The sequence below is a fragment of the Camelus dromedarius genome, chromosome 12 (genome assembly GCF_036321535.1).
Source record: "Camelus dromedarius isolate mCamDro1 chromosome 12, mCamDro1.pat, whole genome shotgun sequence".
In the NCBI taxonomy this organism is placed as follows: Eukaryota; Metazoa; Chordata; class Mammalia; order Artiodactyla; family Camelidae; genus Camelus; species Camelus dromedarius.
In genome coordinates, this window is record NC_087447.1 from 69,356,527 (window position 1) to 69,428,615 (window position 72,089).

Sequence of the window (72,089 nt, forward strand, 5' to 3'; positions counted from 1 at the left end):
AGGAAGTCAGACAGCTCACAGCTCAGGACGTCACGTATGCACGAGGCTGCAGGTGCACAGGGCAGGGTAAGCCCAGTCACGAGGCTCCTGACGTCACTTGTGTGTTGTCCACCTAAGCCATCTTGCTCCCCTCTTCCCAAATCTCCGAAACATCTTCCCAGGCTACCTGCATCTGGAAGCCTTGTCTGTTCCTGTCAGCCCTCAGGTGCATCCCTACGCAGAGCTGATGGTTGACTGATGCACAGGACTAAATGCAGCTCTTCCTTGGCTGTATTGAGGGGTACTTTTCATAACTGTTTCCTCTGGGAGCACTGAAGTCTTTCTCAGGGAAGGTTTAATGGCTCAGAGCATCAGACATGGGTTCCAATCCTGACTCTGCCTCTTTTTAGCTATATGACTGGGGCAAAGTTCACTTAACCCGGAAACAGAGAAACAGGAATACCCACCTCACTGAGTTGCGAAGATTACATAAAACAACATATGTAAAGCACTTACACAGTGTCTGACACATACTAGATGCTCAACAAAAAGACATTCACTGGAACTCACACACCGCCGGCTGGAGTGTACATTAGGACCACCGCTCTTGAAGACAGCTTGGTGGCATAAATCAAAGCTGCACATAGGCGTAGATTATGGCCCAACAATTCTACCCAGAGGTATAGTCTTTTGTTAGTTTATAAGATCACCATCACAGAAAAAATGTGACAATGAATATATGTATGTTCACGTGAAACTAAAAAACTATGCTTTACGCTGGAATTTGACACAACATTGTAAAATGACTATAACTCAATAAAAAAATGTTAAAAAAAAATAAAAGTTGTCCAGCTGTCTTAAAAAAAAAAGATCACCATCACGGGAAATATGTTCTGTGTTCTGAACAGCCATCCAGCAAAGTTTTGAAAGACAACCCAATTATAACTTGAGGACTATCTGTATTATATTTTATTAATAATGTTGTGGTTTGGTGCTCTTTGGTACTTAAAATTCCTGAGCCTTCCTGGCTTCAAGCTCTTGGCACGCCATGGGTAGGTTAGTCACATGGTCATGCTTTGGAATTTGGAGCTCTGTTATTCGAATAATAATGACATCTTGGGCAGGAATTGGCTGATTTCCTCAAATAGACCAGAGTAAGTCCTGCAATGCCTGGCCACTAGCAGGCTTTCTTGGGAGGATAAACATCACATGAAATGCTTGACAGTTTTCACTGCTGAGGACATTATCACCGGTGTAAGAACGAAACTCTCAAACTCTAACTTGGTGAGATTTCCCTCCGCGTTCTCCCAGTCTTCCCTCAGTTGTAATGCCTTATGAATAAAGCCTTATTGAAACAAAGTTGGGTGCAATTATGAAATTGCCAGCCAGTTCTTCTTCTTCCTCTCTTCCTACCTCTTCCCCTTCTTCCCTTGTATCTCCTCTGTAACTTGTTTTCAGATAGTTCATAAATGTAAATATATATATTAGTACGACATACTTTCCAGATGACATTTAGTTTGAAAACTTGCTGAACTCCAAACACAAGTTCATGTGCCCGATGCACAGCGAGGCCAAAAAATACCGAAATGTCGGAGTCTGGAGCAGAGAAAAGGTGCAGGATGGGGGTGGGGCTCATGCCCAAGAAAACCCCGAACTCCTTGAGGGGTTTCAGCAAAGCATTTTTAAGTGCCAGGTGAGGGAGGGGCATCCCAGGGTACACGATCAGCTTGTGCACAATCCTCTGACTGGTGGATGTGGCGGTAACAGGGCAGACAACACTATCAACCCCCAGGCGCCAGGAGATCTGGGAGCCACGTGCTCACCGTCATCAAGGAGTTAATTTCTCCCATTTGGTGGTGGTTTTTAGTACCTGAAAAACTCAGGAAATATGCATGAGATTCTATCATCTGGGCACTTTAGAGAGGAGCTACAGCAGAGGATGTGGGGGAGGAGCCTGTTCCCGGAAGACCCCATAGGGTCCTGCTCAGTTACAGAAAGATATTGTTGATATGATAAAAAGTTTGAGTTTAAGGCACATCATTTTGATTGGCTGTGTCCTATGGCCCAGGGCGTAGGACAATACCCATCTGTGATCTGCTTGCTACCAGTCTGTTGACCTACCTACAGAACTTGAGAGTAAGCATTTATAAACCTTGATAAGCAATTTCTCAGAATAATTTTAAGTCTGTCGAGTATGTTTGTAATAATGTCTTCCAAAGAGAAGCAAGTGGTTTATCACACACTGTTTCTTCTCCTCCTCATTCCTCTTCTTCTTGCCCTCCTGGTCCTTCTCTTCCTCTAGACATAAAAAATCCATGATATTGACATAAGGTACATAAACAATTGTTCTTATCAGTCAGTGTCATAGCAACTTGGTTTAAATAGTTGTTGGAGGAGGTCATGGAGAAGACAGGACAGCCGGTTCATCCGTGAGCTGGACCTGGGCAATTGGGCAGTTGGAGGCTCCTCACTCCTCCCTGGCCCCTGGAATGTATGCTGTGTCCACCGTTTCTGCATCTGGAGCCATTTTCAAGGATGCAGCCTTGAGAGCACATGTGTTGCTGAGATCACCTGGACTGAATCATGTGACTGTGATGAACCCATTTAAGACCCCTGTATGAACAAGAATCTGGCCGGCAGGTGCAAAGAGGTCTACCCGTCTTGTGGCCACCCAAGAGCAGATTTGTATGTAAGTTCCTTTGCTTAGTAAATCTGCCACCTACTGATCTGGAGTGATCTGCCTTCCTTCAGTCTCTCCTTGCTTTCCGTGTATGGGAGCCAGTTTCCAGTTTCACCCAGGGAAGTCCTGAGGCTGTCAGTCAACGACCATTATTTAAAATACTCCCTTTATGTTGTAGCTTCATTAAACAAAATTCCTTATTGCAACCTGCATATTTTGTTGAATAAAGTCCAGTTCCTCAGCTTGATCTTCAGGATCTTTCACGATGTAAGCCCAATAGAACAGTCCAAACTTCTCGTAATTCTTGGGAAAAATTATATAGTTTCTCCTTATTGTCCATTTAACCCATTTCTCTTCCCAGAATGTTTTCTCTGCATATGTATTTATTCATTTATTCACTCATCTTATGAATATTTATTTAGCACCTACTAGATGCTGGGCAATGAGTTCCTGCCACTCAGGAACTTAATAACCAGTGTTTCTTCAAATATTTACCTCTTTTCATGGGGGGACTAGCTCAAGTCTTGCCCTCTCCATGAGGCGCAATTAGAAAAAGGACTGACTGTTGTCAGAAGTTGAGAGTCAAGACTTGGGTGTAAATCCCAGTTGGTCAAGTCACTTTACTCCTTGAGTCCCATTTGTGTCCCATCTGTACAATGGGGTTGATAGTGACTTTTTCTTCATAAAGATTTTTTTTTAAAAAAAAGATTATATGAAATAATGATATAAAAATGCCTGGGATAATATGAACTCACTCAATGAGTAAGTTCTTTTTGCCTATGAAAAAACTTTGTTTTTATTCAAACTAATTCTGCCACCAAAGGTGTTCTTTTCTGTGTGGTACACCATACATATTCTAAACTAGTTCCTTTTCCTGTTAATATCTTCCTATTCCAATTTCCCCCTTTTTTTTTCTGGAATGCCTTCCTTTCCTTTCCCATCTGCCTATGTGTGTGTGTGTGTGTGTGTATATATATATATATATATATATTTTTTTTTTTTCCAGGATGGGATTCATAACCTCACTTCTCTATGATCACTCACAACTCTTCTTGACTTTTTGGTATCTTCTTATAGAACTCCTTCAGCTCTTAGCTGTGTTACCTTGAGTGTTGTTGACCATTGTATTAATGCCACCTTGTCTAGCTAATGAAAATAAATATTATCTGATGGCAAGGAGAGTTCATATGTGACTTGTATTTTTCTGCTCCCTGGAGTTTAGAGCATATGATAGGTAGTTTAAAAATCCAGCAGAACCTTGACGCTGGTGAAGCGCATTGGTAAGCCATGCTATAATGCGGATGGCTGAGGGCTGGCAGGATCTACTGTTCAAGTACTTCTCTCTCGCACACCATGATCACAAGGCAAGCGCCCCACGTTTGTCCTTCAGCAAAATGGCGAGCCCGTGTCTTTGGGCATTCTGTGCTTGCAAAACAGCTGAAACGTCAACGTTTAAAACTTCAAGCACCAAGGGTTTCTTATGCTTTTGATAAAACTGGTTGTACCCCCAAAATACTTGATGGAAAAATTTTTATTTAGCCAATTATTCTGGCATGGTATTGTGTCAAAAATAGACATTCTCCAATTACCTGTCAGGTGTCAAAAATAGACATTCTCCAATTACCTGTCAGGTGTGGGCTTGAAGGCTGATTTCTGGGTAAACACAGACAAGGGAGTAACTGCTAGTCTTTGCCTGGAGGCCGTGGACTTGCTTGCATTTTTCAAGCTCTGAAGGAGCAACAGCTAGCGGATGCCAAGCACCGCCTTCAGGTGCTCAATGAACTTCCCGAGGCCACATCAGCTGTCCTCAAAAGTCCCGGCTCCAGTTTATGATCAGATTACTGCATTCTGTTGATTCTCATTTTGTAGTTGGCTTTATTCCTTTGATAACTATGTAAGTTTAAAAAGTTAAAGATCTAATCTGTTCTTAGAAACAATAATTAGTACATATATGTAAACTTAAAAATGTGCAGTGTACTGTGTATATGTATTCACACGCAGTGCAATGTGTATGTGCAAACTGTAATAATTCTACCTAATAAAACTGAAAAAGGAAAGCAAAAACATCCCGGCTCCAAAAAGTGTTCTTTCTCAAATGTTTTGTCTCTCAGTAGCTCTACCCAGTAACCAATGTTTGAACAATAGCGTCTGGCAAAATGGAAGGAGAAAAGCAGTGTTTTGATTTAGAAGACTGTCTTTTATTTCATTTTGACTTTAAGTATGTTGATTTTATTTGTAAAAATTACTTCAAAAAGAAGTAAGAAAAATAAAAATCCCACCATAATACAAGGACCTAATATTAGAATTGACTTTCAAATAATGGCTCTCAGGGAAGGTTTGTAATGTACCAGTGCAGTTTTCCTTAGCCTGGATGGATATACGAAAGCAGACTGCTGGCTCAAGATCCAGTTGAACAAAGAATTAATCATATAGGCCTGAATAAATTGACGCCAGCAATGTTATTTTTGTTTGTTATTTATTTTAAATTTCAAGAAAAATGATGAGACTTGGAAATGGGTAAAAAGGAGAGCACTGAGTGTTCTTTCAGTGTCGTGGCCGGGAGTGTCGTCCTGCTGAGCCTCGAGCGATTATCTGATTGTGTTTGATTATTTGACTGTCTGCGATTTTATAGCTCCGTAGGGATAGAAACTAAGTTGCAGAAAGCTGATAACAATGTAAGTTTTTCCTGTCCGCAGTGATGCGAGCAGCCTTGTCCACAGAAATGAAACGGCTCTGAAAGACAAAACAAATGAGCGAGCAAAGCAGAAACAGACTGGTAGAAACAGGAACAAACTGTCACTTGCCAAAGGGGAGGGAAGTGGGAGGTTGGACAAAATAAGTGAAGAGGATTAAGAGACATGAAGTTCCAGTTAGAAAATAAATATTTCATGGAGATGTAATGTACAGCATAGGGAAAATCGCCTATAATATTTTAATAACTTTGTATGGTGACAGATGGTTACCAGCTGATCATAGTGATCAATTCATAATGTATATAAATGTCACATCATTATGTTGTACACCTGAAACTAATATAATATTGTATGTCAACTATACTTCAATTAAAAAAAAAGAAAAAAAAAAAAGAAATGCAATGGCATATTGTCCCACAGAGTTATAATTTTAAATGTAAAATGTATATTTTATTGACCAGTAGGATTTTAACCAGTTTTGCATTTATTAGCATTCCTAATTGCACATAGACATTCTCCAAAATCGTTTACTAGTACACTGATGAAGTAATTGAATAAATTCTTTGATATGTGTTTATTTTATGTTTGTTTGAGAGCCATAATTTACCTTTTGGAAAATTATAATTTACCAGTTTGGAGGTTCCACTGAGAAGCATGAATGGGCTCTCTTGGCAAAGAATCAAGTAAACTAGGTTTTGGATAAGTTCACTAATGTTTACTTAACCTGGACACATCCCTTCTTGGCCTCCAGAGTGAGTTCCAAGGAACAGTAAAAGTTTAGCTCTGCTTACTCTCTGTTCCTCTAGTTTTTCCTCTCTCTCTACTGACTCTGGGTTTCATTTTTTGTTCTGATTTGCCAGTAGTCAATAACATATTCTCAGCTGGTTGCATCAATGATTGGAAATTTGGGTTTATAACTGGTTGGTGATCTTCCTAGATGAGGAGGATAAATTCTCTATTGGTTGAGAGACAAAGGAGAATCTGATTGGTTAGTCTTTTTGTTTGGTTTGCTGTTGATCTATTTGTGAGCTCAAATCATTTCAGAATTGGGGGCCCACTGGGAAGGACCATAGCTCTTTAAGATCTGGACTAGTTAGTATTTCTGTGTTTATTTTTGATTCAGCTGAAGTGTGGGACTGAAGCCATAAGCTCTCTATGTGCTTGAGTGTCTGTGTGTGTGTTAGTGTCTGTAACTGAAAAAGGTTCTATCCTTTAATTATGAAAGGGGGGAAATGCTTTCCAACTTCTGGAAGGTATTGACACTGGAGGGTATTAATAAATTAGATTATAATGTCTCAAAGGAGCACTATTATGATTTTTCAGAGAGGTAAATAAGCACTTACATTATCTCACTATGTCCCAAATTCACAGAAAAATAGAAAAGTGAAGTTTTAATATAGTAAATATATTAATTTTTAAAAAATCCTTTTTTTTTATAGATACTGTTAATTCAGAAACATCTTAAGAATTTAAGTTGGCCTCTAATCATATTCTATTGATTAAAGAGTCCAAGAACCTGGGTTGGTAACATCTGAACAGACAGGATTTACTAAAATTTGATCTTGTATTAAACCAAAAGACAAGCTGAAGTTAAGTCTCAACAAATTTTCAAATAATTTGTATCATTCAGATTGCATTCGCAGACTACAATACAATGAAGTCAGAAGTCAATAGCAAAAATATTAATCTTAAGAAATTTACAAAATTTCTACCAGAAGTAATAAGTAAATTTAGCAATGTCACAGAATCCAAGTTTAATATACAAAAATCAGCTATATTTCTATTTGCCAGCGATGAAGAATTGGAAACTGGAATAATAAAGAATACCATTTGCAGTAGGATCAAATATATGAAATAGTTTTTGATAAATCTAACAGAATATGGACAAGATCTGAACACTGACAGCTTTGCAACATTACTGGGAGAAATTAAGGAAGCTGGAGGCCGCTTGCCATCAGGAGTCCCCTTGTAGGATGGAGTGGAGTCAAGGCATGAGTGGCCCGTGGGATCTGGAACGGGGAAGAACGGCACGCGGCAGTGGCTTTGTCATCAGTGTTGACAACAATAGGAGGTACCTCCAGAAATCACTAGATGAAATCACCTGAGACCAATAATCCATGCGCATACATGGGACACCCTCTAAGGATTCCCAGAACTAGTTGAGAGGCATGTGAACGAGGCTGGATTTCCCTGTGAGAAGAGGGGTCACTCCTCCCCATGGTGGTGGGACACAGGAAACACAGTTTATGTGAGCAAAGGCCGCAGAGCTAGACTGACTTCCCTAGAAAGCACAAGTATCCTAGAGATGGTAGGAAGTTAGATAAGTGGGGGGCAGCTGGCAGATAACGTGGAGGAGAGAAGGCGAGAGCGGTCCAGAAGATGGTGGTACGCCCACCTTCAGGGTAAATGGGCTTCACTCCCCCGAACGAGCACCAGTAAGAAACCAGTTAGAATCAGACAGCTGAGACCACATGGTGGCAACAAGAGCCTTACCTAACAGGACCCAATGCTCACTGTAATATAATTAGCACTGTGGTTTACAGCCCTCCCCCTCACCATGGGCTTTTCTGTGTGCATCTTGGGTAAGGATGGGTGTAAAGGGGGATGGGCATGACTACGCACTCCAGGGGCAGGAGCTGTCAATCAATCAAGACACTGTCCCTAAGCAAGGGTGTAAGACAGAAGGGACAAAGAAAGACTGGGGCTGCCATCCTCTCTTGGATCAGCCCACCTTTTGTTCTTGGAGGTGTACTTTCACTTTGCTAATAAAATCCTCAACTACACAGTGCTTTTGCCTCCCATCTGAATTCTTCTCTTTTGGGCTAGACAAGAACCAAGGACTTTCCCCTTCTGGGGAGCCAGTATCTGTTGTTTCTGGATAGACTATAATTATGGGTCTCCTTTTTTTCTTATAAGTGAATAGATAAACATCCTGAATGAGTGAATGAAGTAATTAATAAATCATCCCACTTTCCATATTGATGGAGACAGAGCCTTGGGCTGATGTTGAGGACATACAGAAATATTGAAAGATCCCAGAATCAGACTGCTAGAGTTTTTCATTTGATAGATATGCTTCCCAGAACAGACTTTACCTTCTGTAGTAGTTTGAAGCCTGCTTCCAATATAGTGAAACTTGCGTTCATATGCACACAACCTATTTAGGTTCCAGGCTTTCAAACTAAATTTCATCTCACTGAAACTTATCCAGAAATTTTTGTGACTAACCTGTAATTAGTAAAAAGAGAGGAAGAATTGGAAGAAGGAGGGAGAAAGCGAGAGAGAGAGAGAGAGAGATGTACTGAGAGAGACTGATTATGTGGTTGTGTTTATGGAAAGGTGGCCATCTTGAAAGTTAAACTTAACCAACTTAGAGTATTAACGTTATGACAATAACAGAATTGAACTTCAAGTTCGCTTGTAGGGGGGAAAATCCAAGACTCCTTTCCTTGTTCCTTCTTGCCACGTTTTTCTGATTTGGGCTCCTGTAGCATGCGTGGCTCATGCTACTCACTTAGCAATTAGCTAGCATTGGTTTTACCATCTGTACTGGTCCCACCTGTGTGACAGAGGAAGCAATCTCTCTCAGTTTAACCGTGAGTCTCAAAGCAGATGAGGTGCACAATTGTTACTGGATAGAGACTCCCGAATTGCATAGCCCACCAAACAGGGCAAGCTCCTGCCAAATGTGTGGGTCCTTCCCAGCTGACTGAGAAATAATTCTCAGTAGAGGCAGAGGGACAAAGTGAAGAAGAAGAAGAAAAAAAAGAGCTGCTTTATTAATCAAAGAGAGAAGGGGAAGAAAGCAAAAAAGAAGACATGAAGCGGGGAGCCATCAGCCAGAAAGCTGGTCGAGACAGCTCCAAGCCCAGATCCGGCCACGGGGTCTTTTACTGGATGGCTTTGCCAGTGTTATCTCCATGCCGGTGGTTCCAATCATCTTCTGTTGCTGGCTCTTTCCTCCCGCAGAGCTTAGCCCTAAAACAGAAACTTCAGGAGGAAAAAGAGAACAAAGAAAGAGATACTGGGGTGTGTCCTTGGGATCGATGCAGCAGTTGTGGAACATAAAATGTCTTGTTGTATGGCTATGTCCTTGGAACCAAGGAGCCGCCACCAGATAAGAGAAACAGCCTGGTTTTCAACAGCCTGGCCCTTTCTTTCCCTTGCTGTTAGTCAGCCGGGGTCAGCAAGCCTGTGTAATCACCTCCCTCACAATGATGTTTGAAAAACCATTGTGCTGAATATAATTCCAGGATACCAGCCAAGTGATCTGGGGTTCAAAGTAGGGTTAGGAGCCCTTGTGCTGGGAAAGAACCCTGAGACAGGGGCTTGGCTGCACACACAGGGTCAGGAGGGAGAGAACGTACAACTCTGGGATTCATCCTACCCCCCGGAGAGCGAGACTGGCCCTTCTGATGCGAGCTCCACTGGTGGCTGGTTTGAGGTTCACAGCGTAATTGTTGCCTTGAAGGCTGATGTGGGTACTGGGGAAGGTCTTGACTGAGGTAGAGACACAGTGACTCATTTTCAGGCAAAGACAGAAGAATGCAGTAGAGAACTTGCTAGTCACTTTCTCTGTAAAGGTTGGTAAGATTGCAGATAGAAGTGTTTTCACTACAAGAACAAAATACATTTTAAAAATTAAATTTTTTTTTTCTGAGCAGAGAAAGGTTTATTTCAGTGCTGACCAAGGATGGGGTGGCTTATGCCCAACAAAACCCCAAACTCACTGAAGGGCTTCATTAAAGGATGTTAAAAGATCAGGTAAGGGAGGAGGCTGATTGGTGGATGTGGAGGTAACAGGGCGATCAACACCATCAACCCCTAGGGGCCAGACGGTCTGGGGGCCACGTGCTCTCGATCATCAAGTAGTTAATTTCTTCCCTTTAGAAAACACAATTTTTTTTTTTAAATCTTGAAAGTTCTTCTACCCTTTTTAACAAATTCCTAGACTACTAACAACTTTCTTCCAGAAGAGCAATCCTTAAGATTTTGCGTTATCTTTTGTGATTTATTCTTTAGGATTTTTGTACCTAGAAATGGAAAAACTGAAGGAAAAGCCCTGCAAAATCTCAAAAACTCTTATTGAAAATTAAACCATGTTCTTGAAGAGGGGAAGAAGAATGGACTAGTAGACTGAGCACTGGATGGTGATTAAAAACTTGAGATTATTTTTATCTCCCCCCTTACTCTTTTATAATCCATTTCCCCCAAGTTTCATGGTAATCTGTCGGGGTGGGGGCTCAAAGGGTTGTAGATAATCATTTGAAGGCTCTCTCTGATTCCCAGATTTCTATCTCTATCTGGAATCTAAAAAAAAAAAAAAAAAGACACAAATGAACTTATTAACAAAACAGAAACAAACTCAGAGACATAGAGAACAAACTTAACGGTTACTAGGGAGGAAAGGGGGTGAGAAGGGCTAAATTAAAAAAAAAATAGAAGAAACCAGGTGTGAAGTAAATGAAAGCTCTCCATACTATCTGTGCAATTTTTTGTAAATATAAAACTATTCTAAAATAAAAGACTTATTAAAAAAAAAAAGAATGAATACTGACAATGTTGGTGGGATGGCTAGAGTCTTCAAAGAAGCTAAATTATTTGTGTAGAGAAAACTATTTTAGGGAAAGAATGAAGTCTTTCAAGGTAAACTGTCGAAAAATTATTAACTTCCAGAAATTGCCAGTTCATATATGGAAATATGCCTAAAGTTTAGTACAGTGACACAATACGGTCATTGGGCAGCCCACGATTCCTGTGGAATGTGCCCTAACAGGACTTTTGACATTCCAACCTCCATAGAAGTACCTGTGAACACACTTACTCCCCACCCTCAGAAGCTCACATTATTTTTTTTAAAGCATTGAAACATTTTATTTGCTGAAATCTGTATAACACTTCTCTAAAAATTAAACAAATGTTTAAAAAAAGCTCACATTATTTACACTGCATTACAGGCTTGGGATTTTCAAAGAATAAACAAATTGCTAACTATTTATACAGACGTGCTTTTTTCTGCCCCCACAGCAGAGGATCTAAAATGGATTTAAAATGTTACATTTCTCAGTTGGTCTTTTGCAACTGATTTTTCATCCTTCCATCCTTTTCTTTTCGGATCTCTTCCCCCCACCCTTGTGGGAATGACATGCTGCATTGTACAACAGAAGCTTAATTTTAAAACGATATACTGAATTAAAGGAAGGTATGTTGGGTTAGGATGCGGGAAGACGAGACTAAAATGAGGATACGTGCATTAGGAGAGTCTTCTTTTGGACCTCAAAGTCGCTCACTCACTTCCTGTTCTAATTTATTCACTAGCAGGCTTCCCGATTCTGCTCTATTTCACTTCCAAGAGTCTAGGTGGTTAAAACTGACACAACATTGTAAACTGACTCTAACTCAATTAAAAAAAAAAAAAAATTAAAAAAAAAAAGAGTCTAGGTGGTGAGACGAAGGCAGGGATTGTGGCATTTTGGGTACAACGGGATGTCCTTTAGTCTCACCATGTTGACGAAGCACTTGGGGATGAGAATGAGACTAAAGACAGGCTCAGGGGCTGGAAGATAATCAGAGGATGCTGGTCAGACCCATTCAGGCCTATTGGAGAGAAACACAGAGTCTTTTGGCCTAGACTTGTCTATGATCCATTATGGGAGTCTAAGATTCCAGCCTGTTGCCAAGCATTATGCATTTCCTCTCAAATGGCACTGCACTGGGTAATTTTAGCTATAAATATTCACTAAAAAACCACAAAAAACCCTTCACTATCATTGTATATAGAAGGAAATGACTAAAAGCAGGAATAAAGAGGAAACACCCAGATGATATATACATGAGAGCACGTGAAGACCCTGTGATAAGTTTTAAACATATCACACATAATTTCAAATAAAAAACTACATCGTTCGTTTGTCATCTACTGTGTGAAATGGAAGTCTCAGGTGTTTCCAAATAAACATTTGAAAAAGAACAGAGGCCCTAACGGAGTTGGCTGTGCCATTGCACACCAGGCTAACTGTTAGAGCGCTGGGTTCCAGCCACCGGGAGTTTAATGTGGAGCCATTAGGTTCGCTCCCCACCCAGGTGAATCCATCTGTCCGTTAGTAGCCTTTCCCGTACTCTCCAAGGCCACTCAGAAATAGTCATCAGTGAGGTTAACAGGACAGTACCCAGAGGTCATCAGGGAACAAAACTCTGTTCTGCTTCCTCCTGCTCTCAAAAGAAGCAGTTGAAATACACTTTGTTCAAAACCATTAGTTAGCCAAGTATTTTTGCACTGATATTTGGAAGCCAAGCGAGGAGCGTGTGTTATAAATTCTTTCCACGCAAAATTCCTGCTTCAGATGAGCATACCGATGTTCTGATTGGGTTCTGACGCAAACGAAAATCACTATTTCTTGTGCTTTAGAGACACTGTAACTTTTCAAAATATATACAGCGATCTCTGGAAGCCAGTTCTCTTGCTCAACAAAGGAATAAGGATTTGTAAGAGTTACTTCTGGGGTATGAGGGTTAACTGCCGTCAGTATATTATTTGATTGTTGATTTAATTGGGGATTTCAAAAAGAAAAATGTCAGGTCACCGATTATCAATCCTTGTGTGAGATAGCTCCGCTATCTCAAGGGATATATACAAATTCTCCAAAAGATTTCAAACCAAACTGAATTCTAATTGCTTCAAAAACAACAATTATAGAGCCCCTAAAAGGTACCAGGGACTATACATAGAATTCTGTATATTCTTACTTATATATTTAAGCCTCTAAATAGCCTTGGGAGGTAAGAATTATTCTTATTGTAATTTTACAAAGCGGGAAACGAAGACAAAAATTAGGGAACCTGACCAACATCACATAGCTAAAAATAGCAGATCTGGGGTTTGATTTCAGTCAGGTCGGCCTTAGAGGACATGCATTTTTTTTTGCATCCAGTAACACTCATTTGTTTAGTAAAGTGTCTCCAATGGACATGGGCCTGGGTCAGCCCCGGACACACGAAGGACATCCGGCTGGTTGTGCTCAACACCAGATATCCTCAGGCCGATGCGTCATTGCCGTGTGGTCCCTGCCACGTGGCCTGCACAGATCATCACACCACCTTGATTGCCTGGCTTGTTATTTCAAAAATATAACAGGTTTATTGAGATAGAATTCACACACCATACAATTCATCCATTTAAAGTGTACAACTTAATGGCTTTCAGTATATTCACAGATTCGTGCAACTCTCACCTTCCGCATAACATACCCTTCAGCAGTCACATCCCGTTCCCCCTCCTGCAGCCCTGGACCAGCAGTAGTCAGCTTTTTGTGTCCCTGGGTTTTCCTGTTCTGAACATTTCATATAAATAGAATCATTCAACACGTGGCCTTCTGTGTTTGGCTTTTTTCACTTGGTGTGGTGTCTGCGAGGTTCATCCACGTGGTTGCATATATTAGTCCTTTTTTTAAGTTGCCAAATCACACCCCAGTGTATGAATTTACCAGATTTTAAGGCTCCATTCATCCTTTGATAGACATGTCTCGATTTTTTGGCTGTTATGAATAACGTTGCTGTGAACATTAGTGTGCACGTTTTGTGTGGGTATTTGTCTTTGCAAAAGTGATTTTTCTTACTCTGCAGAGTCAGTGGATATTGGGTAGCAGGGGTACTAGATTCTGTCTTCAACAGTCAAAGCTTCAGCATCTGATTGGCTGTGAACAGCTACTTTCAGAAACCAAATGGAAAGCTTGAGTAACCTTAAGTAACCGCCTCATCCCTTCTTAATACTAAATCTTTTTTTGTGAGTGTATGAAACAAATTTAATAAATGATGGTAATAATCATGGCTAACAACAGCTGAATACTATAGACGTTCCAGGCAGCCTATGAAGTGTGCTAAACGTATTTCATCATCTAATTTTAGACCTACTCAAATGGTTTCGAATCCTTACATTCTAGAAGGTAAGATTTAAAATATATATATAAAAAATGACAGACAGCTGTATTTTATCTGTACTGATGACTAGGTAGGAGAGAAAAAAAAGGTTTAGCTTGAAGGAGGAAAAACTAAAAGAAAAGGCAAACTTCCCTAAATGGAAAGCTATTCAGAAGAGACTCAGTTGGATGGGTTAAAGACAGTTTCATTGACAGTATTTTATTAACAGGAAACAGGAAATAAGTGAATTATTGTTCTTTCTTCTGGGTCTGCATACTCACAATACTATCTCAAGGTCTGCGTTTTCCAGAGGGACACAGGATTTGTTGCCAAAGCGTGATAGAAGCTAGTAAAGATTAACTAAAAAGAAATGAGGAACTGTTCTTATACAACATTTTTATTGGCTTTTGTTAAAAGTTTTCCTGCTGCAAAGTGCGCATCTCTTACCTAGGATGAAAATCCATTTGAGTAGGTTTGCCCCCTTCAACGTACTTCAAAGACCAGCGAGTGCACGTAGAGTCGAACAAACAAACAAGTAACGAGACACAAAACATCTACAGCGTGTTGTTTGCGATGTGGTAAAAGTAAAGACGGATACATTTATATTCATCATAACAAATGTTATGGCCAAAAAGGCCACGACTTGTAAAGAATAATTATAATTTGTATGGTAATGACATATCCTATTAAAAGAATTATAATACATGTCAGAGAATCCACAAGTAGGCTTCTTCCTGGAAATAAAAACCAGACTTAATCAATTTGCTTCAGTATATTAGCTAAGAAAAAAACACAACGGGTGTCTCACTGAAAAGTGCATTGTGTTGATTTTGATTTTGTGTAAAGTTGACCATATAGGAGTTTTTCGTTTGGATTAAAATTCTGAATCCATAACTATGAAACAGTCTAGAAGCATCATCATTTTCAATGAACTCTAAATTACCCTTAGAATTAAAGACCACGGGAAGGATCCCTAACCTGCATTCTGCTTTAGTCCTTAAGATCCAGTTGCCAGCTGTTCTCAGTCACCTTCATTCCTTAGGAAAGACTAGGCTTTTCCATTCAGCAACCGACCCAGGAACCAGCTCTCAGCACACTAACCACGTCTTCCTTCTCTGTGTCGTACTTGTACGCTTTTGGTCCTGAAAAGAAGTAAATGTTGCCTGAAAGAGACAAAGTTGACATTGCGGTTACTGAAAACGACCTGCAAGCTTCCAACAGGGAGGGCTTGTAACTGTAACTTTCTTGAGGTGGCACCGAGGGGAGTGGGGAACGTGGCAGGAGGCGGTTAGCTAGTCCTGTGCACGGTCCTCACTGAGCTCTAAGAACCTGACACCCCTAACTTGTCAATCATCTCTCATCTCTCTCCCTGTTCCTGCCTGGGGTGTTCGGTGCTTCTGCTCAGGCTGTTCCCCTCCAGGAAGTCCCCTCCCTCGACAAACCTTTAACTGTTCCTTAAACCTCAGCTGAAGTCTTACCGTGAAGTCTACAAGTACCCATGCCTCTTCGATTTTTTTTCTTTTTCAGATGACCTCTTGCAATCATGATGACGACTACCACATAACTCAATACTAAATTATAGACTGTTTGTTTCCCAGTTATTTCATCTGTGTTGGATGGAGGGGCATTTCCCAAAGTTAGTAACCATTCCACAAGAGCAGAGACCATATCTGAAACTGTCTTTGCATTTCTGAACCATGCCCAGTTCTGTGCAACAGACTCGAGAAGAATGTGTTGACTGACTGATTCAAATGATTCCATTAAATTTATTCAACCTCGTTCAATTCAATTCAATGTTCCCAGTTGTGTGGTAGATTTCAGGAGCTGGGTGATGGAGTGGAGAAAGGAACTGGAAGGCTGAGAGCATGTGCATTCTAAAGATGAAAAGGTAATTTTGAGTGGGTGGACTTTACGACATAGCTGACTAAAGGACTGAGCCATACCTTAAAAACTTTCCATTTGTAAAGGAAGAACCACAAAGGCAGACCTTTTGTACCCTTCCTAGTGGTTCATCTGGTTAGCTAAATTTATCAGGGACTCAGGACTGAAAAAGAGTAAGAACCAAGGACTTCCATTTGGAAACCTATTTTCTGCGATGTTAAAGCAAAGCCCAGCTTTCTTGTTACAATTTCCACAAAAAAAGGTTTCAGTGGAAAAACTCACCATTTAATTCTACTGCAGCATCTATTTGGCCATTAACTCCTGAAAATTCTTCTTCAGTGTTCTTTGGATAGTCTTTTTCCATTTTCCTTTTTCGTTCATCGTAGCTGGAAGAAGGATTATTTCATAAGTAATATCAGCAAGGGGACACTGTGCTGGTCAGGCATATTTAGCCAGGGTGACAGATGGCTTACTTTGGACCTCTCTCTGTTCCCCTGTCTCTCTGTCTCTCTTTCTCACATACACACATACACACACTCACACACACTCACACACACATACAAACTCTATCATTACGCTCCCAGGTTGCAAAGATTCCGGGACCACTAGTTTGGGAGTCATTTGCTTGTTGACATTCTCTAAAAAATTTCCAGATAGATTGTTTAGAATTAGTTATTCATATATTATAGGATCAAATTTCTATAACTTAAACATGATTGCCTTTCAAAGGGAGCTCTCCATACATTTTCAGTGCTTTATTTACTGCTGTCATTTCTCTCTTTCTCACTTTTCCATGTATGAGTCTCTGGGCTCACTGAACAGCTGCAAGCCCATCACAGGGGCTTTTACCAATGAGCTTCTTGCTATGTCCCCGTGTAGGAGGACTGAGCAAACAGTGCACCGTGAATGAATGAACAACTGTGTGAATGGCCAACAGATAAATGAGAAGCAAGAAAAGCTTGAGCCTTTGCCTTCTGAATCACTGTCATTGAATTAAATTGCTTTTGTTTCCCGGAAAGATCATACAACTGACTGGATAGCAGTTTAGGCTTCTTTTTCTGAATCCACATCTACCAGGCAATGATAACTCGAAAGACTAGTTAATACAGCTCTTTGTGGTCTAAGTTACCCCTTGTGAAAAAGGCTGGGACTTGTCTGAATCAGCATGACTTGTACGAGTTCAGCATGTAGGCAGGGCTGACTCTCACCCCTTCCAGAAGACTTCATTAAACTGTGAGAAAGTCCCTTTTCCCTCAGCACAGAGCTCCCAGTGGGGACATTCCCAGGGTGGACTCCCCACTCCTTTCCCACCAAAAGGTCAGACAATTTCTCCTGGTGCCCAGGCCACTGGGGAAGTTTCCTGTGGGGGCAGATCACACCCACCTTCTCCTGAAATATGCCTCTCATGGGGCAATGAGTGCACAGGCCAGGGTACAGATCTCCTACAACACTGAGGAGGATCAAACACCGGGAAGGAAGAATGCAGGCTGAGATTGACTAGTGGGTTGAGCTGCTTTACGGAGCATTGAGGACAAGAGCGGAAGCTAACTCCCGGAAGTGGAAGTCCAAACTCCCTTTCCAGGAGAGCCATTAGGACCTTCCAGGAGGCCAAGGGAAAAACTGAGCTGTATCAGCTACTGGAAGCACAGATAAAAATGGAAGCCGTTTACTGTATTTTGTCATCATCAGAAGTGCCAATACTGAGTGTGGGGACAGGGCACCTGTATGCTTTTAGAAGGGCTGGTAGGAGTGGTGCCAGGACTGGAGTTAGGAAAGGACTGGAGGGAAAGAAGAAAGGACAGCCAGGCATATTGGCTCCCCCATGGCTTAGATTTCTTTTGTTCACTTTGTTCCAGTGTCTGAAATTTAGGTCCTTCATAATAAATATGTATGAGTTGCTCACATATTAATCTTTGTTCCCTAGGTTTTCTTCTCTCACTTCCCTGAGACAGTTGTATTGAAGAAGTGGAAGCTTGGACTAGAGGAAGTGAGGAAGGTAATTCTCAAGCTTAAAATATTGGAGGAGTGGGTTGCAAAAGGAAGCACAAAGTGATCAAGGGGCATTTGGCTTGTCTGTATCAAGATCTAGAGGGACACGTGGTGGTGGATGCTGCAGGGCATGACTGACTTTGAATTCTTTGCCTAATGGTAACCCGTATGCTCAGGGAAAATGGGAGGTGCCTCTCATGTCTTTATCCTCTTTTGTCTGCTCTGAAGAGAGGATTCAAAGCTGAGCTATTGTAATTAGAGTTCTGCTGTACCTTTGTATATGTTAAACAGGCATTTCTGAGTGATTTTGGGAACTTAATCACCACTTCTGTTGTTTTATGGAAAAGCGTGTTCTCAGTTCCAAACAAGTGACTAAAGACTGTCCACAGAGAAGCCTATTACAAGGTGGGATCTGCTTGTGTGTTTAAATTGGATGGGGATTATCTGGAAAGTATGAAAGGAGAGAGGAAGGAGCTCTTCTGAGAACAGAAAAACAAAATAATACAGGAATACATTTTAAAGAGAAAATGATGGTAAGGACCTTTAATGAAAAAGAATATGAACACAAATATATGTGCGTATGTGTGGCTGGGGCACTGTGCTGTGCACCAGAAACTGACACATTGTAACTGACTATACTTCAATTAAAAAAAGAGGTTGGGGGGAATGATGACTATTAATCCAATAGAAAGATCTGAAAAAGAGCTCTTTCCCTTTTTATCTGTCTGCTTAGTTTGCTGAGGTGGATGGAGATGCCATCTAAAATCTTATATATCTGTTCAGAGTATGCTGAAGGTAGTAAGATTATATAGGAAGAAAATTTCAGAAGAAATTTTAAAGAAGCAATGTCCAGTTGAGAATTTTAACTTTTCAATCACATTTATAAAAGCCTATACAGAAATTTCCGTAAAATTGTGAAGTCATAGTTTGTTTCCTCCATCCCCTCTCCTGTTTATGTAATTAATAGTCCCTCTGTCTTTCTGACATGACCCCTCTCTGCCCTCTTGCCTCCTAACCTATAACTGCTTTCCAAAGAGTATAACTCTCAATAAAACCTATTGCAAAGTATCAGGCTGGCACATAAATCAGCATTGTAAGGTTAGATGAAAACATGTATTCCGTTTGGACCACTTATGTAGACACTATGTAAATTGGGCCTATATAATTAACATAGAGTTATCTACTTTTCATTTTACCAAGCAACAACAGTACCATCAAACCATCAAAATATAAATTACCACCTATTTTCGTGATCATTTCGCAAACAAAAGAAACTTTAACTCCAAAAAAGGCAGAAAGGAAATAATCTCAGAATACAAGATGGTTCTTGCCAATAATACTGACCCAGACCATGTCCTCCTCTGTTTATAATATTGTGCTATTCTTACTTTTCTGTGGACTGATGAAAACTCTGTGATGATCTAGCCCTTGAGTTTTGGACAGATACTTGAACATTTCTGTCCCAGAGCAAAGAGCACAACCTGTGTGGTCAGAAGGCTCTGGGTTTGAGCTCTGACTCTGTTACCTGTTGGCGCTGTGATCAGGGAAAGTGATCTGAGCTCTGAGCCCTGGTTTCCTTATCTGGCAAATAGCAGTTCTGAGGATGAGAGAAATTCACACACGCGCACACACACGCCTGGCACATGCAGACATCAAGGGCTGGCCCAAGCTATAAGAGTTTGTGGTTTATTTTGGCCCCAAGAACAATTAACTGACTGGCTAGTTATGAGGCTGAGAGATCTGACCCGGGACCCTACGTCATCGAGGAGTTTAGTCTTTACTTAATCTTTAAACATACTTCATTAGGATAACATTTTGCAGCAGGAAGCAAGGTTGAGAAAAGGAGGAGATCGAAGGGCTAGAGAATGTTGGCGTAATGACTTATAATATATATACTATGTATATTAGGTACCTGCTAAAATCATTGTATATATTTTCTCATCACTGAGGTCTTGTTTGTGAAACCTAAACACCAACAAAATACGACTGACCTGTAACTGTGTCTATTTCCTTTACAGGCATTTGTTTCATCATTTACTATTGATGAGTGGGTATAGACATTAAATAAATCATTGCTAACAGTTAAGTTTTACTAGCAATATAGATAGCTGTCTCTTACCTTAGATACCTGATGCGGTTTTTCATATATATTATCTTAGTCTCCACCTTTGTAAGCTCAGGACTTGGGGACTGTTTAGGTAAGGTGCCTGCATGTTGTTTAATTTTATGTTCAGAACTTAGATTTGTTAGGAATTTCTGGTGTTTCAATTGTGATGATTTTTAACATATGTCAATGGCAAAGCTGACTCCATTCTGCCTTCTTTGAAGTACTGAGTGGAGAGTTGAATCTGCTAAAAGTTGCTTAAAGAAAACATGAGAAAGGGTGGCAAAAAGGGGGATTTAATGATAAATATCTAAGATATAAGTTTCAGGAAGTTTCTTCAAGGAGACCCTTCTAGCGAAATGGAATCCCCTCTGAAGTTAATAACCCACTTCTAGCCAGGAATCACATGGCCTTCATGGAGGAAGGAGCCTTTGTGATCTACACCGGAGAGGGCAGGAGGAGAGTGGTCAGGAATGAAGAGAAGGGAGAAGAGGCAGAAGCTGCTGTGTACCATCCGAGACAGGGGTCAGGAACCAGGACCCATGGGAAAGTGACTCTGAGAAAATTCTGGAACAAAGAATTTCTAACAATGTTGAAAAATACTGATGATCTCAATTGCCACCTGATTGTGTGATGAAATGCAAATTTATTTCTCCAGCCTGAATTCTCTGAGTTCAAGATCTGTATGTCCAACTCTCTTCTAGACATTTCCATCCTATGGCCCCATCAGCATGTCAAACTATGCACGTACAAACTGGAACTCCTGTCTACTCCTTTAATTTTGTTTTCTTAATTTTATTCTTTCCCCATTCAATGGCCTTAGCAGCCTGGTCAAAAATCAACTGAGCATAGATCTATGGGTTTAGTTTTGGACTGTCAGTTTTATTTCATTGATCTAAATGTCTATCCTCATGTTAGTATGACACTGTCTTGATTATTGCTTTCTAGTAAGTTTTGAAATTGGGAAATCTGAGTTCTCCAACTTTGTTCTTCCTTTCAACATATTTTGGCTCTTCTGGTCTTATGAGCTTCCACACCAATTTTAAGATCAGCTTGACAATTTCTACAAGGAAACCAGTGGTATTCTGATGGGTCTGTAGATCACTTTGGGGAACAAAAGTATTAAGGCTTCTGATCCATGAACATGAGATATCTTTCTGTTTAGATCTTGTTTAATTTCTTTCAAAAATGTTTTATAGTTTTCAGACTATAAGTTCCCCACTTCTTCTGTTAAAATTTATTTCTAAGTATGTTTTTCTTCATGATGCTATTATAAGTGGAACTGTTTTCTTAGTTTCATTTTTTTGCATTGTTCATTGAAGTGTATAGAAATACAATAGATTTTTTCATATTCAACTCACACTTTGCAAACTTGATGGACCCATTTATTAGTTCTAACAGTTTTTTTCTCTTGAGTATTCCTTAGGTTTTCTATATAAATGATAATATGACATACAAAGAAAGACAGTTTTACTTTCTTTCCAATCTGGATGCCTTTTATATCATTCGGTCCTGCTTAACTGTCCTGGCTAGAACCTTCAGTAAAATGGTGGCCAGGAATGGTGAGAATGGAAATTTTTGTCTTGTTTCTGATTTAGGGGGGAAAGCATCCAATCTTTCATCACTCAGTATGATACCAGCTGTGGGCTTTCACAGATGCCTTTTATTAGATTGAAAAAGTTTCCGTTATTCCTAATTTGTTGAGTGCTTTTTAATCATGCAACAGTGTTGAATTTTGTCACATACTTTTTCTGAATCTATTGAGATGGTTATACATTTAAAAATTTTTTTCAGTCTGTTGATATGGTGTATTACATTAACTGATTTTCAGATGATAAACTAACTTTGCATTCCTGGGAAAAAAAATTCCCACTTGGTATTGGTGTGTAATTATTTTTACATGTTGCTGGATTTAGTTTGCTAGGTTTTTTATTTTTTGGAGGATTTTTCCATCCATATTCACAAAAGATATTGGTCCGAAGTTTTATTTTCTTCTGATGCTTTTCTCTGACTTTCGTATAAGGTTAATGCTGGCCTCATACAATAAGTTGGGAAGTGTTCCTTCCTCTTCTATTTTTTGGGAAGAGTTTTTGAAAAATTGAGTATTCTTTTTTAAAAGTTTTGGTAGAATTCACCAGTGAACCATGCAGGCCTGGGCTGTTCTTTGTGGATCACTTTTTAATTGATCACTTTTTAATTGTGAATTAAACCTCTTCATTTGCTGCAGCTCTGTTCAGGTTGTCTGTTTCTTCTTGACTCAGTTTCATCACTTTGCATCTTTCCAGGGATTTGTTCATTTCCTCTAAGTTTTCTAATTTATTGGCATACAATAGTTCATTCCTCTATAATCCATTTTATTTCTGTAAGGTTGGTAGTAATGTTCCCTCTTTCATTTCTGATTTTAGTAACTTGAGTCTTCTCTTTTTTACTAAATCAGTTTAGCGAGAAGTTTGTCAATTTTCTCGATCTCTTCAAAGAACCAAATTTAGTTTTGCTGATTTTCTCAAATTGCTGAAATATTCTCTACTTCATTCATTTCCACTGTCATCTTCATTATTTCCTTTTCCCTGCTTGCTTAAGGTTTAATCTGTTCTTTTCCCCAGTGTCTTAAGTTACTGATTTCAGTTCTTTCTTCTTTTTTAACTTGAGCGTTTACAGCTATAAACTTCCCTTTGAGCACTGCCTTAACTGCATCAGTAAGTCCTCATCTGTTGTGTTTTCATTTTCACTCATCCTTAAGTATTTTCTAATTTCTCTTGTGATTTCTTCTTTGCCCCACTGGTTGTTGGAGACCGTGATGTATAATGTCCACATGTTGGTAAATTACCCCCTTTTTCCTTCTGGCATTGATTTCTAGCTTTTCTCCATTGTGATCAGAGAAGATATTTTGTATGATTTCGATGATTTTAAGTCTATTGAGGCTTGTGCTGGGGCCTAACATGTGGTCCATCCTGAACAATGCGCCACACATGCACTTGAGAAGAACGTGTAGTCTGCTTTTGCTGAGTGAAGTGTTCCACAGACGTCTGTTAGGTCTGGTTGGTTGACAGCCTGTAAAAGTCTTCTCTTCCTAATGGATCTTATTGTCTGGTTGTTCTGCCTGTTATTGAAGGTGAAGCAGTGAAGTCTCTGATTATTTCAGTTGTTGTCTTCTCTCTGCTTCTTTGTTTTGTTTTGTTTTGTTTTGCTTCATGCATTTGGGGCTCTGCTGTTAGGCTGTCCTATATTCCTGGTAGAGTGATCCTTTTATCACTGTAAGATGTCTCTATCCTTAGTGATATTTTTTATATTAAAGTCCATTTTGCCTGATATTAGCATAGCCACCCTGGCTTTCTTAGGTTGCTTATATAATTTGCATATGTATTTTTTCATCCTTTTACTTTTATCCTATTTGTACCTTTGAATAGAGTGTGTCCCCTGTAGATAGCATACAATTGCATCTTCTTTTTTATCCAGTCTGACAGTCTTTGCAATTGATTAGATTGCTTCATCTAGTCACATTTAATATTGATACAATTAGATTTATATCTGCCATTTTACTTTGTGTTTTCTACACAGCTCATGTCTTTTTGGTTCCTTTTTCCCTCAATGCTTTCTTTTGCATGAGTAAAAAAATTCCAACATGCCATTTAAATTTCTTTCATGGCTTTTTTCACTCCATTTAAAAAAGTTATTTCCTTCGTGGTTGCTATGGAGCATACCATATATTTTTGTTTGTTTGTTTTTTATTGAAGTATAGTCAGTTTACAATGTTGTGTTACGTATATGTTTTAACTTACCATAATCTGCTTCAGACTTACACTGACTTACTTCCAATGAGATACAGAAACATTCCTGTGAAGTTCTAGTTCTTACCACCCCCTCCCTTTTGTGGTATTATTGTTATGCACGATACATCTGTATCTGTTACAAATCCCTGAAATACGTTGTGGTAATTACCGTTTTATACAGTTTAGTGTTTTCTAAAAAGGATGAGAGACTAAAGGAGAAATATATATACATTTACAGTTTTTGATACATTAACCTTCCTATTTACCACTTCCAGCTCTCTCCTTTTGTTCCTGTGAATCTGAGTTACTATCTGGTGTCATTTCCTTAACCTAATACAATTCTGCTTCCACCCACTTCCTTTGTGCTGTTATTGACAAATGTTATTGACATTATCTTTCTATATGTTATAGGCCCAATGATACAAATATATATATAGGTTTGTACAGCTAATTTAAAAACCAGTTAAGAAAAGAAACATACATTTATCTGTCTTTTACAATTATATAATTACAGTTACTGGTGCTCTTTTTTTTTTTTTAATGTGGATTCATATTACTGACTGGGGTTACCTGCTTTTAGCCTGAACTTTCTTTAGTAATTCTCATGAGGAAGATGCTAGCAACAAATTCTCCATTTTGTTGATCTGGGAATGTCTTTATTTTGCCTTCATTTTTGAAACGTAAACTTTGTTGACTACAGGATTCTTGGTTGAGGGTTTTTCTTTAAGCACTGTGAAGGTGGTTCCCACTGCTTCCTGGCCTAACTGGCTGAGCTGACTTCCAGTCTTGTCCTTCTGTAATCCAGTCACATGGCTGCCAGATGACATTCTTTTTTTAAACATTTTTTTACTGAGTTATAGTCATTTACAAGTTGTGTTAGAATGATATTCTTATAACAAAAATCGTATTGGGTTACTTTCTTATTTAAGACATTTAAAGATATCCCTCTTTTCTATAAATTAACACTGATCTCCCTGGAAAGGCATAGGCCCTCCGTGATCTACATGCTTGGGCCACGTCTCTCACTCCAGCCCATGTTCCAATCATACTGAACTGCTTGAGGTCCCCCCCCCCAGGCTAGTTGTCATGCCTCAGTGCCTTTGCTTCAACCGCTCTCTGTGCCTGGAAGACGTCCTGCCCCTCTCATCTGGGAAACTCCTACTCAAGTCTCAAGATGAAGCTCAGTCATTGCTTCCTCTAAGAATTCTCTCTTAACAACCTCTGCTAGAGTTAGCCATTTCCTCTTTGTTTTGCCCCACTGACCCCTGTGCAGTCTTCTATGAGGCCCCTTGTGGCACTTGGCTTGCTTTTAATTTATTTATATATACGTTTACTCTAAGACTTGTTGAGGATATTAATAACACTCAGCATGAATTGAATAATTATTATGCGACAGACATTTCACATTTTTCTCATTCATTTCCACAAGGCTGTGAAGTAGATACTATTTCTGCCTCAATTTTGAAGATGGTTAAACTAAAACAGAGGGGCAATCAGGCTGCCAGATAATTGCTGTTAGAGTTGAGATTAATGAACACTCTCTTACTCCCGTCCACACTCTGTAACAGCCAACTTTGTGCCTTCTCACGAGTGTCAAGATCCTAGTACAGAGCCTGGCACATAATCATGTCCAATATATGTAGGCTGAATGTGGTAGTTTGTCAACATATTAAAAAAATTTTTTTAAGAGTTAAAAAAACAAGATTTTGAAATCTACCTGTCTTTCCTATTTTTATTACTTATTATTACTTCTCTATGGTGACTAACAGTAAAATCCTTAAATAAACAGATCCATTTCCAGGATTCTTGGGGCATCTAGGAAGGAGAGAATTTGGAAGACTGTATCCCACTTTGGATCAGTGACGCCTCCAGTCTATCTGTACAGAAAGAGTGACTTAGGAGTGTAAAAGGGCTGGGACATGTAGATTTTCAAGTTGCTTTACACAAAATTAGAAAAGACTGCCCATCTCAAAGAATGATGGAGTTGATGGCATCCCCCGAGTCCTCAGAGACTCCTTGGTGTAATCACTGCCCTGCTATTAGTAAGCGAGGGAGAACCTCTATAGGGAGAAATTAGTCATCAGTGGTGAAAGTAATGTAAAGAAAAAAAAAAAACTGGTTGGATCACTGGCGCTTTCTAGAAAAAGGAAAGGAAGGAATCAAAGCAAACAGATGTATGGAGAAGTAACACTTGTTAGTAAAATCTCACTGGTATGTCATTTGGTGATGTGGCACGTGATGGTGTTGGCAAGGTAGAGCCCCTTTTTGGATTTTGCTTTGTAGTTCCACCCCCCTCCCCCTGCCCCTGTTACTATTACACTGACATGTGGGTTCTCACTCTCAGAGCCTGAATCAACCTGGCCCCAAGCCAACCCTCAGTCCTCAGTAGGGGAAGTTCTTCGGTGCTTTTCTCATGACAGTCATTAATTAAAACTGGTCCCAAACCCTAGAGGTTCATGGAGAGTTTCCCTGACAACCAGCATAGCCAGAGACTTTTCTTCCCTTGGCACATTATTTGCATCACAGACTGAACTAGCATGAGGACCAGAGAAGAATCTGAGGGATGACTAAGGGAAGTAAATCCTAACACACTGTCAATGGGTGTCAGTACAGTAAAATTCTTGGTCTATAACTTGAGGCTGTGGCCGTCTGTATTTTTGAGTGCATTCATGTGCTTTACCTAGAGAACTTCATTTATCTCCTTTGCTTTTCCTTCCAGCCCTCCTGCTTCCTGTGTAGATCAGTATGTAATGGCCGGGGCTCCACTGGCCTCCTTGAATCCCATGGCAACCACGAGAGCAGAAGCTACCTTTTACTACTGGAGCAAAGAATCAGAAGGCACTTGGGTCCCTAATGACCATGGACCCACCTTACCAGCTCTAAATCTGTTAAACTCCAGACATTTTACATTTATGAGAAAAAAGACCTTTCTATGTTTAAGCCACAATTACTTCTGGATCTTTCTTACTAGCAGTTGAATGTAATTGCTAACAAATACAGGGCTTCACAAGACAATAAGATGTCACCCACGTGAGACCCTGCTGAACAAAATGTATGGAAAATATCCATCAATAAAGGGGATTTTTTAATAATGATGACCCAATAGCTTTTCCTGAACTTTTGTAGGTCAAGGTTATTTGTCCTATTCCTTAGTGTATAAACCAGTGTGTGTCGGCGAGTATGAAGTAGGAGATACCTATCGCTGAAAGGATTGTCTACGCTTTGCCAAAGGTAGAGATTTCAAGACAATGTCAGGGCCCTTCAGTTTTTAAAAAGGAAATTCCCTTTGACCAGCTCTTTGGCTGGATTGCTTTTCTGAGGAATATTGAGGTTGAAGTCATCATTTGTTAATTATCACAACTTTTTAAGCCATCCTTTGTTGATGACCATGGAAGTTCCTACTATTCCTGAGCAGTGACTCTTTTTGCACACCTACTATGTGTCAGGCAGTGTGCTGTGTATCTACATACATTGTACCACTTATTACTTTCAATAACCTGGGGAGGTTAATATCAAAAGTGCCTGCTGTGGTCTCTTTTCCTTACCAGCAAGGTGAGTTCTTTAACATTTGAGTTAAGTGCCCAAGGCCGACTTCTTAATGAATCTCTTTTATGTAGATTGCTAAAAACTTCTCCTTAATAGACACTCACAGAGGTTGAGCTGGAAAGGTTCAATACTATTTCCTCAGCGGGGATCAGGCATCGTTAAAACCAAAGACTCTCTCCTTCCCCTTCCTTAAATTTACAGAGAATGAAAAACCTCTCACCAAGTTTCTTGTGTGAGCTATTAAGCCTCAGTCCTGCCTGATCGGAGGTACATGCTTCACTGCGGCTGCTGGTGTGTGGTAGATTAGTCCAAAGACGAGGCAATAAACAGAGATAATGAAAGCCGCGAATCCCCACAACGAGAACCAGGCTGTGAACAGGCTTTGACGAATTAAGTGAATCGTCACAACTCGCACTCTCACACGCATGCCCGTACGTGCATCTTGGGGTGTCATTCTCTAAAACTCCACAGTGAGAACTGGGTTTCTCCACACCCATCCTCCTGTGTGCCAGCACGGTGATGACAACCACCTTGTCTTAAAAAGAGCTCTCGGAGAATATACCCAGCAGGTGTTAGGGACTTAATAAGTGAGTTACTGTCACTATTTCATACCGAAAGTTCCAACAGAAAAGTAGCTGGCTTAGTGGTTGAAGCCCTAGACTGGAAGTGTCAAGTCATGAGAGCCTGTGACACTATGAGCAATGCTACCAGGGCTCTGAATGCCCAGAAGAGCCGGCAGGGTCCACGCTTGTTGGACATTCATTTTTATGAAAAAAATTTCCCTTTTCATGAAATGTATCTGTGCTCAAGTTGTATTACTTTCTCAGCCCCAGACTGAGGAAGATAGTCAAATGGAAGAAGATGACAGGGATTTATTTATAAATTTATATTATGCCACAGAAATGGTCATTTCAAAATAAATAATATAGAATAAAATGAAAACCCTTGGACCAAAGATGGGTCCTTGCCTGATCCTAACTGGGACCAAAAGTGTTGAGCACAGTCAACCATTTAGCATCTGTTTTCACTTCTCTCCTGAAGTTCAGAAAAACAAGTAAAGCTAAAGTGAGAACTAGGGATAGAGAAGGTGCAGAGGCAGAGCCTGACTGAGTGGCTCCCAGTTCTTCAGCAGAAATCAAATAAGACAGTGAGATGACAGGAGAGATGTGGTGAGGCCCTGTGCACAGTGATGGGATGACTGATGGCACCTTATTCAGATCTATTTATATGAACTTCCTGCAAGACAGGTATGGAAATTGTCTATGATCCACTTTGGACAAGAAGAACCGTCATGTTCTGGGTTAGATAAAAGAACTTAGCAATAAGGCCTCTTTCTTTCAGCAAAACTTTCCTTCAAAGAGCCCCACAGTCATGACCACATTCATTTTGCACAAAATCACAGAGTATTCCGGAACGCACTGATACTCACAGAAGAGGGATCAGTTCTCCCCCCAGGCATTCCCAGTGGGTACTTCTGTGCTGGAGGCATTACATTCACTCTCTTAGGCCACTGGGGGTCCAGTTAATGAATACTTTGAAAGCTTAGGATGTTTCATGGGCTGGAGAGCAAACGATGGGATTATGGAATGAATGGTTCACTTATTTGGATGGTTCTGTCGCTTGGAGACAGCTAAATGAAACCCCAGTGGCCAAGAAGAGTCAATGGACCTATTAAAAATGTGCCTTGCATTCTTTTCAGCAAAAGGATTTTTCCTTCTCATTGACTACGCCTGGACAAGTCAAAGGAGGAAAGCCATACCTGTAGTATTCATCTCCCACAAAGAAAAGGGTCTTCTGTGCATCCTTGAGGTAGACCGCAGCATCTATCCGCTGCACGTTCCTTGGGAACCCATAGTCATAAATAGTCCGGGGAGGACCCTGCATCTGGAAGCCTCTTGTTACCCAGTAGTGGGGTCCTGGAAACAGAAATTAATGTTGACAAAAACTCTGTACCACTTAGTGATGCTCCTCACGCAGGAGGATTTGTCTGCAGGATCACAAAGGGGGCTAGTTTACGGGATATTTGTCAACGCAATAGGAGAGATAGAAGCCTCTGTTCAATTCAGTAAAAGACTTAAAACTTGCCCTGGAGGCAAAAATCCCTAGGGATGCCTTAAGCAACCATATTGATATCAATTATGTCTTAAATTTAACACTTTTTTTCAAGATGATTTTCATCTGTATAATCTCTTTTTAGTCTCATATGTACATGCGAGAGAAGGGGCAAGTGACACACAAATGCTGTGATTCTTAAATTGAAACTAGCTTTCTATCCCTGTATCTTAGCAACCAGAAGACAAGTTAAAACTGATAGTTACCACTTATGGGATAACTTCCATTGGCTAGCCATTGTCACGTCTTCAAGGTTGATGTTACTATAATCTTTTGCGCAGGAAGAAACAAAGACTCAGAGCAGTTAGATAACTTCCTAAAGGCACTCAGATGTTAAAGAGCTTGGAAGGGGTGGTGGGTACAGCTCAGTGGTAGAGCGCGTGCTCAGCATGAGGTCCTGGGTTCAATCCCCAGTAACTCCATTTAAAAAAATAACAAATAAATAATCTGAATTACCCTCCCCCCACAAAAACAAAACAAAACAAAACAAAACAAAGGGCTGGAGCCAGAGATTGGTTTCTTGTGTGTCCACCTCCTGAAGTCACCAGCGTCTTCACGCCCAGCTACTTCTGAGCAGGGCCCAACAGCAAGGGTATTGTTGTCCTGAGGGCGCCATGCTTTGTTAACTCGAAGCTCTTATACCTCGTCACTCAGGGCAGAGTCTTGGGGGCAGGGACCAGCCTTCTAGCTCCCTGGACGCTGTCACTTATCACAGAGCCTCACTAGGATAGCTCTTTGGCTTGGAAAAGAGTTCTATAGTCATTGTCATTTCTGTCATCTTCCATAGTCACTGTCATTCTGTCATCATTACAAGACAGGAGAGGGGTATTTCACACCCAATCTGAGGGGAAGGAGTGTCTGGAGCACCCTCTGTGATCACTAATGTATGCTGACAATTTCAGATGTTCCAAACACACCGGGCACTGTCCCCTGCCATCTCTTCCTGTGCAGGACCTTTGGGGTACCTTTGAAGAAGTAAGCTGTGCCCCTGTCAGCCACTTCGTAAGCTGCATCCACATTGGACATGAGCTGGGGGAAGGAGCTGGTGATGGTGCTGGGCCGGATCCCCGACATCAAGTTAACCTGCCGACGCCAGAAAATCCTGTTGGGCAAATCAATCAGAAGAAATCAAGGTCAAGGGTTGATTTAGATCTTAAGTCGAACTTGGGCTGAAACGTACCGCAAACCACACTTCAGAGGCCATTTCTAAATGCCTCTTGCCCTTGCCTGGTTTTTAAGGGAGCATCAGGTTTTGGATTCTAGTAAACAGTTCCTTCTCCTTTTTCCTTCATTTAGCATCTCTGCAACCCCTTTTCCTTCATTTATTTAAGGATGTTCAAAACATGGAAGGATATAGCAAGGAAGTAACATCAATGATTTATACACTTAAGCTACACATCTTCCCGTTCCAAGTATCATTTGCTACAAATTTCCCTTTCCTCTTCTGGCCTTTTAAAAATTAGAATCTCATAAAGACCATCCAGGTGCACTTTATGAATATTATATAAATGAGCCAAGACTTTGTAGTTGGGAGATGCTAATTATTTCCAGTAAAAACAGCAAAGACATTAACAATTATAAATTATGTTGCCCGTGTACTTATCCAGCGAAAGTGTTTATACTTTTGGACTCGATGGCCAGGTATACACACACATTATCTTGAGGGTTAGCAACTCAACCATCCACTTATTCAATATTATTTCCATAAAATTGTGGGAGTATGCTTGCGGTTACTGGGCTGAAACTTTCAAGGTAAATGTGGTCCCTTTTGAATTTCAGATGTGAAAATCATTCTTATAAAATACGAATAGCTTACTTGATTCCACAGGAGCTGGAATCAATACATAAAATGATTTGTGGACAGGGGAATTGGAATCAATACATAAAATGATTTGTGGAAATTGTAATAAAGTTTTGACATTTCACTTTTCGTGTAGTTAGTTTTGGAACGCCTCAAATCTTATGTTGAGTTTTAGTTAATTTCACAAATGTTTATGGGGCACCGATCAGCAGGCACCGAGGTAGACATCAAAGATGAAACACTGAACAAGACCCAGGCCCTGCTCTGAAGAAGCTTGTAATCTAGTAGCAGAGACAGAGAAGTGACTGAGCAATTATAATTTAGAGCAATCTGTGCAGCAAAGAGTTAAGTTCACGACGCTCTGGGAACACTCTCCCCACAGCGGGGATGTGCTGTTGCATTTAGGAGTCTGGTGAAGCCATGCAGGTGAGGCACTTCAAGCTGATGACGAAATCTAAACGAGAGCTACGTTTAGAGAAATGTTTCTTCATTACTAGCAGCATCCTGATGCAGAAGGAAAAGCACATGGTGTTTTAGAAGATTAGAGGCAGGAGTTCCAATGACACTACTGACCAGTCTCTCCAAGTCTGTTTCATAATCTCTTAAATGCAAATAACAACGCCTAGTCTAGCGCATGAGATCATGATGGGGCTCAAAAGAGATGATGCCTATGAAAGTACTTCACAAACTGTAAAGTGCCACCTGGGAGATATTGCCATTTAAATAAAAAATTATTATCTGGGCACCCACCATGGACAATACTCAGTGTGGCAGGGGTCCATTGAAGGTACACTTCCTGGCCCCAGGCTCTCCACATCCCAGCCTTACCTAGATCATCTGTATTAACAGCTGAAAAAGAGAGACCCAGAAAGGCGGATGGCCCCAAAAGTCAGTGGGTGGTTAGGGGTAGACAGAACCAACTGGACCCTAGCTGTCCTGATTTCCATCACATGTCCTATTTCATCTACTTGCTTCGTCTCAGCCTTGTGTTTTTCTTTGTTAATAACTTCACCTCTTGCCCGATCAGACTTCGCCCTTAATGAAGGCAAGAGAGACTGCTTTCTCCCTCTCCTTTCTCTTTGCCACCACGAAATGAGCACAGGTTTGGGTACCCAGAAGACTCAGGCAGTAAGAGTAGATAAACAGGTCATGTCAACAGTCTGTAATCACATCTTTGATAAGGAGGGCAAAATAATGGACTAATTGGGAACCTGGTGAAGAACCCAGAAGCATGTGTTTTTCAATTAATTCAATTCAATACATAATTCTGAAAGGTGGACTCTGTTAAAGGCACTGTGCTAGATGCTCACGAAGTCACAAAGTGTGCCCTTCAGGCGACGGTAATGATGGGGATGAGGAAGTGAGAAGAGCAGGTAGGAGGAGGGGCAGACATTTCCTCCATTAACCAGGCTCCCCCTGAATTACGTCTCTGCTGAGGTACAGCTGACTTCCAGCTGCTTTCCCTTGGGTACCCGAAAGCTGGGAAGTATTTTCTCTCATTTCTCACTGAAAAATCAACAAGTGACTTTAGGCAAAATTAAACCCGATTTTTCATTTGAAGTTACAGGACACTGATGTCCCAAACGACTGAACATGAGAGACCGTAAAGTGAAGTGATTAAGTTGGCAAACCAGAAAGGTACTTTTGGGATTTTTTCCTGGTAGTAGAATCCTACATTCCTGACCCAATACACCTTGATTTAGGATGACGTGGGTATTGTGAAGACTAAACTCAAGTAAACTAGTCATTCTAAGCCAAGAGTGAATTTGTGCCCTGGGGCACATTTGGAAATGTCTGGTGACAGTTTTGGCTGTCACAACCAGGAATGGGCAAAGTTCCTGGAGTCTGGTGAGTAGAGACTAAAGACCCTCAATGCACAGAACAGCCCAACATGACAGAGACTTGCCTGGCTCAAAATATCAGTATTGCCGAAGCTAAGAAAACTTAGTTTAAACACTGTCATGGCATATTATAATGTATACACTATATGCCTAAGGTCGGAATAAACACTGCCTCTACGTGATACTTCGGTAAAGCATCACAAATTCCAAAAGAATCTGGAATCATGAGAATTTCCAGTCCACTAATGAAGAAAAATTGCATCTGGTGTGTAATAAAGCAATAGAACACACACTGAGAGGATTAAAAACTGAGAGCTATAGATTACAATAATAAATAAATTAAAATTGACCAAAAAAAAAAAAAAAAAAGATCTAGCAAGTAACCTCCTAATGCCTCTGTAAATGGACTTAGAAGCAAATAAAAAAAAAATCTATGGACTTGGAAAAGAACAACTGCAGGATATACTGGAACTGAAAAAGAAAAGAAACTTCGTATCAATGGCCTGAAATCTGATCTTTGATAAGGAGGGCAAAACAATGGAGCTCACTGATATTACAGACCTGTTGGTAGATATTTAGCTGCACTGATGACCTTTGTGTAGCCAGGAGCCAACGGTGTGCCTGCCACGTAATCAGGGCTCAGTAAATACTTATTGGCTAAATAAATGAGTGTCAGAGGGTTGAGTGGAAATTATCTGATCATTGATTTTCATAATCTCATATTCATTCCCCTTTACTAAAAAACCACAATGAATTCATCAAGTTTGTGATTAGGTAACTGGTAACATTCACCTGGCCTCTTACAGCTCTTTGCCAATCCTGTGAGCTCCTTGGGGCCAGGCCCTGTATTATTATTATTGTTATTGTTGTTATTATTATTATTATTTAACTGAAGTATAGTCAGTTACACTGTGTCAATTTCTGGCACACAGCACCATGTCCCAGTCCAGGTCATATATTATTCATCTTTGTATTCTTGGGTTTAGCAAGTGTCTGGCACATCTAGGGACTTGATCCATGTGTGTCGAACTTTGGTTCGTTTTTGGTACACCCCGCTGTCCCCACTCCCCACCTGAGTAAACTGATCCCATCAGCCTTTCAATTTCAGGAGAAGCTTCACCTACTGTTTGCTGACTGTCAAGGTAACCCAGCAGGAGCTGATGGGTGCTTTCCTTTTCCACTGTCTTTACCCCTAAATTTCCTTGACTGTCTTCTTCTCTGTCTCCCTGTGCCCTAGTTTCAGGGGCAAGAGGTGTCTTTCTGTCTTTTGATGCTCTCAGTTGAATTGCTGCTTCTCTCCCCTGAGGCTGGGCACTGAGGTGCAGGGAGAGAACCAAGGGGTGCTTGAGACCTGGTTTTATTATTGGATGGGTGACCTTGTAAGAGTTACTTAATTTTTCTGAGACTCAACTTCCTTCTGTCAAATAATAATAATGATAATATCCATGCTAATACTTCAAAGGATCAATTGAGATAATGCATATGAAAACAGTTTATAAACTATGGACTGAGGTGGGAAGCCCCATAAAAAAAGACCAGCAAGACCCCCCAGGCAGGGCCACTACTCTCCTGCCAGCACCATCTGGTTCCCTGGCCCAGAGGCTCTATTTCAATTTTTGCCTCTGAAATGGCTTACTTCTAGGAAAGTGGAACTTACCCCTAAAATTCTATTGGTTCCCTGAGCTCACTCCTGATTGGTTCTTTCTTTCCCTCCTGATTGGTCCATTTGTAGTACTTCATTTGCATGAAGCTCACTCCTGATTCGTTATTTCTCTCCATCCTGATTTGTCCATTTCTACAAAGCCCGTTCCTAATTAGTCAACTTTTGTTATACCTTATTTGCATATGATGTTGCAAAGTGTAAACTGGCAGCCTATAAAAGCCTGTGTAAACCTACAGACGGGGTCCAGAGCTTGGAGTGTTAACTCCTCTGGGCCAGCTGGTGTAATAAACCTGAGTCCTCCAACTCTCCCGAGTACTGCTTGGTCTCTCGCCTGGATCCAGGTTGCTGTCACAACTGAGCTGTAACACCGAGCTATAACACTGAGCTGAAACATGTTTTCCTGCAACAGACTACTCAACCAATTATTTGTAGATACTTTAAAAAGACATGTTTTCACTCTACAAATTGATTAATGGTGTAAAACTTAAACTTACAGTTTATCAACAGAGCTAAGTTTCCTTCTAAATTTGTCTCACTGATATAAAATTTTGTCGCCGGAAACTTTGAAGTACAAATAATGACATCACTGATCAAGAAGCCATTCATCTGGGGGCAAGCTCACTAACCAGGGCTGTTTTTATCAGAATGTTTTAGAGGCCAAGAAATCAACCATGCATCATCCATCTCATTAAGCCCAAGAAAAATTAAAACACAGCTTTTAAAATTAAAAACCCACATGTAGACAGTGTTTAAAAATAGTCAAAGCTGTGCACAGTGTCCTTAAGTGTTTATACCCATCTGAGGAGTCAATGGGGATCCATATTTATAAGCCATCACCTGTGAAGATGTAAAGAATCTTGTCCTTAGTGAGAAGGAGGGAGTTCAGAAGAAATTACAATGAGTCAGGGATCTTAGCACACCTTCCGCCTCTTTGTCTGATTTGTAATACGTAACAGAGAACCAGTCTAAGGAAATACAATGCCATTTGTTGACTTTCAATGAAGCGACTTTAGAGCCAGTAAAGAAATATCCCCGGGGAGAATGAAGGAAGAAGACTTTCTCTTCTGTTGTGCAGACTTTCCTTGAGCCCCCGGGGTCCCAGGAGATGGAAGCTGCCAACAGTGCCATCTCCTAGCTGTGGCACCTGACTTTATGGTCCCTTTGCCCCATAGTGATTTGCACTCCTTTTTCCTTTTTTCCTTCAGTGGCTTCTTCTCACTCATGTCTTCAAATGTGCCCTGGTATTTCTCCTCTTGAAACATCCTCATTGGACCCTGCTGCCTCTTCCCGGTACTGTCTTGACTCTTCGTTATTAACAAGATTCTCAAGTGAATGGTCTACCTTTACCATCAGCATTTGCTCCCTGCCGTTTGCGTTTTCACTCGTCATGATCTGGATGCCTTCCTCGCTCTCTCTCTAAAACTACTTTCCTTTGTTACCCTGGCCAGTCAGTCCCTTCCCTTTAGTTCTCAATCTGTTGACCTCAGAGACATTTTCCACTGTCGATCAGTTAAAAAAAAAAAAAAAAAGATAACCCTCTTTTCTCTGATTTGTCTTGGGCTCCATTACAGTCTGTCTCTGATGTCAGATAGACCTAGGTTAAAGTTCTAGCCAGGGGAAAGAACTGAATTAAATAATCAAGTGCCTGTAATATGCTTAGCATAACCCAGAGCACATTGCAAGTGATCGTGAAACGCTAGCTCTTGTTATTCTGATTATTAGAGTTTATTTTCCAATCTTTGCCTCGTCCGTGCGGGAGAGTCTATAAAGTATGAAGCTTATAGGTTATAGACTGTGACCTCCTGCTGAGGACTAGCTTATTTCTATAAAACCCCACTAGAATTGTTATCACCTTAAACCCGACACATCCACAACTGAGTTTTGCTTCATGTGTCCAACAAACATTTTTGATTTTGTTATCTATGTGAGCGATGCTGCTACATTTGACTCCTCCTTTTCCACCATTCTCACCAAATTAGCATCTAAGACCTGTTTCAGGAGGCCTCTCACACACACCCTTCTCTCCAGTTCCTACTTGCATGACCCTTAACCTGTTATTCTTTGCATTCTAATCTACGATACATAACCTCTTCCAAAATGTGACAATTAAGGGATTGACAGATGTCTTAAAAGAAAGCATCTAATAGTGAGAATAAAACAGAATGTGGACAAGCCTACCCAACATTTTTGAGAAACCTGGAGAGTCCAGAGCCCCCTCCTCCTTGTGGCTCTCCATCCGACCTGCAGGCCAAAGGCCCGGGAGCCGAGGGACCCTCCCGAAGTGCATTCCAGTCAAGGCGTTCGTTCATTCAAGTACAAACTCAGCATTCTCTTTGGAGTCCCATTGCTCAAGCAGAAGGTTCCTGGGCCAGGGCTAGGATGCACCTGACACTGGGAGAGGGCAGACCCGGCTGCAGTGGCGTGTCTGCTGGGCTCTGAGACCTGGGCCTGGCTTTCTTATCTCCAAAGGATTTGGACGTGATCAACCTTTACATTTATTCCCTAGGTAAAGTGCTATTATTCTTCTGAGGTCTGTAGCTGACTGTGAAAGTCTTGATTTTATTGTTAAAATTGTATCATGGAAAACCCAGAATAATCTGAGAGAGGCAAATAGCATTCAGACATGATTGCAGTTCTAGTCATTTTGAGGAAGTCTGGGATGGTCTTTCTATTTTGTCATGTCTTATAAAGGGTAAATCTATGGGAATTAAATATATACATATATATTTATATGCGTGTGAATGGCAGATATGCTTATGACTTTCAACTTATGATAGTTGCAGTTTATTTCTCTTCAAACAGAATATTTGAAGGTGCCAAGTTGCCTTTATCCACTGAGGAGACTGGGTAAACATCTCACGGTTACTTGAAAAGGCACTGCATTCCATCCTGCTTTGGAAACAAACCGTGTGGTTATTACATCCACAGCCTGAAATGTCTCATCAACAGATTATTGTTAGTGGTGGGGAATTCCAGGCTGGTGTTTGGGGTGGGGGGAAGACTGGGAACCCTTTCATAATGGCCCCCTGGTTGCTGTGATGGCTGTGGCTTAAAAGAATTCTTTGTTCTTTGTCCAGGTTTAGCAAGCACTTGGGGACTTTTGGTGACAGCCGGTAGGGGATCAGAGTCATGGGATTCCAGCTCTCAATGGCACCGTTGGAGGTACGCCAGGGCCGTTAGGAGCACGGGCTCTGGCTTAGGATGTGGGTTCCAGCCCACAGAGCCAGACGCTCATTAGTTTAGGGTTGGTTAGATAAGTTACAATTTATCTATATACTGGGATAATACACATGCATACCAGTTGGGTGTGGGTCCCAGCTCCATCCCTCACTGGCTATGTGAGCTTGAACAAGTTGTGTATCTTTTCTTTGTAAAGGGAGAAACAATTCATGCCTCACGGGGCTGTTGTAAGGAGTTGATACCAAAGCGCTTAGCACAGTAGGTACTGAGCACATCGAAGTAGCTATGAGTATCAGACAGCACCTCATTTTAAAGAGAAGGAAGAGAGGTGCAAAGTCCATGGGGGGTTAATGGCAACTCCAGTGCTGAAGGGTACATCTCCTGACTCCCCCTCCACCCTGTCGGTCTTCCTAGTTCTTTGGAATCACCTGCCCCACCGTAATAGCTCATCAGATCCGAAATGGGAGAAGACGGGGAGGTGAGGGCTGAGCAGATACAAGTCAGCCAGCCATCTTCCCTTCCTTAATCCTGTCCCTGACCGCTCCTTTCTAAATGTCCCATACCTCTATGCCTCCCTTTCTGTTCCGTTACACCCTCAGTATTTAGAGTCAAGATTTTGTCAAAAGATGTAATCTCATCAATTAGTCATTAGCAATTATTGAATGCTTATAGTTTGATAAACAGAAGGTTAAAAATTTTTTTTTGCTTTTTTAAGAAAACGATTATCATTGCCTGCAAAGACATACTATCTTTGACTGTACTGTCTCCTTTGTCTCTATTGGAGCCACTGATATTACAAAAAGAACGAGCCACGTGCTGCCCTGGGGCACAGGTGTGACACGCACTCCTCTGGACAATGTAGAGTCTGACAAGGTTACCTCTCAGATGAAGCTGCTGCTACCCTGCACGGTGTCCAGGCTCCTCCTGCTTGGCACCTTGCCTGTCACTCCAGGGTCAATGCCTACCAGTTCTGTTTTGGTTTACTTTTTGGTAGCAAGCAATCAAAATAAAGTAAATAATCAATGAAGTCAAGTCTTAATAAAAAACAATCAACAAATAGATAATAACAAAAGATACCCCAGGTTGGTTGTTTCTATGCTTTAATCTGTTGTACACATTTTTTTTTCCTTTTCTTTTTTTATCTTAAGTGGAAACTTTTTTTCACTTGAATACATTTATTTCATTTATTTAATTTTTTTTTAAATGGAGGTACTGGGGATTGAACCCAGGCCCTCGTGCATGCTAACCATGTGCCGACTGCTGAGCTATACCCCACCCCTCTGTTGCACATAATTTTTGATTCTCACTCATAAATATAGTAACTGCCTTTTATTGAGCACTCACTATGCACCTGGCACATAACTTACCCAGAGGCACCTCATCAGTAAGAAACACGGCCAGGATTTAAAACAACTTAGCCTAAGGCTAAAGCCTGGACTCCTGAGCTTTCCTCCAATTTGCCTTTGAGCAGTGGATACCCATCCTTTGCTGAAGATTTAGTGCAGCTATTTCTAATTTTTAAAAATCAGAAGCCATCCAGATGCTCATTAGCTTAGGATAGGTTAGATAAGTTATGATTTAACTATATATTGGGATAATATACATATAGAAAATAAGATAAAAATTAACATTCATTGACATGGAAAAATGAGAGATGGCTGAGGGAAGAAATTGACAAATCACATCTTGCAAAATCCCCCTTCTGGGGCCACCCTGTTCCCACTCCTGTCTCTACAATAAATCTCTATCTGGAGAAGAAGCCTGGAAGGACGAATTTCACACTGTGATGGCTCTGTGTTATGGGCTGGACGCTTGTGTCCCCTGGATGTGCTGGCATTTGGACAGGACCAGTGGGAGATGATTCGGGTTTGATGAGGTCATGAGGATGGGGCTGATGGGCTTGGTGCCCTCCTAAAAAGAGATGCCACAGCGTTTCTCTCTCTTGGTCTAAATGCCCACAACAGAGGTCACGTGAGCACGCAGCACGAGGGCAGTGCTTTCTGAACGTCTCCCCCTCATCTAACCGTGAGGTGTGCAAAGACAGGGGACTACTGGGCTGTCTTTATAGCTCTGGTCACCGCATCAGTGTTCAGCACCCTGCATGAGCTCAACAAACCTTTTTCCAATAAAGGAAAGAGAATGAAACAGAATGTCACGCGTGCGCATGCGTGAGCGCACTCTGCCTCTTCCGGGGCGGCGAGTTCTGGCCCCCGGGAAGCGGGGAGCCGGGGTGGGTGTTGGTGTCCTGGTCCAAAGGGAAAGGAATCGCAGTAACTGCAGCCACGCTCCCTGAGAAGCCACAGTGTGAGGGAAAAAAAGGACTAATTTAACTTAAACTCATGAGATTTCCAACAAATCTTCATGCTTCACCGCAGTCACGATCTCCTACTAACTGGACTTGCAGCTGCCGCGGGGAAACCCGCCCAGCGTGGCCTTTACCCACGACTTCCCTCTGTCACAGAGGGCCCCACGCTAGTCTCAGCTTCCTTCAAGCACAATTGTGGCAGCAGGTGTCTTTTTATTAATCTGCTGTGACCACTGATAGAAAACAAGTAACACGCGGTCTGGGCGCGATTACAGCACTACTCATAGCAACCCGCTCTCTCGCCCAAAATGACGCTCAACAGAATGGTCGCGGTCTCTGCTCCAAGCTAGCTGCGCCTGATAATGGCTACTGTGGCATTAACCAACCACACTTAGCATTCCTTCACATCTGCCCGCATACATTTTTAAAATCCATATTATTTATATGCTCTGGGTCTATGACTCATAACTGAATGAAAAAGACATCTGAAAAATAGCTCTGTAACAATAAAAATACTGACAAATGAGGGTCAACCAGCTACCACCGCTAATCATGGTCACTCCTGCAGCCTCCATTGCTGTATAATTGCAGCTACTCCTATAGTATCTTCATTAAAAATCCAGCATCTCCAGTATCATAACTTACTCACTCTCCCATGCCATTAAAGTTAAATGCCATCTCCAGCTCATCATTCTTTACAACTCACAGACTTACTGAAACTTCTATTAATGAGCCCCAAGGAAACATTCCTGAAACAGCAATAACAGAAACTCACATTTCAGGGTATTTCTTAGTAGCTGTAACTGTAATTAACAAGAACCTACCAACATCCCCTCTTTCTCTGTGCCTTCTGACAGCGAACTGACCATCGAAAAGCCAGGAGGCCTTGAGAAAGAGGGGTTTAGGAAGAATACTGACTTTAGAATCATCCACCTGTCTGTCTGTCCATCTGATCATCCATCCATCCAGTCATCCATCCATCCATCCATCCATCCATCCATCCATCCATCCATCCAGGCAACAACACTTCTGTCCATCTTTCCATCTCTCCAACTCTCATTAACAAATATTTATTGAGAACATATTATGTGCGGTCACTAGGGACACAGTGGTGAACAAAACAGACATCTGATAAATCTGGGTTGGTGTCATAACTCAGCCACTTAATAAAACGGTGTTTCCTTGTGAAACTTACGTGTTCTTTTGAGGGCCTTTCCTCACCTGTAAATTTGGGTTCTGACTTCTGCTCCACAGTGAAACAGGTTAGAAGAAAGACTGTACTTACATGAAAAAAAACACTCAGCCAGTGCCAAGAGCATAGCAGGTGCTCCCCAAGGGGTAGCTTTGGCAGTTGTGTGTCTCCCCGGTGATTCCTGCCTCCCGTCTTACAGCCACACAGGACAGCCTTTCTGCACCATCTTCACACTTGGCAGCAACAAGGACCTCCAGCGCGACCCGCGCCTGGATTTGGAGCTGAGCCCTGACAAGAGCTGGTGGCACATCTTAGACTTACCGGTCCCGGAAGAACAAGAGCTCCTTCCCCAGCATTGTCACGGCATCGAAGGACGAGCCGGAGTCACAGAGGTCGGGGATGGACGGATTATGAGGGGAGGCGTGGGGCACCGTGGGCTTCCCTGGGAATGTTTTCCGAGGTCCTAGGATTCAAAGTGACTTGGTCAAAATGGTGCCAAGATCTAGAGTCCCTGTGCTTCTGCTCCCGAGACCCTCTATCACGGCATGTGACAAGGTGGCAGAGCACGGCTGTCAACGACGGGCAGACCTGGGCTGGAATCCCGGCTTCACTAGTTCTCTTTCCTGATACAGGCAAATAATTTAACCTCCCTAAGCTGCAGTTTCCTCACAGTAAAATGGGAGAGGGCAATAATGGTACCTACCTCCCAAGGCGTTTGTGAGAATTAAGTAATGCCTGAGACACAGTTTGTGGAGTGCTTGGCACATAATAAAAGTTCAAAAAGTGGTGGCTATTTTTATTATTATGCAAAACTTCTTTGATAGCTACAGGTATTCCAAATTAGAAATATGCTTTTTAAAATTGCCTCTGATTTTTTTTTGTAACTGAGTACTTTTGCTCTTAATACGATTATAACTTGTGTATTTTCGTATTATTTTCATACAACTTCTGGGTGTCCTGCCCTGTGCATAAACCTTTTTTTTTTTTAATGAATTATAGCTAGTTTACAATGTTGTGTCAATTTCTGGTGCACAGCACAATGTTTCAGTCATACATATACATACATATATTCTTTTCTATTATAGGTGACTACAAGATATTGAATATAGTTCCCTGTGCTATACAGTAAAAACTTGCTGTTTATAAGCTCTTTTCTTAGGCACCCAGGAAAGACTGGGCGAATTCTTGTGGCACTGAAGAACACTGGAGGTGTTGGCTATTGAAAAGCGTCTTCTGGTGGATCCTCTGGGAACGCAGGACCCGCCCCTTGGGAGAGCTGCTGGTGAGTTTTCATGTCCCACCCTGTTCCTGGGACTGTCCGGCAGCTACAGGGGAGGGATGGTCCCTGTGCTTGACCGAGTGTTGTTGTGACCAGAACTGAGGGTCAGGGAAGGAGTGAGGCACAGCCGAGGGTCCATGAAGGGCGAGGGCTGGGTGAGATTGGCGTGGAGAAGGATCAGCAATGGGGTGAAGATCGGAGCAGGGCTGAGCCTTTGGGGAAAGATCAGAACCTGGAAATTGGTCAGATAGAAATGGGCTACCATTTCTTAAACATTGACTACATGCCACATACTTTACCAAAGGCCGGGGTGGTTGATGTGTGTGCTTCCTGGTGATGGAAAACCAGGTTTCTGTGTTTTGTTCACCTGTGTCAAAGTGACCTTGTCAAAACAGAAGCTTCAGCTCCTGGCTGAGTAGCAGTGGCCGTCAGCATGGTGGTGTCTCCAGTTCACAAGGACCCATGAGGGGCAGGCAAGGATTCAGACTGGGTCCTTCTCGGTGGCCAGGGGAACTGCTTCACCTTGGAGTCCTGGGGCCAAGTTTGTAAAATGGAGACATTCACACCCAAGGGCGGAGCGGGACCGACATACACCCTCTCTCTGAAGGGACAGAGCTGGCCGGACACTTCCTGGGATGGAACTGATCTCTTCTGCGCCAGTTCCCTGCAGACTCTGACCACAGATGTGTGTGCCCATTGCTAGACAGCAGAGAGCCGGCCAGCACACAGGAAGGCATGGGAGGGGGCAGCTGGGTCTACGCCCTTTTCTAGGCTGAGAAGATGGGGAGAGGCTCCGACAGGTAAAGAGTGAATAATTAGGCTCTGAGGCTTAAGGGAAAGTCAGTTTCCTAGACTCTTCAGCTTTTTATCCATTAAACAAAAAATCTTGAGATCTAATGATGCTTCAGGACTCCTTCCCATGGATTAATGGATTTGTCTTTCCGTTAAAGAAAATTGGATGTAGATTTCCTAGTAATCCTTTATTACCTTTGAAACCATCATGATTCCTGTTTTTAGGAAGATAAGGTCATTTATCTACAAATGGATAAGCACCATATATGCGAACCATAAAAAGCATCCATCCTCTCCCCGTGTCTAACTCCCGACCTCCACTCAAAAGACACACAAATGAGTGTATTTTCTATGGCCGTCAAGGGACCAATATGCTCTGAAGGAAAGCTGTAAAATTTAATTGTACATCTTAGAAAAAAACCTACTCATATCTGGTAAAAAAGCTCTTTGTAAGAGGGCACAGTTGGAGCAGTGGTCTCCAGCCTAATCTTTACATATGCAGGTCACTCCCGGAAAAGTATACTTTCTTTAAGTTGGAGACCGAATGCCTGTCACTTGCAGAGTTTGGGGTCAAGGAAGTGTCGCGACTGTACCGTACAGCGCCTGGATGCCTTTCACGTCGTCCTTGGGGAGGTGGAATCCGTAGGGATGCTTGTACTTGTAAGTTGGGTACATCAGTGCTGATGGGTCCGTGGAATGGGCCAGGCCCAGGGCGTGGCCAAATTCATGAGCAGCCACGGTGAATAAATTGAAACCTAGACAACATGAGAGAGAGAAAGACAGCATCAACCCAGGGTTTTACTTCCACTATCCCCTGCCTTCACAGGAGAGTTTATGCTCAAATCACAGTTTATTCCTTTTCTGTTCGGAACTGGGTTACTCAAGGTCAGTGGGTTGTTCTGGCAGCTAGCTTTGCTGGCTTTAGTCTGGTTCTTCCCCCCTTGGCTAGGAGGGGTTTGGGGTGGAGGAGGGGGGAAACGTAAATCCGTCCGCTTCGCTCACTGTCCATGGTGCTCACTAGGTTGGTAAAGAAGGGCCTTAGAGCTGACGGGGGCAGTGACACCTAGATGTAGGCCACAGATGCTTTACTGGCGCCCTGCTATTGTAGCCTACTCCCTTTTATCCACACACGGTCCACACTGAAGGTTTCCGGATGACATGCAGAATATCATGGAACTTTTATACCCATCCCCATCGCACGTCTCAGGAAACGACCGATTCCCTCAGGCCATTTCAAGCCTATTTCCAAGTACAAGTAAGAAACAAAAAATCTAAATAGTTGAAGGAAAAGAGAGTTGTGCGTTGAGGAGGGGGTGGCCGCTTCTTGAGATTACGCGCTAAGAGCCAGAGACCAGACAAGCGTACAGCACGACTGAGGGTGGGTCTTTTCCCTTATGTGTGCCCTTTTGGATTTTTGGCTTACTTGTTTTTCCTAGCCAGCCCCCCTAGTTAAAGGGTGGCTTGGGACGTTGAACCTCAGGGTTTCATGATGGAGGCCCAGAAGAAGGTACAATATTTTCCAGGTTATGATGAATGTGCATATATATACCATTCGTTCCCATAGTCCACTTCTCAGCATTGTCGAAATGTGTATCTCCTCCCAGGCCTTCTCCAGGTGCAAATGCATGGGCGAGAGTCCCTCGAGGCCCATCGAATGGGTAGGAATCCCCGTGATCTAAACAAGCAGGGAGAAACGCCAACAGGTCTTAGTCCTTCTGGCAATTTTTCAGGGGTTCATAACATCGCAGGAAATGAACAACTTTTTGAATAGCATTGACCCTTCTCGTGCAAAGAGATTGACTCTCTAATGTTTATTTTTTATAAGAAGCAGCTCACATGCCAATGAGTAATCTGTCCATTAAAAAATTAAAAGGGATGTTTTGCATTTTAAAGATGGTAAGCATTAAAAATTAAAAAAGTTCTTTTGTGGTTGTTTTTATTGCAATGTCTGTTAATTGGCACAAGGCATACCGTAGACTGTGACCATGCCGCAGATTACAAAAGGAGAAAGAACAGATGGACATTTTGTAGCAACCTCGTCCACTGACTGGAATGGGAACGTACTGGCACAGTGCCTTTAACATATGATTTGACTAAGACAATTACAGTAAATCGAACAAGTGTGTGCTTTCTGTTTCTACAGCACAATACAGTACAATTTAAGGAAGTGCCAAAAAAAGGAGAAGATTTCTGTGTAATTTTGATATGTTTTCATGCGTAAAACTCAAGAAAGCAATCAAGGTGTTTATAAAATTACAACTTTTAAAGCTTAATGTGTTTTTGTTTTCTTACCCATATTTAATAAAAAGCTCGTTACAAATGTAATAGAAAAGGAAGAAGAACAAAATGAGGGATGTTGTAGAAGCTACTTTTCACAGTTCTCCAGGATTTTGGTGAGGATACCTTGTTTTATTAAAAAAAAAAAAAAACAACCAAAATGAAGTTCTGGTGCCACTGCCCAGGTTTTGGTGCAGGGCTGTTTAGTCCTGGTCAACGTGTGTGTTAGGGGACAGAACACACATTTGAAAGATCAATATCATTCATATGTGGAATCTAAAAAAAAAAAAAAAAAGAAAGAAAAAGGAAAAGGAGGATACGATTGAACTCATCTACAAAACAGAAACAGACTCACAGACACAGTAAACAATCTTATGGTTACCAGGGGGAAGGGAGCGGGAAGGGATAAATTTGGGACTCTGAGATTTGTAACTGTTAGCTACTAGATATAAAAATAGATGAAAAGAACCCAAATTTCTTCTGAATAGCACATGGAACTATATTCAATATATTGTAATAACCCTTGATGAAAAAGAATATGAAAATGAATATATGTATGTATATATGCATGACTGGGACATTACATTGTGCACCAGAAACTGACACTGTAACTGACTATAGTTCAATTAAAAAACAGAGGTCGAGCCACATAACTCCATCACCCCAAAGCTGCCCTGAGCCACGCTGCCCTGCCACTTCACTGGGGGTGGCCTTGGCCCTCCTGGAGGAACAAGACCCACCATGGGCCAGGTCACACCCCCAGGGCCACCTCTAAAGGGCCATACTCAGGACTTGCTTGATCTGCTCTCTCCCAGCTTCTAAGCATGTTTCCCCACTGACATCAGATTAAAATTAAGATCAAGACTTGAAATAACAGGGACACTTAGAAATCTTCTCTGCGAAGGGGAAGTGGCAGTGATTCTCACTGACACCAGCTCTGAGGACGCTGAGAAGGGAAAGGAATGACAAGGGCTCCACTCCTCACCAAGGGGTGTGGGGGACAGAGAAGAAGGAGGCAGGTTGGAGGCAGGTCTGGCAACTCCAAAAGGTGGTCTGCAAGGGTGGGTAGGACGGCAATGCCACTCTCCTAACCAGTGCTGCACGGGGAAGCTGTCAAGGCCGCCACGGAATTAATCCCCTTCAGTGAGGATTCAAGGTGGGAGATGCCTGGCTCATGTGGAAGGAGGTATCTGGCGATGGACGTCATCGTGGGAATGGGCTGAGGTCAGATGGCCTCCTAGCCAAGGGGAAAGCCAGATCTGACAGACTTTGTCCCTAATGGGGCAATGCCACGATGAAAGCGGGTTATGCCGAGTCCCTTCCACAGCTCAGGCTCATGATGACAAGGGAGGTTGACAACCCCTCTGGTTCTGCTTTCTGGCCACACAAAGACTGGTGACCCTGCCATGGTCTTGGCCTCTGCCCATCACGCCACTGTGTGGGGGAGGGTTGGGCTGATCTCATGGGTTGAATATTGTAGAAGGAAAAGCATTGAAACGTTTCTCCTCTGGATTAGTAAACAAAAATCCCAGAAGCACCACAGTACCTCCAGTTTCAAAAGAGATCATAATATCCGCTTCTCCTGCGTTTACTCTCACAAAGCTCAGGGGGACGGCACTGCTCCAGGCCTGCAGGGCCATCTGCACGGCTCTGTCCACTTCCGCAGGCGTCATGGACGGCGTGTACTTGGATATCCTGCGAAAACAGAAGGAACATGCTCTCCCTTCGTAAGAACGCCTACGTGAAGAAAGAAAGAATTACGTCAAGGCTGTATTAAAAATAAAAATATTGAGCATAAATCTACAAGTCAGATTTCTTTTTCCCCAAAATAATCATTTTTATTTTGCTTTCATATTTGTTACATTACTGAAGCACGGTAAACAATTAGCAAAATGAAGAGGAGAAATGAACGAGTTGAGATAATCTGGTGCTGGAAGAGTCTGGCTTTCCTTGTTTTACATATATCTATAAATCACTCATTTTAAAGAATAACACCATGGGCAAATTTATGAGTAGCTAAAAAGTCCGTTTTCCCTAAAGTGGTTGTAATTGAGAAGGGATCTCTTTTTCCCCCAAAGGGACTGAAAAATTTTCATTTGTGAAAAATAAAAAAGTAAGAGTTTTGAGGTTTTGCAAATTCTTATTCAAAGGCCATCAGGGTTTCCCCAGGGCCGTGGGGGATTGTCTTTTTCTTAAAATAATGTAGTTCTTAAAGAGGAAGTGTTCACTCGTCACCAGGATGCTCACTTGGACTGAAAAAGGCTTGAGTCTTTCTCATCAAGTCCTGGTGTAATAATGACACCTGAAGGCGGAAAAGTACAGAGCTTTTCAGGCCAAAAGCGGGTGGAGACAGCTGGGGTTTCTCTAGGACGTGCTGCTCTGGGGCCCGGGGGCTGGGGGTTCTCGGCAGCAGGTAAAGGAAGGGCGCAAGAAGGGAGCTTCCACCTGGGATCTGGGCTCGGGGGGAGTAACGGATGAAGAGTTAGAAGTCCGTTCTGTGAGAGCCCACCTTGACAGCAGACACCTCGCCCACTTTCTCTCTCTCCAGCTCTCAGTCCAGGCCCTTGCAGGTACTAGGAGCTTTTAGCAAACACTTGCTAAATGGAAGAACGAATGAATAAAAGCTAGTGTTTTTCTCGGCCTTCTCAGTGGTTCTCAGAACTCAGGACCTGTGAAACTACTTAGGAAGCCTGTTAAACACACAGGCGTGATCGGGAATCTGCATTTTTAACAAGCGTCGGAGGTCATTCTGATGCAGGTGGTGCCATCTCAGCTAGAAACCAACAGTGGTAACCCTGGGGGCCCCACAGGAGGGGACCAGGTCCCAGGAGGGGGTGGTAAGTAGCTAAACCCCAGCAACAGAGTGGGGAGGAATAAGGAGATATTTAACTCCAGGGATTAGGGCCGAGAGGGGGGAGTTTCAGTGTCCAAGGGGGAACCAGCAAGAACCCTTAAAGGAACTATCTCATGCTTTCACAATATGCCAAGCCCACTGCATAGAATGAATCTGTGATTTTTCATGACTCTATAGAGTTAGTATCTCGAACATCTCTCACATGTTAGCTGAGTTACCCAGACGCACAGAGCTGACTGTGTGTGTTGGGCTGAAGAAGACAGAGATGGAGAAGGAGCGAAGCAGAAAGGAAGGGCACGTGGTGAGAAGCCCTGACCCAGGGACCGGAGGCTCCTAAAGCAGTGGTGGTAACAGCTGATGTCCTGTGAGCACACACTAAGTGCTAGACGCCGTTCTCAGCACTGTTTTTCCTTTTTTAAAAAAATATATTTTTATTAAAATCTAGTCAGTTTACAATGTTGTGTCAATTTCTGGTGTGCAGCACAATGCTTCAGTCATATAGGAACATACATATATTCGTTTTCATATTCTTTTTCACCATAAGTTACTACAAGATATTGAATATGGTTCCCTGTGCTCTACAGTATGAACTTCATGTTTACCTATTTTATATATAGTAGTTAGTATCTGCAAATCTCGTACTTCCAATTTATCCCTTCGCACCCCCTTCCACCCCTGGTAACTGTAAGTTTGTTTTCTATGTCTGAGTCTGTTTTTGTTTTCTAAATAAGTTCATTTATCTTTTTTTTTTTTTAAGATTCCACATATAAGTGATATCATGTGGTATTTTTCTTTCTCTTTCTTGCTGACTTCACTTAGAATGATATTCTCCAGGTCCATCCATCGCAACAACCTTCAGAGGTAATAGTAACGATCTGTGTGTCACAGCTAGCTGGGACTCAAGCCCCGTTCCTTACTGCTCCAAAGCTTCTGCACATAAGCACTGCGTTATATTTTGTCTTTTTTAAATCTCCTGGGCTGTGTTAGAAGGAGTTATCCTGAGATCAAACAGCTATACAGGGTATTAAGATAGTCTCTAGTGGGCTTTTGTTTTTGGTTTTGTTCTTTCAGGGAGAAGGAGGGTTGTTCAGGAGCAAGTGGATGGCAGGGTGAGTGTGCTGAGGGGGTGTGAGGGCTGCCCACCCCCCAAAGGTGTGATCACAAGCATACTGCACTTCTCTAAGTCCCAAATTAGCTCGCTCTATCCCCTTTACATAATCAGACTAAAATTTTATGACACAGTTTAAGAAATGATGGGAAAGACTTCCCGAGTTTACAGAAAATTTTCCTGTCTTACCCTTAATCATCTCAGAATGTCTTGTGTGTTCCATTCCTTAATGGATGTTTCTTTCCCAAATGCTTTAATTTTTGTGGAAAGCTTGCGCTTAAGCCGACTGATAATTGTGTTCAGAGCGCCACCTTATGGACTTAGAGGCTCATAGCAACTAACAAGTGGGCTGTGGGACTCCTCTCCCCTGTCTTCTTGGATCACAGGGACTCACTGGTGTCCTGGTTCAGTTTAACAAGCGGTTCTATGACCAAAACCTCTCATTTGTGGGGTCTGCTGATTTCTGTATTGTAAATACAGTCATCTAGGGCTAATTTCAGGCTACTAACTTGCCATCAGTGAACGTAAAGTTGGGAGATGAACCCATCATTTCCATCATACAGATAAGAGATGTCATGAACATAGATCGTAGCAAGATGTAGCTTAATAGTTAAAAATCAACGTTTTCTTTACCTTTGCTTTTTCGTTGTATATAACTTATACAGATTTTAATATACAATATGATATCTATATACTTTAATGGTAAGTTTATATAATTTAGCTTTTAATACTGGCTGTGCTTAGCCACCGGCTCCCAAAATTCTGGGAAACACTTAACTGGCTGCAAAATGCCCGACAATTTAAGGATTGGCTCCTCTCAGCTGTGAGGGGCCAGCTCCAACACCCCACCGCGGGGATTCTTTTAACAGTTTAGTCTTTCCGTCTCTCCAGATACCAACCAGATGTGCTCAGCCTGCAAACGCAATGCGATCCTGACCCGGCCAGGCTCTCCACTGCCTCAGAATAAAGTCCAAACCGCGGAGCCTCCTTCTAGAGGGCCCGCGGCCCGGTGCTCGGGTCTCACTCCGCACACCCTCTTCCCGCACCCTGTGCTCTGGCCGCGGCACTGCGCCTCGCCCTGCACACCAAGCCCCGTTTGCCTGGTCTCCTTTTCTACTGGGAAAACCTCTAACGTTAGGGAGCGAAAAATACAAACGGAGCACCCGCCCACCCCGCCCCTTTCCCTAAGCATCCTCTCCCAGGCAGGCGCAAGGCCCACAGGTGCGGGCAGCATCCGCCCGCCTCCAGCCCCACCTGCAGGCGGACGGGCGGGCGGGCACCGGGGAAGGAGGTCTGGGGAGGAGGCCTGTGCTGGCCCCACAAATGGATGCGGGCCTCTGGGCCAGAATTCTGGCCTGAGTACCCAGAGCACAGAGAGGGTGTAGATTCTGGTTGGCTGTGTCCCCTTGGACCACGGAGAATCCTTCATTGCCGGGGGCAGGAGGGGGCCAGAGGATGGCCAGGCGGGGGCCACGCTCAGGTGTGGAGGCGGCGGGAAGTTAAGGTGGGAGACGGGGTAGCCTGGGGCTGGGGGATGACTAGCTCCTTCTTGGCCTTCAAGTCAGGCTTGTCACTGGCTGGTGCCTGGGCGACTTGGCAGCTCCCTCCATGTGCTGCCACCGTTCTCTGCTTAGACCTGCAGTTTCACACGTACTGTGCCTGTGTTTCATGTGTCTCCTCCCCCAAAGGACGGTGAGTTCCCTGAGGTCAGGGAAAGTGAGCTACTCACATTTCTATCTCCGAAACTGAATGCCTACGGTAGACATTTAATAAATGGCCAATAAATTATTTTTAGAATTAATAAAAAAATTTTTAATTTATTAGTAGGTGAGTTTGATGACTTTGATTTGGGATATTGTTTTAAGAGAACGGGTTGGTACTGTCAGTTTATTAATTCTAGACTAGATAGTTTTTCTTTAAAGATAAATGTGTTGTCGCTAGTTGCTATAATTGTTTGTAATGCCTAAAATGGCCAGCGATTATGAGGTCACATTTTCTAGCGAATTCTCCATTATTGTTGTCTAGAGATTTGACCTAAATAGTTCTTATTCTTTCTCATGATTGTGATGAATCATGATTTTTGTTTTCCTCCAGCAAAAATGAGTTTATTCAGGATCAGCAGAGAATTGCAACTCGGGGTCTGCAACCTGAGTGAGCCCCGTGCAAGGCCCCACCCAGCAAGGGCGGAAAAACACGTTTTTAGAGGAAAAAAGGAAGTGGGGCTGAATCGTGATTTTTATGCAGATCACAAGGAAGATAGAAGAAAAGAAAAGAGAGGGAGTGAGAGAGAGGCTGTTTCTCTCCGAATTTGGAAAGACTCGATCTCATTACCTGTAGGTTAAAGTATTTTTTTTCCATTTGGGTTCACCTGGGAAGAGGCGGTAGTTAGCCACGTCGGGAACTCCGCAGCGAGGCCTCTTAATCACATCCATCGTGGCCCGGTCCAACTTGCCGGTGACTCGGAGGCCAAAGAACTGCTGCAGCTCCTTAATCTTCTTCACCATGGAGTTGCCGCCTCTCGCAGCCATCTCGCCAAGCGGGTGCCCTCCTTTCTTCGTGTAATACTTGTCGAGGTAGGCCTGGAACGGAGAGGCAGGCTGACACCCGCAGCATGAGCTCTGGGCAACGCCGCGCTGGGGTGAGACAGGGCCAGGCTTCTGGATGTGCTGAAGGCAGTGTGCAGGGCGTAGCCCCATGTTCGAAAAAACTAGATAGATTTGCATAGATAAAGCTTAAATAGGTAGATGCCAAATTATTAATGATGATTATCTTTGGGTGGGGAGATCTTAGATTTTTTTTTTAATTTGTGTGCATTTTGTCTTTTTGTTTTTTTTTTTCCTACAAGGAATAGTTATTTTAAGAGGGAAGAATCATGGGAGGAAAATAGTATGAACATTTCCCTCACAGACCATTTAGTTGTCAGTGAAGACTTTACCACTTTGCATAATGAAGAGTATCCCACTTCTGGTGTCATACGTTCATTACACATTATGCAAAGTCCGCTTGTCTTTAACTCTCCAAGGCCTTTTATTGCAGCCTCTCATCCTCTACAAAGGCGCAGGGTCAATCTGTTTCCCAGCTGAGGCTTTTAATGCATTCCGATGTGTTCAAAATGTGGGGTGCAACTTATTTTCAAAGGGCAGGTTTCCTAGGGCTGGCTAGGCTCAGATAAGATTAACCACAAATTAAAAAGCTTTCATTTGCACCGAAAGGCTTAAAACCCCTAATATATCACTCAAAACACTTTCTATGACTTCTCGGGTGAAGTGAGTGAGACAGGGTCATGTAAATAAATTCAGCGTCGCAGCCTGCTGTTGGCCCAGGAATTTTGCCAGCTTGTTTCAGGAAAACAAAAAGCAGTTAAAGATTTATATCTATATTTTATTAAATATAAACTCTTATATTTTTATATTACTAAAGGTATGTGTTTATTGTAAATAAATATATTATTTATCTATCCTATTAACTTCATATTCATGTTATATATTTTATTATATTCTATATAAATTATGCATATTATTCATTTATATGTTTTATATGTATATTTACACATATAAATAATAAAACAGTGGAAGCAACCTTAACATCTAACAGTAAGAAATTTGTTATATATATTATTAATATCACTGTGAAGTAATTCTAGGCCTCTACTAATATCATGTTTTTGAAAACTATTTAATGGCATGAAATAATGCACTCAGTATAATGACAATATACTGAGAAAAGCAGAACTGAAATCTTTATACAGATTATAATCATAATTTCATTAATAAAACAAACCATATAATATATACATATTATGCTTATGTTCATTATATCTGTATATTAATATAATAATGATAACATGTATATTAACATTTAAAATTAAGGCATTAATCAAGATATCAATAATTAATATATATAATTTATAATGAACATGAATTAACATAAGTAATGGAAGGAACTATGTCTGAAGATTAATCTTGTTTGCCTCAGGGTTGTAAAATTATGGGTGACAATTCATTCTTTCTCCTTTCCTTTACCCCAAAGTTTTCTGCTATGAACCTGGACTGCAACTGTTAGGGGAAAAAAGGAAAAGGAGTGAGACTCGCTCCCTTCTTTAGACGAGATGCTCTGTGTCCGTCCTGTGGGGCAGCCGAGCCTTACTCCTTGCCCTGCTTGTGAGATGACTTCACTCCCTGGCAGTCGTTTCTTGTAAAAATCTTAGTGAGATGAGATCCCGAGAGGAGGAAAAGGTCGAGGCACCTGAAGCCCAGAGGAGGGGCCCTGAACGGAAGGTGTGACTATCTGCTCTTCCATTTCCAACTCTGGGTTAGGCCGTCTTACTTAAGTAAGCATTTTATGTTTCTGATCTTTTTGGCAAGATGTTGATTCTCTGAGCCATTCTGCTTGCTCGAGGTGATGCTGGGGGAATGCGACCCTTATGGTCGGTCTGATTCACACTCTTCAGAGGTAAGCTCTGTGCAGAAGACCAGATGCTCCGTGTTTTCTGAGACCATTTTGATTTCAAATATTTTGTTGCCTTGTTAGCTTATGAGTTACACTGACACTCTAAATTCTAATTTTGATTTCACAAAATATGGTCACATAAGAAGATGCCTATGGTATATTAAGGGAAAAGGGGTTTACAACTATGATTATAGTCTAAGCCATGTTTGTAAATAAAAGTGTGTCATATGGGTACAGATATAGGTAAATACAGTGATAAACTTGGACTGGGGGAGGAAGTGGGAGGGGCTGCCAAAAGCTCAATTATCAAGAAAAATATTTAATGTGATATTTTTGGAAAAAAATTAAAATTAATGCAGAAAATCTATGATGGGCAAAATATCAAAATTTTAAATAAAGAGTCCAAGCCAGTGTCACTCCCTTGCCCTAGTCCCAGCCTGAGTTATAGAAAGCATTTTGAGAAATGTACACTAAAGGATTAACAGTGCTTGTATTTTAGTGATGGAACTGAGAATAATGCTTTTTTTAGTTCTATATGTTTAATAGTTTTTTTTGGCTGTGAACATAAATAATTTTTACAATAAAATTTTTTTTTCATGAGAATATGCATAAGATAGTTGACCTGCGGTTCAAAAGGTTTGAGGCCAGTTAGTTAGGACTAAAACTACCCTTAGTGAAGTGAAGGTAAAATGAGAAACCATTTCTACCTAAAAGGAGAACAAGGATTGGTTACGGCGGTGATACTGGTGAGCTGCCCCTACCGGGTGCGCCCACGGGATGTGGTACTTGCCCCTGTCACGTGGTGCCATCATCCACTGCCGTGGCGTCACACTCACCTGCTGGGGCTCAAGCTCCTTCCTGCTGGGCATCGTGACTCCTTCACAGATACAGACCCTGGCCTGACACCGTTCTCGGCGCATAGTAGGTGTTCAGTCACTATTCAAGAACTTATTCATTAGACCAAATATGAAAATATGTTTCTTTGAAGAATTATCTGATCTTCTGAGGTGCTGAGAACCCAAATTATTCTGGGCACTTTCTTGCCAAAGTTACTGACAAGATTTTAGTGTACTTTTCAGAGTCCAAATGTTCAGTTAGCCACACGGATGTGCACAGACCTGATTATGGGCCTGGGTCAAAGATTTCAGGACCCCCAAGAATCATTTCAGCTGCCTGCCTTCCACACTCCTCCATCGGTAAAAGCACAGGAGTCTGGGGTTGGCAATCGGGTGGTCCTCCTTCACTTCTCTACCAGTGGTTGATAGACAGGAATACCAGAGGCCGAGAGGGTCAGTCCCAGAAGCCAGGGGCCCCGGTCTCCCTCCAACTCCTCTTTTTTTTTTTTTTTTTAATTGAGGTATAGTCAGTTTACAATGCTGTGTCAATTTCTGGCATACAGCACAATTCTTCATTCATACGTGAACATAGATATATTCATTTGCATATTCTTTTTCACCGTGAGCTACTGCAAGATATTGAATATATTTCTCTGGTGCTATACAGTATAAACTTGTTTATCTATTTTATATGCACCAGTCAGTGTCTGCAAATCTCTTTCAGGGCACTTTCCTAGCGTTCTTCCTGAGTTAAGAGCTTAACTCTCAGATTTAAGTGTGCAAGGATGAGGTGAAGTTCAAGATATGGTTTCTTCAACATTTCTTTCAGTTTGGGCTAAGTCACAGAAATGGAGTAGTGAGAATTTTTTTGCTGTGTGATAAACCTTAGGTTCTAACAAGCTTGGGCAATTCCTTTCATTTCTTTTGGTATCAACTTTCTTATCTAAAAAGTGGGACTGGTATCTTCCTTACTGACCACCCCAGTGGGAGGAACCAGTGTGAAGATGCTTTTAAATGTATTTTGATATATTTAAAGTGCATATACCCTTTTACTCATTAATTCCACTTCTGGAAATCCATCTTGAAAAAAAATCCTTTAAATTAGTCTGTACAAAGATGTTCATAGAAACATTATTCATTTGGAAATAATCTATGTGTCCAACAAAAGACATGGTTAAATGAATTATAACTCACTTATATTCTGGAATATTTGTAACTCTTTAAAATGATATTTATTAAAAATGTATAAAAATCAAAATTTTGCTATGACATAATGATCAGAAAGGTAAGAACCAAATTTTGAATATAATAATTGAAAAATATCTTTATGCACAGAAAGTAAAATGGTAGTTAAAGCACCTGGATTTAACAGTTTGTATTTGGAAGGTTTTATTTTATTATTATTATTATTTAAAAATTTTTATTTATATTTATACTTAAGGGGAATTTAGGTTTATTTATTTATTTATTAGCATTTATTTATTTGTTTAAGTGGAGGTCCTGGGGATTGAACCCAGGACCTCGTACATGCTAAGCACACACTCTATCACTGAGCTATACCTTCCCCCTTATTTTCATTTTTATTCTCTTAAAATTATGAGTTCATAATAATGTAATAATGAAAATTTGTATTATTTTTAAGGACAATTTAACAGCCTGTTTTAATGTTGTATTGATATTACTAATTTTTTTAAAAAGCAAACAAAAAAGAATAAAACCTTGGATTATGGGACAAAGCATTTCATCACTGCATCATTTTTGAAGACTTTATGCTAACTAACCAAGTCGAAATTTAAAGGATACAGGGGGCATTAAATAAATCAGCTAAAAACCTGTTTATCTTTTTAAGCATAGATTATCTTATCGTGTTCATGGGTTCAGGAAGAAGCATTGTAGTATTTGGAAACGTTGCCTGCCTGGAGTTTCCAGGCACAAGAAACTGTTCTCTCACAGCGAGCGATCTAGAAAGAAGAAAGCAGTGCAGTGCAGTGCAGGGGGTGCTTAGCCTGCCCTGGGCTCCCAGGCCTGGCCTGACGCTGGGACGCTGGGACTCAGCCAGCACCCTCTTGCCGCGCTAGCCCAACATCAGCACAAGCCCCTGCGCCTCCCGGGCTGCTGCACTGGCTCTTTCCTCTGCCTGGACTGCTCTGTCTCCAGACCTTCACATGACTGTGACATTCAGGGTCATCTCAAGTGTCACTTCCTCCGAGAAGCCTTCCTGGACTACTCAGGTGAAAAGGCCTCCCGTCACCCACCCCCTGCTCCCTGGTCCCAGTAACTCTCTATTATCCTGGTTAATTTATTTTCCACTATCACTTAGCACTTTCATAATTAATCTTGGGCCCTTGTTATTGACTTGTTTATCTCTTCCCAGCATCTTCCCGCCTCCTCCATCATCCCGATGTACATGCTGAAAGGGCAGGGACTTGGCTTGTTTTGTTCACTGAGATTTCTCCAGTGCTTAGAACCGACCCTGGCCCAGAGCATGCAGTAAGCGTTCAGTCCATAGCTGCTGCATGAATGAACTTAAGCTATTTTGTGAACTAAATCTATCTTCGTGTCGTTCCATTTGCTGTATTGTAAGCCTGCCTCAGTTGGATACTTTCATAAACGCTAAGGTTCCTTTCTAGTCTCTGGGATCCACTTTGGAGATTTGCCCAGCTCACTCCAGCCTGCTGTGGCGCGATACTTGCTTCTGCCCAGGGCTGATGCCTGGGGCCACTGCAGGCAGGAGAAGGTCTGTCTGCAGGTGGAAGGTGTTGACAAGCTTCCTTGCTGCTTGGTCGAAGGTCTTGCAGAGAGTGTGTCATAAGGGAGACTGAGGTGGGCTGACTTGTTTTGGAGAGGAAGAAGTAAGTGGTCATTAAAGACCCCCAACATTTTAAGAACACTTAATTCTTTCCAAATACCCGGAGCAAGGATGGCTTTTCCCAGGACTAGCTGGCCTTATTCCTGCAGAGACCACTGGGGGTGGCGGAGGGCGGGTGGTGGTCAGCTAATTGTTTTCTCTAAAGGTCGATAGTTAATATTTTTGGTTTCATTATGTGGTTTCCGCCCTTATGGTACAAAAGCGGTAACAGATGATATGTAAATGAACAAGTGAGGCCAGTTTGGGTCTGATGACCATAGGTGACCTGAGCCTGGACAAAATCCCAGTCTTCAGCCAGCCCTGATCAGTTCTGGCCCCAGCATGGCTCTCCTTCTGGAGGTCACAAATTATATCTGGGGAGAAGGGATGCAAAGCTTGGTGGCACCAGGAAAATACAGTTTGAAATAGGCCCCCACCCCCCACCACACCGTGTCCTGAGATACGCTATTTGGAATTTAGTTCATCTGAAAGCAGGCTCCCATCAAAGGAAGTTCAATTTAACAGGTCTGTACTTGGCAGCCACTATGCTGCTTATATGCAGGGCTGATATTCAAACTGTTTAACAACTGGGGAGGCAGGGGGACTGGCCAATTTAGAGTGGACAAATTGTGTGAACAGTCAGGAGGGGCACCCTGGTGTGGTTGGGACAAAATCAGCTCTACACTGCTCTCCACACAGGTGAAGCCTGGCAGGCGGAAAGCAACCCTGAGGCAACCGCCGACATGCTATGGTTTTGATTGACACTTAAAAAAGAGACCCTCCTGTAAAAAATATCTTATCTACACGCCTGTCATGAATGTTGGAAACGCCATCACTGGAGACTCGTTTCTTCAGGTTTAAGATCGCCACCTTCCTTTAAGTGCCAGAAAAACACTTGTAAGCAAATATACTTTGAATCACTTTGAGTCACACTTCATTTTTGCAGAAATTCTAGCATGAATTCTTTGTATCAGAACCTCTCCAGCAGTCAACCGGGAGAGATTTGAAAAGAGGAACATACAGAAAGTGTAAGTAAATTAGGTACTTGGGCCATATGCTTTAGAGAGGAAGGACCCTCACGTGAGAAGTAGGTAGGCACCCAGGAAAAACTTGGTTCGCTCTGAATTTTAATAAAGTTTGTCCTGAGTACAGAACCATTTTTCAAATAAATGAATACAGGAAATTTTTCTGTTGTGATTGTTGGGAAGCTTAGCCCTAAATTTCCCAGCCATCTCTACTGTGCAAATCTGTCTTTTTGTTATGCATGTATTTTTTGCAAGCCACCTCAAATTCTGTGTGCAGTGAGATACCTGGATAGATCCTTCTTCATTGATTTATGCAATCACGCAGCACTGGTGCCCAGCCGGCCCCAGACACCAGCCTTAGCTGCACAGGAGACGGTATCCATTAGACTTCAGTGGACTTAGAAGATGATTTCAAAACCTTAACAGATTTTCCTTATTTTCTCATGATCCCCTTTAGGTTTCTTGGGGGGTAGGAGGAGGGAAGAGGGAATTGTGCAAAGATTCACAAACCTGTGCGAGATGGTAGTTGTTCCTTGAGGTCCTGGGGGTGGCTGCAAATAGGGAGGGGGCTGCAGAGGAAAACTTCAGAGCCGTGACGAGGAGGACAGCGAGGCCAGATGCAGGGAGCACCTTCATCTCCTCAGGGTAGCTTGGTAATTATATCAGCCTGGGGGACGACAGACCGTGCAGGTTGGCACTTCGACCTTGAGCTGCTTTTATAGAGTTGAGCAGGTCTGGGCCCTCAGAGCAAGGATGAATCATGTCTCAAAAGCTAATTATACAGCTCCCTTCTCCCCTGATGACGGGGTAACGCAACGGTACGCAGGAGTCAGGGAAAGCTTCATCCTTTGCGATTTCCCCAGTCGCAGAAGAACTAAAAACAGGGTCACTTTTAATGCCATGGGTCGGCGACTTACACAAATTGGAGTGAACTTGATTCCTTTGGACCCAACTCAGCGGAAGCGTTTGATTGGTCTCAGTTCGGGGCCTCTTCCATTCCGCTTGCAGAAAAGGTAAATGAGTGGAAGACCATTGAATTTGTCCCCCGTCATTCTGGGCTCCTCACACATTCAGTCCCATCACCTGTATCTTCTGCAGCCACTTCGACATTTCTCAGAAACGAATGCTGCTTATAATGATGGTTCTGGGACACGTAAGATCCTGAATCATCAAGGAAACATTCCATTATTCCGTGCTGACTTAGGGTGGAAAGTGCACTGAGAACTGTTAGAAAGCTTTTGAAGTCAACACAAGAGAGATGTTCTCGGTTAAGCAAAGCATCGCACAGAACGCCCCGTTCTCTGTGCGGTCCGGCTGAGTGGCGCCATGGCTCCTGATGTAGAGATAACGGGGAGAAATGCTGCAAAAGCACTTTGGCATCAGACAAACTGAGATTAAAGTCTGTTTAAGATACTTCCTAGCTGTGTGACCTTGGGCAAGTTATTTAACCTCTCTGAATGTTAGGTTCTTTTCATCTGCAAAAGACTGACAGTGACACTGTGTGTCGCAGAGGTAACTCGCATGGCGTCTGCAGGTGTCACTTGTGTCCAGCAGACCTGAGAGTTCAAGTCCTGGTTCTGACCCTTGTCGTATAATTTTGAGCATATTACCCACTCTCGTTTAGCTGTTGTATTCTTGTCTGTAAAATAGGGGGAAAAAGACCCACTTTGAAGAATTGTCTTAAAGGAGTAAATCAGGTCATAACCAAGCCCTCAGAAGAGCGCTCAGGAGATATTAGCTCTTACCTCTTACCAAATCATGTTCAATTTATCTTTTTACTTTGGTACCAGGCACCAGGGAGGCTTTTAATTAATTTTTTTATAAATGGATGAGAGGATGACTCAATCAGTGATCCTCAAAATGTGATTCCCGGACCAGCAGCGTTACTATTACTGGCGAACTTATTGGAAATGCAGATTCTCAAGCCCCACCCAGACCTACTGACTCAGAAACTGTGGGAATGGGGCCCAGAGGACTGAGGTTAACAAGCCCCCCAGGTGTTTCTGATGCACATGCTAAAGGTGGAAATTCACTGCAGTAGTTGAGCAAACAGGATTATGAAGTATGGGATGGAATGGAAAAAAAAACTGTATACAAAGTGACAAGACCATCCCAGGCACAGAAAGCGTTCTGCACCGCCCTTGCTCTCCATAGCAGTGTGTTTCAGTGGTGACACTCCTGCTTTTTATAGTCATTTGTGGAGTCTGTTACAAATAAGTTAATATTAGTATTTATTATATTAAAAATATGAGAATGTCTTACTTTCACACTTAGATTAGATCCAAGGTTATTCCTATAGGATCTCTCTCTCTCTCTCTCTCTTCCTCCCCCCCCCCCCCGCCCCTTGCAATGTGATACACTTTCCCACCTGGAAGAGAAAAAATGGAGTGACAGGCCATGAATGAGGTGAATAACTCCAGGTGTTCGATGAGAGTTTGTCCCACATGTGAACAACATTTCTGTCATAAGCTGTGAGACACATAAAATATGGTCTTTGGAAGAAAAAAGAAAGAAAACCTTCGACCGAGTGGACTAATTCAACGAACTAAATTATACATTCCTTGAAGACTGAATGATAACAAGCGTCACTTAAGTTTGTTTTATAAATGAATGAATGAAGGTACAAACGTATACTCATGATCAGTTTTTGGTCTGAGAAAGGAAAGGGCTATTACAGTTATTTTCCCAAATGTGCGGTTGTCTGTTCTCCTGCCCTCTGCGGGGCTGCTACCACACGTCTTAGCAGCTGCCAAACTTGAAGAACAAGAAAGGAGTCCTTGAAACTTGCCTCCATTTGATCATCTAATTCCCTTGTTTTCTCCCCAAACCACTGTTTCAACTCATTGCGATGGCCCCAGTGTAGACAGAGAGGGCAATGTTGGAGTGGAGGAGAGACAGCAAGAAGTTCTGCGGCCAATAGAGAGAAAATATTCTTACCTCTAGAATCCTAAAAAGTATGCTAAATTCCATTTGTTTGGAAGCAGATTGAGGGAATAACTACCTATGAAGTATGATCTAGAAATTTCTAGATTCCAGCATCCACTCTTCCAATGAATGAACGCAATCAATCCTGGTATCCCCAAGTCTGACACTTCGGTTGTTAAGTGCCAAAATGGAGGAGGAGTAGCAATTTATGTTCTGATAAGTCATTTACACATGAGTGTGAATAAATATTACATCGAGCAGTGCTAAGCAACACCCTTGACCCTTCCCAAGAGAATGACAATCGCAAGCTGGTAATTTATCACTTGCAGTTTTCTTGTTCTGATTTTCTCTCGTCACAGGGGGGCAATTTCTGTCTATCATTCTTGTATCAAATCTACATTAAGCCCAAATCATTCCAACCTAAAAAGATCATATCAAAGCAAGTCAGTGACCAGAAGGGTATGAAATGAGAGACCATATCACAGAGAAACATGGAAAGCATAATATCTGTAGAAAAATTGGATGATAAAAATAACGTACGTGAAACAGGAGGTTGGTAACCTCTGGGCAGGTTTGATGTTTTGGGGATCCCACAGACTTCGCAGAAACTTTAAACAGAAGCCAAGTTTCCATGTGCCACTAATATAAGGGGAAAGGGTGTTAAATTATAGAACCAAATTCACTGCACAGAACTCCTTCTTATTAGATCCTAGCTGAATTCAGTTCTGTAGAGGTTTTAGTAAGTCCTCAACATTTTAGGTTTCTGAGATGGCGCCTGCTGTGCATGTATAATGAATGAGTGATGAATAATTGTTGAATAAGTTACTGATTGCCCAGTTGACTGACTTAAATAAAGGGTCTTGTATTTAGGCAGACCTAGAATTAAATATTGGCTCGGTCACTTTCTAGGTGTATTACCAGTCAGTGTTATTAAGTTTCAAGCTATGAAAACCAGTTCCGGATAATTTAAGAGAAGACTTCTCTTTTTTAAAGGATATCCGGCAGCTCAGAGAATTGCCAGGAAGGCTGGAGCACCAGGACCACGGGCAGTAGAAACGGAAGCCAAGGAGTGATCTGTTGCTGGGACCCCTGCCTCTTACCACTGACAGTGCTCCAGCTGGACAGCCAAGGCCACTGCAGCTGGGCTCTGACTGCCTTTGTCTCACTCCCTCAGCATTCAGATCTTCAGTGGGAGAGTCCGTTGGCTGGACCTGGGTCACGAGCCCTCACTCTGCCGACCAGAAGCAAGAAGCAGGAGGATCTTCTTAGCTTGGCCTCCACCCTAAGAGGCAGAACACCTTCCCCAGAGACCATCAATAATGTGTGTGTGTGTGTGTGTGTGTGTGTGTGTGTGTGTGTATAAAATGGGACTGTCCCGCAGAGAGGAAATCGGTGCTGGGCAGCGAAAGAACAAGTCAAAACCAAACCCAGAGAATGTCAACCACAATCTGCAAAATCTCCTAAACTATCTACTGTGCTGTGAAATGGCCGGGAGTTGGGGTAGGGGTGGTTAACATCTATCTCAGTGGGATGTTGAGAGGACTGAAATGGCTTATGGATGCTCAGTGCTCAGTCCAGTTCACAAATAGGAGACTTCAGAATTGCGTTTTTTGCCGTGATTTGCAAAAATTCCCCAGAAATATTTCGGTGGGTTAATGAAAAATGAATATATGGCATTTATTTTACTCCTAAGATACCATTGTTGATTGAAATGACCTTGATTAAAATAACAGTTGTGGGGGAAAAGAGCATGACACTATTAAATGTGTATATCGCAATGCCATATATTGTCTCAGTGGTTTGTTTATTTTATTTTTTTTGATCTATCTTCATTACTAGAACCTACGCTCCATAAGGATACGGGCTCCGTATTTCGTCTGCAGTAATATCCCTAGTACAGAAAACAGTGCCTGGCACAAAACAGGTATTCGATAAACAGTTGTTGAATAGATGAATGCATGAATGAGTAATGGGTAACTGAATGACTAAAGCCAGGAACAAGGAGAACAAGACTGTCCTAGAGGGTCACATTTTTAATTAGCCCATGTGATGAAAGGTGTGTAGCATTGCCCTGAAGTATTGAAACTTTTACTAAATCCTTATTAGATACCAGACGTTGAGCCAAGCACCTTATGTACATTTTCCACAAAAGTGTAGAACACCCTGTTTTTCAAATGAAGAGACTTGGGATTAGGGATGTTAAATCATTCGTTGACGTGCAGATAGATAGTGATGGCTCCACAATTTTAACACAAATCTGTTAGCGCTCAAGATCTGTTCCTGACAGTTACAGGAAGCATGCATGCATTGGTGCCTCTGCCAAGCAGTGCCCTGGGGACGCTGGACCCGGAGTGGGCTGGTGGGCAGACCACTTGGCTGAGTCGGCAGCCAGGCAGCTCCCCAGCACACCTGCCAGTCTTGCCTACACAGGACATGGGCCAACCAAGCTGCCCCAATGCCCTGATTGAGGATCTTTTGGGCGACATAAGTAATTAGGTTTGTTTATTTCTTTAATTTTAACAGAGGCACTGGGGATTGAACCCAGGACCTCGTGCATGTTAAGCAGGCACTCTACCACTGAGCTATACCCACCTCCATGACATTTCTCATTGCAAACGATTCAACTGTTACTTTCATTTCTACGTCTCGTCTCTAATGAATTTACTTTTCATAAATGAGTGAATTTCTGGATTTCCCAGGAGTTCAGCCACAGTCTGGAAGGATGCTTACCAGAGAGGCAGGCCCTTAGCAGCCAGCCACTAAGGAGCCTTCCAGACCACAGCCCGCCTTACCACAGTCTTCCTTTCAGACTTCTCCAGTAAATATACTCCACTTAGAATGCTTGATTTGTGAAAATGTTCTTTCCTTTAAGTCTTAAATCATATCATACTCTATTTTGCAATGATATATATATATATATATATATATATATTTTAAGTTTAGAAGTTTTTATTAAGAATAGAGAATCACATTATCTGATATTCTGAATTTCTAGGTACACAAATATTTTAGAATCAGCTAGAATAAAAATAGGAAAAAGAAAAAGTGTATTTGAAACCAAAGACAACCCTCAGAAACCTATTCAGAAAGTGAGCGAATGATCTGACATCACTTGTGAGAAGAAGATGCTCAGAGAGGACCTGCAAGGTCCTGTCCAGACGCTGACTTGCTTCTCTTTACCAAGAACAGGAAAAGAGAGGAGAGGAGAGGAAGGGAAAGGGAAGGCATATATGTGTATATATATATTTATTGAATATGTGAATGAACGAGGTAGGTGCTCATATACACTTACATCACTCATTCATACACTCAATAAATATTCATTGAGCATCAATTACTTGTTAGGCACTGAAAGTACAAAGATATGAGACATTATATTTACATGCCAGGAGCTCCAAATTTACTCCTGTAGCAAGACTGAGAACTTGGAGTAAGATCTTAGTTAGAAATGGACTGAATCTTTGTGATAAAAAAAAAAAAGTGCCTTTACATTGCAAACTGGTAGAATCCTTCTACAAAGCACTACATACCACAGAACCATAAAAGGGTTCCTACTTTTTTGGACATATTATATTTCTAAGAATTTTCAATGAAAATACAATTTAAAAGGGTAAAAGCAAAAATGTTTATTTTATTCTTAGTTAGAAGAGCAAAAACTCGGAAATAACCTACATATCTAGAAATAGGGAAGTAGTTACATAAGTTATGGCAACTCAGTGTTACATAATTTGATCATTAGAAAGGAAATAGCAATGTATTATATATTAAAAGAACAATTTTAACTAAAAAAGGCAAAACATGAAATTAGACAAATTTGCTTCTATGTCTGCTAAAGACAATTATGTACTTAGAGGCAAAAAAGTCTGCAGGAAAACTGGAGAGATGACAACAGTAGTGTTAAGGTGGTGAGACCTTATATTTAACCATGTTTGTAAATCTTCCCCTAGTATTACTGTATATATTTTTCAAAAATAGTGAAAATTTCAGATATAGAGAATAAACTAGTGGTTATCAGTAGGGCGAGGGAAGGAGGAGGGGAAACACAGGGGTAGGGGACTAAAAGGTACAAACTATTATGTATAAAATAAGCTACAAGGTTATATTGTATAATTCAGGGAATGTGGCCAACATTTTATATTCTCCTCCCCATTTAGTTGTATATAGTTATACACACAATTATAAATGGAGCAAAACCTTTAAAAATTGTGTATCACTATATTGTACACCTGTACTTACACGGTAGCTCAACTGCACTTTAGAAAAAGTATGACCTTTGCACCCCAAAAAAGTGAAATTTTACTTATTCATCTTTTTGCCCATCATTTATTGAAAACACTTGCATTTACCCTGCATGCTGGTACTAGGCTTAATGCTGAGTTACAAAAGGTTAAGAAGAACCCGTTCCTACCTCCCATGGTCTCAGCGTCTCCGGGGAGAGACTTGGATGCAAACTCAAAACATCCCACAGTCTAATTAGTGGAATAATAGAGGTATTTCAAGGTCCAGACAGGGCAGAAGAGGGCAAGCCTGTTTCTGCTTGGGCTGCTGAGAGCAGGAGTGGGATGGAGGGAAGGAGGGCTCAGGGTGGGCTTTCCACAGAGTGGAGCTTGAGCTGAGTGCCCATTGCCACCGGAGTTCACCACCCAGATGAGCAGGTGAGTAGGACTGAGGAGGGGAGGAGGGAGGGAGGAATTCCAGGCTGAAGGCATTATGGGGTGAGGGGATGTCCAAAAACATCTACTCTGAGGAGATTGAAGGTATTTCTATGCTCAGGTCTACCTGGGGCAGAAGAGGTAGGCAGAGCCCTGGCTGTGGGAGGACACCTCTCACCCACAGTCCCGATGGCGGAAACAGCAAGGCGGAGGCCGGGGGTCACCCACCGGGGGGGCCGTGGGCAGTGGTGAGAGCCCGGAGCACAAGCTCTGCCCCGAGCAGAGGTCCCAGGGCAGCGCTGAAACGAGGTTCCAGGGCACAGAGCTGGAACGTGCCGGCAACACCAAGAAGGCAGGAGGGGAGCAGGACGCCCCGGACGAACCCAGAGCGCCAGCAGGAGCAGCCAGGCCTCCGAAGACTTGCTGGGCTTATTTAAAGCGCACGGAGAGGGGTGGACTGGACAACGTCACGGAGCCCCGTGCGCCGGGCCAAGGCATCCAGACATTGATGGTTTGTGATGCGAAACCACTGAAGCCTTCCTTTGGCAGGGCTGATGTGATTGGGTTTGCATTTTCAGAAAGACGGCTCTGAAAGGAGCAGGCACACGGCACAGACTGGGAAGGAGTGAGGATGGAGGCAAAAGGGTCACCGAGGGGCAGGGTGCAGGAGGCCCGGGTCACGGCGAGAACAGTTTACTTCAGATCGATCACGTACCGTGAGAGACAAGCATGTCAGTATAGTTGGCATTTTATTTATTAAACCCCAGCCCTGTTATGCCATGATCACCGATGTGAGCATTTGAGGTTAGATAGTAAATGAGTAAATGTGTTTACAAATGCCTGTGGGAGGGGTGGGATGTCAAAAGACCCATTAGAGCACATTCCACTTGCCCAATCATTTTTAGTGAGTCAGCTCTCTAAATGATAGACTTATTTTCAGCACACGAATCAGCAGTTTCTGGAAGTGGATGGTTTGCCCAGCAGTTTCTTTTGAAGTTTCCATTTTTTCCCTCGAGAGTTTTGTCTCCATGTAAAATCAGTTCAGCCACTTTGAAGGATCTGCCACACCCCCACCACTTCCTCCTCTTCAACTTTCTTTTATATACGCCCCCAAATGTCTCTGTGAGTGTCCTCTCTGTGAGCCAGGCATGGTTCGGGGCGCAGGGGAGGCAGGAGGCAGGAGGTGGCATTTGAGCAGAGGTTTAAATGTAATGAGAAAGCGGTCTCATCAGTGTTTATGGGGAAGGGTATTCCAGGCAGAGGGAACAGTAGCTACAAAGCCTTCAGTCCTTTTGACATGCCTCCGTCATTATTTGAGAACTTCCTCACTACCCGGCACCACAAAATGTTCCAGGTTCATCTTTCAATGTTCCTCCCCCAGCTCTAGAACCTGCCGTTTCCCAGAAGCCCTGGTTCTTTTTAGCGGAGGTGGCAGTTGGAAAGCAGAATCTGGGTGCAAAGTGTGCACGTTGTAACCGGTGTACCCCTGTTCCCAGACCCTCTCTGTGGACACTGATGGGAAGTACACACGTGCATGCGCACACACACGCACCTCCGCATTTGGCTCCTCATTTATTTCTGTGCCGGATGAGCTCACACCTACACCCTCATTCCCACTCTCTCAGGCTTCATTCATCGCAGCTTCCCTCCCGTCTCTGTCTGTGCTTCTCTTCTCCGACCGTGAGAAACTTGGCTCTTGCTATCTCAGCCCTCTTTATGTAGCCACTCTCTTGACGCTGCCAGGCTGGCCCCTCCCACTGCCCTCATACGTACACCTGGACCCCTGCTCAGGCCTGCCTTCCTCCAAGGTACCACCCGCATTTGACCTCAAAAGGACACAAGCTAGCTTGTTGGACTTCCTCTGGCCTAATGTGAGACGCTTAGCATCCAAATCTATAATGACAGACGTGGGTTGCAGCTTGTTGAATAAAATAGGAACCTGTGAGTCTATACTGAAATAAACAAGCAAGTAAATAACGAAGGAAAAGCTCTTCTTTTCAGTAGAAAATCAACTAATAAATAAGTGTGGAAAAAACAATGACTTTAAAAATAAACATTTGGAAACCATCTTAATGATAATTGATTCAGGCAAGAAATATCAGGGGATGCTAAAACTGGTGAGTGAAATGGAGGGGAGCGGGGATTTTTACAGGGTTACAGAGGATCATCCCGCAAAATGTGCATCACTAAGGAAAAAAGTTACCATCCCCTGCGATGGGATAAACAGACACTATACGCCACCCAGTAGTTTCTGTGATGGTCTGGCCAAAAATGCGCAACCCAGGCCTATTCACGAGACTACCTCAGACAAAACCAAATCGAAGAACATCCTATAAACTAACTATGTATAATTAAAAAAACAGTCAGGTATGAACATCAAGGGAAGACTGAGGAGCTGTTCCAGGGTGACAAAAACTAGAGGGACATGACAGCTGGGTGCCACCTGGGATCGCCTGCTCTAAGGGACTTCAGGGGCATAACTGGAGGAACTCTGAATGAGGTCTCTGGGCGAGAGTCCTTTCTACTCTTCTTGCAAATCTTCTGTAGGGGGAAAGCTGCTTCAAAATGAAAAGACATTTTTTTTAAAATAAACATTTGAAAAATGATTATCTTAATTATTCAGGCTTACTTAACTAGGCTGAAAAAAAGGACTCACGTCTACACAATAGGAGCTACTTTACAGTGTTGCTCGGAGGAGCCAGTGAAAAGAGTGTGAAGTCTCTGTAAGTTTAAATGGTATCAACCAAAGAGAAGAATAAATGATAGGGGTTTTGAGGACACTTAAGCCAGAAAGATAATTATTATGAGCAATCTGTAAAACCATACCCATGCAAATCACCTCTAGCTTTGCCTAATTATCTTAGGGAGCAACTGAAGTAAAAGATAAGCCCAAATAAGTTAAAAATTTGTGATTTGTAATGCCTGTGATAAATATCATTTTATACCCAAAAGATATGATCTTTATTAATAGGAAAGATTTTTTTTTTCTGATCTCCTTTAACTAAGCATTGGAGAAATCTTCAAAGGGCATAGATTTAAAAGGTGCCAAATTATCAGACTAAATGCTAGTTTAGCCTTGGTGTAGCCTGATTGAGGAAGGAGAGTTATATGATCTTTCAGATTCCCAGAAAAAATTACAATGGTCAGAAATGTGATATAATTTTCAATGTACATGGAACAAATTGTCCTAAGATAGGAAAATTAAATCATAAATTTATTTGTTCGCTGAATTCATGACTATCTGAAAAATGTTATCAAGTTAGTAGTAAAAACAATAAAATTGTATGTACCTTTGTACAGAGAGATTGGTCATTACCATCTCAGTTAATGCAGCCTCACCCAGACATTTCGGCCAATCATATCACATTACACCCGTGTTCCTGTGCTCCTTTTTAGGCTTCTTAATCTGCTTTCTTTCCCTTATCCAGACCTTAGGGTGGTTTTCTCCAGGGTCAATCTCTAATTATATTATTTGAGATAATCAGTGTCATTTAAAAAATATTTAAAATATGATGTTAGGCATGCATGTGAAATATTTAAAGGACAAAAGTCTCCATTTCTAAGTGGCTTCCTACGTCCTGTGAAGTCTGCCTTCGAAGTGTCTTTGGAGTCAGGTGCCTTCTCTCCTCCCTCACTGGCTCTGGGCAGGCCCTCATGACTTCTTACTTTGATTGCTGCAATGGCTTCCTCGCCAGTCTCTCTGCATCAGTCTTGTAACTTTCTGGTCCAAACTATCCTCTTACCAAAGTAACATTAAAAAAAAACCCAAAACATAAACATGTCACCATGAACATGAAGTCTTTCAATGGCTTCAGTTGTTCCTTTAAGAAAATGTCTGTATTCGTTTGCATGACATCCCCGTCCTGGCCCTGCAACCTCTGGCCTCTTTCTTTGGTGTCCCTCGTTGCAGCCTTTGTTATACCTGTAATAAACTCCTTGTCACCCCTGAATTGTGCCAGGAGGTATAATCCAGCTCTGTCTGTCTTATTTTGTTCTCTCTGCTGGGGACACTCTCCTACACATCTCTCTTAGCCTGCCTGTCAATATATATATGTGTGTGTGTGTACATATATATATGTATTTATTTCATTTGAAGCCTAGATGATTTACAGTATTATATTATTTTCAGGTATACAGCATAGTGATTCAATCTTTTTCCAGTTTACACTGCATTAAAAGTTATTACAAGATAATGGCTATAATTTCATGTGTTATATAATCTATCCTTGTAGCTTATCTATTTTATACATAGCAGTTTTTTCCTCTTACTCCCATACCTCTAACCTGGCCCTCCCTACTTCCCATTCTCTTTGGTAACCACTAGTTTGTCTTCTATATCTGTGAGTCTATTTCTGTCTCTTGCTATATACATTTGTTTGTATTATTTTGTAGATTCCACATATAAGTGATATCATATAGTATTTGCCTTTCTCTGGCTAATTTCTTTAAGCATAAAATTTTCTAGATCCATCCATGTTGCTGCAAATGGCAGAATTTCATTATTTTTTATGACTGAGTAATATTCCTATATATATTATAAGTATTTTATATATACATATAAAACACATCTTTGTTCATTTGTCTGTTGGGTTGTTTCTATATATTGGCCATTATAAACAGTGCTACTATGAACATGGCAGTGCACGTATCTTTTTGAATTTTGTTTTCATTTTTTCCAGATATACACCCCGGAGTGGAATTTCTGAGTCATATGATAGTTCAATTTTTAGTTTTTGAGGAAACTCCATACTGTTTTCCATAATGGCTGCACCAATGTACATTCCCACCAAAAGTACGGGCTCCCTTTTTCCCACATCCTCTTTAGCATTTGTTCATTTGTAGATTTTTTTAATGATAGACGTTCTGACAAGTGTGAGGTGATGTCTCATTGTTGATTTGACTTGCATTTCTCTCATCATTAGCACTATTGTTATCATTTGGTGCATAAAAGTTAACGAGTGAAATACGCTCTTCTTGTATTGATCCCTTTATCATTCTATAATGCCCTCTGTGTCTCTTGCTATAACCTTGATTTTAAAGTCTGTTTTGTCTGACATGAGTATAGCTATCCCCACTTTCTTGTTTCCATTTTTATGAAATACCTTTTTCCGTCCCTTCACTTTCAGTCTGTGTCTTTAGCTCTGAACTGAGTCTCTTATAGGCAGCACATACATGGGTCCTGTTTTTTAATCCAATCGGCCATTCCGTCTTGTTCGGTGCATTTGTTCCTCTGATATTTAACATAATTATTAATAGGTATGTGCTTATTGCCATTTCATTACTTGTCTTCTGGTTGTTTTTGTAGTTACTCTGTGTTAGTTTCTTCTTCTTTTTGTTTCTTCCTTGTGGTTTGATGGTTTTCTTCATTAGTATGCTAGTGTTCCTTTTCTTT

General features: G+C 41.9%; 1 protein-coding gene and 1 long non-coding RNA gene across 2 annotated transcripts; one reads left to right on the forward strand and one right to left on the reverse strand.

Moving 5' to 3' along the window:
- Positions 1–13,491: 13,491 nt before the first annotated feature.
- On the reverse strand, positions 13,492–59,757 carry MMP20 (matrix metallopeptidase 20). The gene is made up of 10 exons (XM_010977791.3): positions 59,631–59,757; positions 52,294–52,541; positions 47,547–47,695; positions 45,273–45,398; positions 44,317–44,478; positions 41,974–42,115; positions 30,636–30,772; positions 29,318–29,474; positions 16,432–16,535; positions 13,492–15,431 (listed from the first exon to the last, which is right to left on the reverse strand). The coding sequence occupies exons 1-10, from the start codon at positions 59,754–59,756 to the stop codon at positions 15,331–15,333; spliced, it is 1,452 nt and encodes a 483-aa protein (XP_010976093.1). The 5' UTR covers position 59,757; the 3' UTR covers positions 13,492–15,330.
- LOC116155265 (uncharacterized) lies at positions 16,063–27,085 on the forward strand. Its single transcript, XR_004139135.2, has 3 exons — positions 16,063–16,156; positions 18,074–18,145; positions 26,732–27,085. It is a non-coding gene; the product is annotated as an uncharacterized LOC116155265 (long non-coding RNA).
- Positions 59,758–72,089: the final 12,332 nt, after the last annotated feature.

What these genes read in the sequence shown, in the direction of transcription:
- MMP20 (XM_010977791.3), bottom strand. Translation starts at nt 59,756, where the DNA reads ATGAAGGTGCTCCCTGCATCTGGCCTCGCTGTCCTCCTCGTCACGGCT. An exon ending in AAAAATACTTTAACCTACAG is followed by an intron (nt 47,696 to 52,293) that starts GTAATGAGATCG and finishes CTGTTTTCGCAG; the next exon opens with GATATCCAAGTACACGCCGT. An exon ending in TGCTGCAGTAGAATTAAATG is followed by an intron (nt 15,432 to 16,431) that starts GTGAGTTTTTCC and finishes TGTCTCTTTCAG; the next exon opens with GCAACATTTACTTCTTTTCA.